Source organism: Mesoplodon densirostris, chromosome X (assembly GCF_025265405.1).
Source record: "Mesoplodon densirostris isolate mMesDen1 chromosome X, mMesDen1 primary haplotype, whole genome shotgun sequence".
Lineage (NCBI taxonomy): Eukaryota > Metazoa > Chordata > Mammalia > Artiodactyla > Ziphiidae > Mesoplodon > Mesoplodon densirostris.
In genome coordinates this window covers 27,342,936-27,415,024 of record NC_082681.1, presented here as the reverse complement: position 1 = coordinate 27,415,024, position 72,089 = coordinate 27,342,936, and positions in this window count along the sequence as shown.

The window sequence follows — 72,089 nt, the reverse complement described above, 5'->3', positions numbered from 1 at the left end:
TCAATTAGGACAGAGTTTGAAAGGAGGACCTTGGTCAAGCTGCTGTGTAAAGCAGGCAGTGACCTTGTTGATGTAAACACTATACAGAGCATCTTCAGGAGGAGTGAGAACGGGTGTGGCTCTCCTACTACACAGTGATCAGGTGTAATAGCTGCCATGAGGGTGATATCAGACATCTAATTAACCTCCCTACAACTATCTCATCACCCATAGTTAATGGGAAATGTTTCCCTTGGATGGATATCCTGTAGAGGTACACTCGCAATTGCAGTAGACTGCCAGAAGCATCTGCTTATTTGGAGAGATTTTTTTTTTTTTTTTTTTTTTTGCGGTATGCGGGCCTCTCACTGTTGTGGCCTCCCCCGTTGCGGAGCACAGGCTCCAGACGCGCAGGCTCCGGACGCGCAGGCTCAGCGGCCATGGCTCACGGGCCCAGCCGCTCCGCGGCATATGGGATCCTCCCAGACCGGGGCACGAACCCGTATCCCCTGCATCGGCAGGCGGACTCTCAACCACTTGCGCCACCAGGGAGGCCCTGGAGAGATTTTAATGGGTGTGATTCCCACACTTACCTGCCCATTGGCATTGACCACCATGCCCTCCACTGGTGCCGACATACTGGCTAATCCTGCCCATTGGCATTGACCACCATGCCCTCCACTGGTGCCAACATACTGGCTAATCCTGCCCAGTCGAACCAGGTGTCAAATCCATAAGACATTAGTAAGGTTTCTTCTACCAGTAAGCCATAGACCATTGGTTAGACTGCTACAAAAGAAGAAAAACAATGTTAAATAACCCTTCTTCTGTTGCTTGGCAATATGATATCTTTATTTGAAAATTCTCAGTGGAATATGGCAGAAATAATATCCTCACAAAAAGAAAAGCCAATGGCACATTGTAATGCTTTTTGTTATCATTTCCATTCCCTTAATAGATTGGAGTAAAAGGTACTGGTTCTGTGAAGAGAGGAGAACCTGCATGCCCGATGTACAAGCTAGTCAGGATTTGGATTGTGCAATTATTCAAGATGGAAAAGGAAAACATCAGCAAAACACTGATGTTGAAGGGGAAGTAAGGAAAACCCTGAATAGATTAAAAGGACGCACAGAAGAAGAACCAAATGCAACACCGTTGTAGGTACTTCAAAGAACTCTCCATCATGATGAAGAAGTCCTATTAATGCCACCAGAAAGAAACTCACTGAAGAGGTCATTGCATGGAAATGAAATTCCAGAGTAGTATAAAGTGACCAGACATGGAGAATGATTTCTTATGCACGATTCTGTTTCTCAAGGTGAGGAAATAATTCTTATTTACACAACTTTGACAATATTCAATATTTAAGTGACAGTACGTTATTCAGTGATAGCACCTTCAAGATGGCACTAATACAGTTCATTCAGTTATCTACTGTGCATGGTGTAGTATTAGGTTATACTATGTCATTGATTTATGCACTAAAAATGAAAAAGCAAGAGGATGCTTACATACATACATACATACATATATATATGAAAGTACTTGCATTTGCATGGAAAAGAAATCTCAACATTAATCTTTCATTGTTTATGATGGATTTCAAGGTTGCAAATATGAATGCGATTCAACTGTTCCTACCAAATGCCCAAGTAAAAGCATACTTATTTCACTTTTCATAGTCATTGTGGTGAAAAACATCTTCTTTGGGTCTAACACGTGAGTATACAACAATGAAGACTACCACCAGTACATGAGCATCCATGATGTTTGGACTTCCATTTATGCCTTTGGAAGATGTAAATGAAACTTTGAGTACATTGTGGAGAACGCAGAACAATATTTAGATGACCTAATGAATTATATCCTTGGAAGTCATGGCAGAAGCAGAGGAAGAGCAGAAGCTCCAAGATTTCTGCCAAAAACTTGGAATGTTTATATATCAGTACTGAATAGCAATCATAGGACAAATGATGCTGTGGAAGACTGGCATAGCAAATTTCAAAGCTAATGGTAGTGCATCATCCTTAAATTTGGAGATTTATTGGAGTGTTAAAGGATGAACAGCAAACGAACAAGTTATCACCCAGGTTCTTGGTGGTCACACTCAAATACAACCACCAACTTCACGATGATACCAACAAAATCAAATTCCTATAACTGAAATTGTTAACAAATATAACAAATATAAAGCTGATAATCAAGTTGATATATACTTGAGATCAGTTGCTCATTGACTTAAGACTAACCCTGCTAAACTTCATGATGAAGAAGAACAAAAATAATCATGAAATCCAAAATTCATCAGGAACTAACAATAAAAATAATGTAAATAAAACTCTAATGAAGTTAAATGTTTGTATTATTTAATGAATCATGGACCAAATATCTCATGGACGTTTTGGACAGGACCAAATTTTAAAGACCTTTTCATGTGGACCAGATGTCTCAATGGGCATTTTGGACAGGGCCAAATATCCTACAAGCTTTCAAATAAATTATCTAAACCTACACATGGCTGTAGTTTAAGTACTATTATTATCATTACCAATGAGTAAAGTAAGGTTCATAAAATTTCAGTAGCTTGATAATAAGCTGCTAAGTATAGGTAATAAGTTGTATAAGCAAAATTAAAAACTAGTATTTGGTGTTTGACTTTCCAGCATGGGTATTGTGACACTGGGATCCCAGAGTTTCAGAGCCACATGGTTATGTGACTGGATAACAAGTTTTGAAATTTCAAGTCTCTTTTTGTCTTACTTATACCAGATGCTAGCCAGACTCTGTGTTTGAAACTTTCTCAATAACTCTTGATTCTCAATTACTCAATCATACTTCTTGCCTTTCTTTCATTTAACTTGGAACCCAAGTTACCTAGGATAGGGAGGAACCTGAAACAGCAACTCCTGATGGCCAATAACAAAAGATGGTTTAAAGTATGTATGGGACTCCAGGCAGGGACACCTCATTGATTAATTTTGAAGATTACCTGTGGAAACACTTATGTTAAGGGCAAATGGAAACTTGTCTTCTCATTCCAAAGTAGCTTCTGATGTTTAGTACTATATAGAAATTTTTAGTACAGATATTTCAGAGACGTTTTAGAGTATCAGTTTGTATTTCATTTGTTTTATCTCAGAACTACATGAAATTCAGGAGATAAATTTATACCTATATTGTTTCAGTCTATAGTCCTAACACCATTTTAATTGAAATATCAGTATTACAATAGCCCTATTATCCTATTTATTAACTATTCTCTAGAAGTTTATATTTTTTCACATATCCAATATATCATATTGAAAATAGTTAATTATATTCTCATCCAGTTATCTTTGCAGCCTCCTGTCATAAAAACCTGCTGTGATTTGCATGAATTTTGTTCCCTCTGGACTTTACTGTCAAGTTCTCTTGACAATTTGTATTTCTTATCTCATATAACCATACTGTTTGGTCACTTTAGCATCTTCATTACTAAAACCTTTATCCTGTTTCTTTTCACCAGCCACTCTCATTGCATCCCCAAAGCCAATTCTCACTCCTTTGGTGTTACCTATGAGCCTGTGGCAGAGACTGGCTAACTACTGACCAAAATGATTGCTTTCCATTTAGACTGGATTTCTGCTAGACTGAATTTCTCAGCCTCTTGTGCAGTTAGGTCTAGCCAATGGAATGTGAGCAGAAGTAGTGTATGCCACCTCTAGGTTTGATCTATAGAATCCTCCATACAATCTTTCATTCTTTCCCTTTCTTTCCATCCAGAGACCCTGAGAACTTAGACAAACACATGAAGGAATGAACTTATACCCATGAATGACTATGAAAGCATAATTCTCATTCCCTCATAGTGCATATTGTCACAGTGGCTAGTACTTATTAAGCATTCTACAAATGTTATCTATTTTGATCATTAAACCAGGCCGTATCTTTAAAGCATTTCCTTTTCTCTTCTACCTCTTAGGGCTACTGAAAGAGATAACTCATAGATAGGTAATGTTTAATTATTTCAGTTTTCATTAATTTTCTTTTTTGGTTCTCTACCACCATTACATTAAATTATATGGTCTTGGGGAAGATAGTTTTGTGTTGATATCTTGGGCTTACTTATAATCTTCATGAATGTGGATGTCCAAATCTCTCCCCAGATTTGTGAAGTTTTCAGCCATTATTTCTTTAAATAAGCTTCCTTCCCCTTTCTCCTTCTCCTCTCCTTCTGGGACTCCAATAATGCATAGATTATTTCTCTTAATGATATCTCATAGTTTATGTAGGCTTTCTTCACTCTCTTCCTTCTATCCTTCCTCCCTTCCTTCCTTCCTTCCTTCTCTGACTGGATAATTGCAAAGAACCTGTCTTCTACTTAACAGATCCTTTCTTCTGCTTGATTCAGTCTGCTGTTGATGCTCTCTATTGCTTTTTTATTTTTTCATTTTATTCATTGTATTCTTCAGCTCCAGAATTTGTTTCTTTTTTTAAAGATTTTTGTGTCTTTATTGAACTTCTCAGTTTATTCATGTATTGTTTTCCTGATTTCACTGCACTGTCTTTGTGTTTTCTTGTAGTTCACTGAGTTTCCTTAAGATAATCATTTTGAATTCTTTATCAGGAAAATTACAGATTTCCATTTCTTTGTTTTGGTTACTGAGAAATCGTGTCCCTTTGGTGGTGTCAAGTTTCCTTGATTTTTCAGGTTTCTTGAATTCTTGCATTGCTGTGTTCGCATTTGAAGAAAGCACTCACCTCCTCCATTCTTTACAGACTAGCTTTGGGAGTAAAATTCCTTCCATCAGCCCTGTTGGAATTCTGAGGGTCTTCTCAGACCTTTTCTGTGGGTGCTCTTGCTCCAGAGTTCTCGTTCCCTCTTGTGGCTGAATTATTAAGCTTGTGTGCTTTCTCTCAATCCTGCAAACCCAGGCCAGGTACTGAGAGCATCCCTTTTTCTTTCCCTAGAGTGTTACTGAATGCTCAAGTTTGTGTAATTTCTCCCAGTCCAACGTACTTTGACCAGCTTTCTGTGCATGCTCACTACCCATTTGCAAAACCTTGCTCTTGCTGCCATTGGGCGTGTGCACAGAGATCCAGCTGTGGAGTGGGATATGTGTGCAGGTGAGCCGTATAGAGCTTTGAGTGTGTCCATGGGCCAGTGGAAGAATCTGCAGAGATTGCATACCCAGTCCCAGTAGCTTGTAGTCAGACTTCCTGATGGAGTCTGAAAACTGTTCAGCAAGATATGTGTCACTTTGATGACCCCTGAGAGCCCTATCTGCTGTTCTCCCACCTGCTTTCTGCTTTCTAGTCACACAGCACATGTCAGTATTCTGAATGGGGTGAGAAACAAATGAGTCTCTCTGGTAGCATCCCACATAGCTGGGGAATCTGGGTGGTCATTCACATGCTTTCATTTCCCCCCCACAGGGAAATTGTGGGCTAAGTAGGTCTCTCTGGTCCTAAGCTGTACCACCTTGGAGGAGGGTGATGTGAGTAAAGTGAACCTTCCTCTTATTCTCTTCAGTGGTCTAATCTTGCTTTTTTTTTTCTTTTTGCTCCAGTGGTGTTCTTATACTTCTCTGCTGGACTCCTGGACTTTCAAAAAGACTCTCTTATCCATGAGTGATTGTCTAAATCACTGTTACTTGGGGAGAAGATTGTAGAAAACTCTTATTCTGCCATGATGATGACATAACTCTTAACTTTTTTTCCTGGTATTCCTTATACAGAAGTTTCTATCTGCAAGGTGAACTCTGTCCACATTTCTGTCTCCATCTTACCTTATAAATATGAAAATAATATGTGCATGGATTATTTTCTTTTTCACTATTATTTATTTTTATAAACCTGACTTATTGATATATTTTATTTAATCACAAGTATTGGCAGACATTAACAGGGCTGATGATTCCAGTTAACACTTATTTCTCACTGCTTTGATTCTAATGCATCTATTGTTTCTGTTACTCAAATAGTACCTTATTAAGCAACATTATTAATAACTGATATATTCAAAATAATTGGTGTACATGAAATCAGATTATAAACACATTAGATGGAGGTGCCTAATTTTTTGTTACTTTAGTTTAAGTTAGGATAGCACTATTATATTTCCAAAACACTTAGTATACTGCTAAACACATGGTAACAACTCAATTAATCATTGTTGATTGATTACAAAACAGATATTTAAGATCACCACAATGATGTAGGAAACAAGAGAGTTAATTATGTGTGTCTCCTTGAGAAAAATTTTTATATTTTCTAAGACAGCAAACGTGTTGCTAAGATATCATGGAGTCTTCAAACATGGAAGAGTAAGTAGGAAAAGAAAATGGTAAACGTTGCTAGTAAATCTTCCTGACCCAAGGCTTTAGTTAGTTATATGTAGTAGTTTTTCTTGCCAATATTGAAGAATGTTAGAGACCCTAAGTTAGAAACACATAGAAAAGTAAAAAAAAAAAACTTGTGTTCAAATCAAGCTCTGCCACCTATTGTGAATGTGGACATTCTCTTAAGTTTCCTGAGCCTCAATTTTCTCACTTATAAAAAATGAAATGCCACCTACACCTACAATTAAGTGAGATGAGGAATGTCCCATTCAGGGTTAATATAGAAATATTTTCAAGTGGTTTTATGGTGCAAGTATTGCTTACTTTCCACCAAAGATATAGGAAATTATTATTTATTTCATAAAATAATCATTAATTTTAAATATGGATTTCTAATAATATTTCTTTAAGTGCCTTTAAAAATCAGTGTGCTTTACTTTTTTGGTTTATGTAACCATTTGAGGAACATGGTTATGTATATTTTGAATGTATGGAATTTTAAATACAAATTTACACATTTTATGAAATAAAGTAATAGCTGGTTCAGAGTAACATTTCTTTTTCAGTTATTTAGACATAATCTTAATAAAGTATACTTATAAAAAGAAATATCTTTGAACTACAAAATAAATAGGCTTCTACATACATCTGTGGAAAACATTTTATAAATTAAATGTTATGATCTAACTAAGAGATAATCCAGGGAAGGTAAATCTAACCAACACATGAACCTTTTTGGGGGCAGAAAAGCCATCTCAGGTTCAATTCAATCAGAGGGCATAGGTAATTTCCCTAAGATTCCATCCAGAAATCATCTTGCCTCCAGTTCTACAAATTACTAATTTCAGAGCCATTATGTGGAAAGCTTCACAGACTCCAAATTTGGATAGTAAGATAAGTAATTACCAAAATATTAATGTGCCACAGAGAAATGATTTAGGTTATTGATGTGGTCTGGCTATACACATTTGAATTTCTCCTTCCCACAAGAAAAGGAAATCACTGTGTAGCATTGATTCAAAATATACTTGAATGTATTATGTATAGTAAATTCAATTCAATTCAATTTAATGAAGACATGCTATGCCAAAGTTGCGTGTATTTAAAAAAAGTGTAAAATGAATCCCTGTCCTCAAGAAGCCTATAATTATACTAATAATTATAATACAAAGGAAATACTTTAGGTATAACAGGAGAAATAGAAATGCTGCAGTATCACTCTGGGAATTTAAAGGAGAAAAGAAGAGTGAGACCAAGAGAGAGAGAAAATTACTAATAAGATTAAAAAGGGCTTCATGAAAAAGGTGACAGAGAAAAGACTGTAAACCTAGTAAACTTTTCCATCTTAGATATCTTAGATGTTTTCAAATATAGGATAGACCAGTGTTATTCAAACCATTATATAGAACCCTTGATTAAATTTCAATTTGAATTTTATCATTTAAAATATATTTTTACTATTTAAAAATAAGATACAAACTCAAATGTATTATAGATCTACATTTAGAATTCTGGAGACAACCAAAGTATTAATATGTGTTTTCAGATGAGGAATTTTTTTTCATACATGAGAATAAAATCTATTGTAGCATCTTTGTGAATACATCTGAACTTCTTATGAATAGCATCAATTTAAACTTTTCTAATTCTTGTATCAATTTAGGAATTGTCTTTTTCATCTAAACTTTCAAATATGTTGGCATAAAGTTGTTTATAATATTCTTTTATGGTTTTAAAAAATATCTGTAAGTCCTATGTGAAGTTTCTTTTCTTTATTTGCTCTCTCTTTCTTTATCTCCCTCTGTGTGTGTGTGTGTCTCTCTCTCACATCACAGTGGATTTAAACTAAAAATAAAAAACAAGATAGCTGGAAATTCCCAAAATAATTGGAGATCAAACAACATAACACACTGCTAAATTGCTAAATAACACATGGATCAAGGAAGAAATATCAAGAGAAGTTTAAAAAACATTTTGAATTAAATGAAAATGAGAAAACAACTTATTGAAATTTGTGAGCTGCAGTGAAAGCAGTGCTTAGAGGGAAATTTTTAGCATCGAATGTACCTATTGGAAAAGAAGAAAAATCTAAAATGAATAATTTACCCTTCCACCTTAGGAAACTAGAAAAAGAAGATAAAATTAAATCCAAAGTAAGAAAAAAAATATTAGAGCAGAAATCAATGAAATTTAAAACAGGAAATCAACAGACAAGATCACAAAACCTAAAGCTGGTTCTTTGAAAACATCAATAAAATTGATAAGTCTAGCCAGATTAACCAATAAAAAGAGAAAATAGAAATTGTTAATATCAGAAATAAAAAAGGGACATCATTTCAGATTCATTGCACAGTAAAAGGATAATAAAGGAATATTATGAATAACTCGATTCCCACAAATTTGAAAATGTAGATGAAATACCAGTTCCTTGAAAGAGACAATCTGCCAAAACTCACACAGGAAGATATAGACAGTGTGAAAAGGTCTATATCTATTGAAGAAATTGAATCAATAATTAATAACCTACCAAAAACAGAAAGAAGTAGGCCCAGAAATGTTATTTAAGTGTTTGGTAGCTGAAATCTACCAAACACTTAAAGAAAAAAATATACTAATTCTCTCCAAGCTCTTTCAGAAGATAGAAGCAGAGGGAATACTTCCTAATTCATTCCATGAGGCCAGCATTACCCTAATAGCAAAACCAGAAAAAGATGTTACAAAACATCTTTTATAACTACAAAAGGAAAACTACAGACCACTATCTCTCCTGAACACAGATGCAAAAATCCTCAACAAAATATCAGCAAATAAAATTCAATAATGAATAAAAATATTTATACACCACAAACAAGGTATCCAAGTATGCAAGATTGGTTAAAAACTTAAAAATCAACCAATAAAATTCATTGCATCAACAGACTAAAGAAGAAAAATAACATGTTTGTATCAATAGATGCAGAAAAAGCATTTGGCAAAATCCAACACACATTCATGATAAAAAAATATCTCAGCAAACTTGGAATAGAGGAGAACTTCTTTAACTTGATGTTAAAAAGCTACAAAAAACCCAACAGCTAACATACTTAATAATGAGAAATTTGAAGCTTCCTACTAAGATCAAGAACAAGACAAGGATATTCACTCCCACCAGTGCTTTTCACACCATATTGGAAGACATAGCAAATGCAATAAGAAAAGGAAATAAAAGGTACACAGATTGGGAAGGGAGAAATAAAACTGTCTTTTCTTGCAAATCACATGATTGTCTATGTAGAAAAGTATTCTACATACAAAATTCAACAGCTTTCTTATATACCAGGAATGAAAAAAATGGAATTTGAAATTAAAAACTCAGTACCATTTATTTTGGTGCCCCCAAAGCTGAAATGCTTAGGTATAAATATTTAGGTATAGATAAAATATGTACAAGATATATGTGATGAAAACTACAAAACTGTGATGAAAGATATCAAAGAACTAAATATATGGAGCAATATTTCATGTTCATGGATAGGAAGACTCAATGTTGTCAAAATGTCCATTCTTCCCAACTTGATCTATAGATTCAATGCAATACCAATCAAAACCCCAGGAAGGGGCTTCCCTGGTGGCGCAGTGGTTGAGAGTCCGCCTGCCGATGCAGGGGACACGGGTTCGTGCCCCGATCCCGGAAGATCCCACATGCCGCGGAGCGGCTGGGCCCGCGAGCCATGGCCGCGGAGCCTGTGTGTCCGGAGCCTGTGCTCCGCAACGGGAGAGGCCACAGCAGTGAGAGGCCCGCGTACAGCAAAAAAAAAAAAAAAAAAAAAAAAACCCAGGAAGTTATTTTGTGGATATTGAATTATTGATTCTAAAGTTAACATGGAGAGGAAAAAGACCCAGAATAACCAACTCAATATTGAATGAGAAGAACAAAATCAGAAGGAGACTACCAGACATTAAGACTTAGTATATGAGTCACTTTACTGTACAGAAGAGATTGACACAACATTATAAATCAACTATACTTCAATAAAAAAGCAAAATTAAAAATGACTTAACATAAAGCTACAGTAATCAAGACAGTGTAGTATTGGCAAAAGAAAAGACATATGGATCAAAGGAATAGAATAGGGAGCATATAAGTAGGCCCACATAAATAGTTATGTCATCTTAGATAAAGGAGAAAAGTCTTTTCATCAAATGGTGCTGGAAAAACTGGACATATGCATGCACACACACACACACACATACACACACATGAAAGAAACTAGACACAGACATTACACCCTTAATAAAAATTAACTCAAAATGGATCACAGACCTAAACATAAAATGCAAAATTATAAAATTACTAGAAGATAACATAGGAGAAAACCTAGATGACCTTGGGTATGATGTTGCCTTTTTAGACACAACATCAAAGTCATGACACATGAAAGAAATAATTGATAAGCTGGACTTCATTAAAATTTTTTTAAAAATCTGGTCTGTGATAGACAATGTCAAAGAAATTAGAAGACAAGCAATGGACTGGGAGAAAATATTTGCAAAAGATACATCTGATAAAGGACTGTTTTTGAAAGTATACAAAGAACTCTTAAAACTCAATGGTAAGAAAATGAACAGCCAGTGTTTTTTAAATGGTCAAGTGAACTAAACAGATACATCACCAAAGAAGATATACAGATAACAAGTAAACATATGAAAAAATGCTCAATATTATATGACATTAGTGAATTCCAAATTGAAACAACAATGAAATAGCATTACACATCTTTTAGAATGGCCTAATTCAAAACACTGACAACCTCAAATGCTGGCAAGGATTTGGAGAAACAAGAACTCTCATTAATTGATTCTGGGAATGCAGAATGTTACAGCCACTTTACAAGGCATTTTGATATTCTTTCAAAACTAAACACATTCTTACCACATGATCCAGCAATTGTACTCCTTGGTATTTACTCAAGTGAATTGAAAACTTATATCCATACAAAACATGTACATGTATATTTATAGCAGCTTTACTTGCCCAAACTTGGAAGCAACCGAGATTTCCCTTAGTAGGTGAATGGAAAATTAACTGTAGTACATCCAGACAGTAGAATATTACTCAGTGCTAAAAATAAATGAGCTATCAAGCCATGAAAAGACATGGAGGAAACTTAAACACATATTACTAAGTGAAAGAAGCCAATCTAAAAAGGCTACCTACTGTATGATTCCAACTATATGACATTCTGAAAAAGACAAAACTCTGGAGACAGTAAAAAGATTAGTAGATGCCAGGTCTTAGTTGGTAGGGGAGATTGAAGAGACAGCACAGAGGATTGTTAGGGCAGTGAAATGATTCTGTATGATACTACATTGGGAGGGTGCATGTAGTTAGTTATACATTTATTCAAACCCATAGAATGTACAGCAAGAGTGAACCTGAATGTAAATTATGGACTTTGAGGGATAATGATGTATCAATGTAGGTTCATTGGTTCTAATAAATGTACCACTGTGAGGTGGGATGACCATATTGGGAAAGTTTGTGCATGTGTGGAGACAGGGAGTATATGGGAACTCTTTGTACTTTCTGCTCAGTTTTGCTGTGAACCTAAAACTGTTCTAAAAAATAATGTTTATTAATTTTAAAAAAGAAACATATGGCAATCTTGGAACTGAGAAATAAAATATTTCAAAATAAGAACTCAATAGATGGGTTTAACAGCAGATTAGACACAATTAAAGAAATGATTTGTAGGTATGGATTAAATCATTGACAGAAACAAAAGAGAATGAAAACCCAGGGGAAAAAATAAAATGCATATAGGACAAGACAAAATGTTCTAAATACTTGTAATTAGTGTCCCAGAGGTGAGGAAAGACTGGGGAAGAAGCAATACTGGAAAACAAAATAGCTGATGGATTTCTATAACTGATGAAAGTTATCAAGCCACAGATTCAAGAAGTAACACAAACCCAAATAGGGTCACATAAAGAAAACTTTAACTAGCTGAATCATATTAAAACTCCTAAGTATCAAAGATAAAGAGAAAATGTTAAAAGCAGCTGGAGAAAAAAAGATAGTAATCTCAAAGGAGGGAAAATAATTCTGATAGTTGACTCAACAATACAGATTTTGAAAGCCAGTAGACAGTGGTCTGATCTCTTCACAATCCTGAAAGAAAATAACTGCCAATCTATAATCCCATATCCAGAAAAATATAGTCTTCAAAAAGGAAAGCTATTTAAAGATATTTTCACACCTGCACCAAATGAAATACTGAAGTCTTTTTTGAAGGAAAGTGATCCCAGATGGAAGCATGTTAAGGTGTATTTTATGATCCAGAATGTGTTCTATCTTGAAAACTGCTCCACATGAGCTTGAGAAGAATGTGTAATCTGCTATTGCTGGGTGAAATAATCTATAAATGTCAATTGTATCCAGCTATATAATGTTGCTGTTAAGTTCCATTCTGTGCTTACTGATTTGATTTTCTGCCTGCTGGATCTGTCCATTTCGGATAGAGAGATGTTAATGTCTCCAACTATACTAATGAATTCATCTATTTCTCCTTGAAGCTCTCTAAGTTTTTGCCTCACATATTTTGATACGCTGCTGTTGCCACATATACATTAAAGATTGTTTGTCTTCTTGGAATATTGGCCCCTTTATCATTATATAATGCCCCTCATTTTCTCTGATAATTTTCCTTGTTCTGAAGTCTGTTCTGTCTGAAATTAATATAGCTATTCCTGCTGTCTTTTGATTAGTGTTAGCATGGTATATATTTCTCTAGCCTTTTACTTTTAATCTATATGTGTCCTTATACAGGCATACCTTATTTTATTGTGCTTTGCTTTATTCCACTTTGCAGATGCTGTGTTTTTTACAAATTGAAGTTTTGTGTCAACCCTGTGTCAAGCAAATCTATTGTCACCATTTTTCCAACAGCATTTCCTCACTCAATGTCTCTGTCACATTTTAGTAATTTTTGCAATATTTCAAACCTTTTGATGATTGATTGATTGATTGATTGATTTAATATTTATCCTGTTTTGTGTTCTCTAAGCTTCCTAGATCTGTGATTTGGTGTCTTAATATTAATTTGGGTAAATTTTCAATCATTATTGCTTCAAATATTTCTTCTGTTCCTTCCTTAATTTCTTCTAGTATTCCCATTACACATATGTTATACCTTGTGTAGTTATCCCACAGTTCTTTATTTTGTTCTTTTTTCCCTTTGCTTCTAAGTTTTGGAAATTTCTATTGTCATTTCCTTAATTCAAAGATTCTTTCCTCAGCTGTGTTCAGTCTACTAGTGAGCCCATCAAAGGAATTCTTTATGTCTGTTAGTGTTTTTGAACTCTAGTATTTCTTTTTGATTCTTAGACTTTCTCTCTGCTTATATTATCCTTCGTTTTTGCATGTTTTCTACTTTTTCCATGAAAGCCTTTAGAATATTATTCATAGTTTAAAAAAAATTCCTGGTCTGATAATTCAACATTCCTGCCACATCTGACTCTGGTTCTGATGCTTGGTTAATCTCTTCAGACTGTGTATTTGCCTTTTAGTGTGCCTTTTAATTTTTGTTGAAAGGGGACATTATGTAGTGGGTAAAAGGAATTGCAGTAAATCAGTCTTTAGTAATGCAGTGATAAGGTGTGGGGGGAGGGGAAGAATTTTATAGTCTCATGATTCTGTCTTAGTTTTTTGGTGAGCTGTGCTCCTGGGCTATGAACTTGACCAGTGCTTCTCAGTCTCCTCCCTTAGATGGGGCAGGATGGCTAAAGGGAGCTGAAGTTGGGCAACTCAGGTTGGTTAGGCTCTAAAAAAACCTCAGTAAATTAGGCTCTGGCTAAATAGTTTTTCCTGAGGGCAGACTTTATTAAGAAGAACAGAATGATCTGGCATACTTCAAAATGGTTCCTTTTTCCCCTCCCCTGCCAGAAGCATGAGGAAAATTTTCTCCAGTATTCACTGTGAGGGGGTCCCTCTATGACTAGGTCCCCCTGGAGTTTTTATCTCTCAGACTGGTACAGACTGAGCCTTCAGCACTTCATTCATTACAGTTCAGGTTTTCCTATCCTGGCACTGGTTCCTGTGGAGATTTCTGCTCCTTGGTTTCTGTTCTGGTATGTAGTGATTCTCTGTATCTGCCTGTGTTTCCTTCCAGTTTGGGGGGCAGTGATTTGCTTGTGACCTCACTTTCTGATCAACCTAAGAAGAGCTATTGATGTTTCAGTTTGTTAAGCTTTTTACTTGTTGGAATGGAGTGGTGACTTCTAAGTTCCTTATATGCTGAACTGGAAACCAGAAGTGCCCATATGTTTGTTATTTACAGCTTCCTATTCTGTACTGAAATTCTCATTTTAAAAATATTAATTACAGTTATTTAAAATTTTGTGTCTGGTAACCTCAACATTTAAATATCCTATACATCTATCGATAATTCTATTATCTAGTTTTCTGTTGATATTGGTCACCTGGTCTTATCTGCTAGTATGTTTATTGTTTACTTACATGCCAGAAATGGCATATGAAGTGTTTTAAAGATACTTTGAGGTTCAGAATTACAGTTCTTCCTCGACTTATGATGGGGTTATGTCCTGATAAATCCATCATAATTTGAAAATATCCTAAGTCGAAAATGCCTTTAATAACCTACCAAACACCGTAGCTAGCCTACTTTAAACATGCTCAGAATACTTATATTAGTCTACAATTTGGCAAAATCATCTAACACAAAGCCTATTTTATAATAGTTGAATATGTCATGTAATTTGTTTAATACTGAACAAAAAGTGAAAAACAGACTGGTTGTATGGGTACAGAATGGTTGTAAGTGTATTGATTGTTGACCCAGCATCACAAGACAGTATTCTACCACATATCACTAGCCCAGGAAAAGGCCAAAATTCAAAATTCAAAGTATGGTTTCTACTGAATGCATATCACTTTTGAACCACAATAAGTCAAAAAATCGTAAGTGAAACGATTGTTAAGTTTAGGAGTCTGTATAGTCTTTCTTAAGAGAGGATTTGCTTTTGCTTCTTACTTTCATTAGAATATGGACATAATACCTCCAGAAATTCAGTGACTGGTTACATTAGAAGCTGAATTTAATCCTTTATGTGGTCTTGTCTATGTCCAGTTCCCTGTTTTCCTGACAGATGAGCCTTCAAAAGTCTAAAGTGAAAGCCAGGTGTGTTGAGAGATACTCCTCCTTATTGAGCTCTGAATTGTGGTTGTCTCCCTTTGACTCATGAGACTGCTCAAAGCACTGATGGTTTCTCAGCCTCTCAGAAGCCTTATAATGATTGGTTAATGCATTGAAGGGAAAATTGAATTGAAATCCCTTCCTTAAATTTTTTTTTTCCCTTTGTTTCTGGATTTTGGCCCTGCAGATTCTGGCTGCCTTGGCAGCTCACTCATGCCTTCAGAAATATTTTAAATGATATTTTCCACAGCTTTTCTAGTTGATTTTTTGCAGAATGGCTTGTTTGAGTCAAGCTGATCTGTCACTTCTGGAAATGAAATTCTCCTGTATGTATGTATGTGTGTGTGTGTATATATATATATATATATATTTTTTTTTTTTTTTTTTTGCGGTACGCGGGCCTCTCACTGTTGTGGCCTCTCCCGTTGTGGAGCACAGGCTCTGGACGCACAGGCTCAGCGGCCATGGCTCACGGGCCCAGCCACTCCACGGCACGTGGGATCCTCCTGGACTGGGGCACGAACCCGTGTCCCCTGCATCGGCAGGCAGACTCTCAACCACTGCACCACCAGGGAAGCCCCTCCTGTATACATTTTGATATGCTATTTGCTACATAAAGTTTCATGACTGAATCATTTAACCGTATTTGCAGTTTTCCTTGGTTGCAGGAGTTATTTATTTGTCTTGGGATTCAGGTTGGGAAGGAATATATTCTTGGTGTACTTTGTTGAGTATTTTACTCCCATGTCTTCTAATTTCCTCTTGCTCCTGTTAGCAATATCAAAGGGCCGATCAGTTCAAAAGGCTACTTTTTTTTCTACCTTCTAAAGATATAACACCAATACATAAAAAGCTTAAATTCGTATAATATTTTGAAATGGTAATAGATTTTTATTGATTTAAATTAGGCTTCATGGCTACAGTTGTTGTTGTTTTTTTTTAATGTATCACCTTGACTAGGCTACATTCCCTGTTTGTTCAAACATTAATCTGGGTGATGCTGTGAAGTTATGTTGCTACTGTAAACTCCCTAATCAGTTGACTTTAAGTAAAGGAGCTTGCTCTGGATAATCTGGGTGGGTTTGATTTAATCAGCTGGAAGGCCTGAAAAACAGTGCTGAAATTTTAGAGAGGTTGAGAGAGACTGAGAAAGACAGAGAGGTGAGTTCAGCCTGTGGACAACAGTATAGACCCATGCCCGTGGGATCCATCCTGCCCTTACTTACAACCTGCCTATGGATTTTAGGTTTCCTTAGCCAGCCCCACAATTATGTGAGCCAAGTTATTTTAATAAGCCTGAAGATTTATTAGGAAAAAATCTGAAGCTTTCATATCTATATCTATACATCTTCTATTGATTCAGCTTCTCTTGTTGAATCCCAACTGATAATATGTCAATGAACATATTCTTCAGGAAAAAAATCAGGTCATATAGTGTAAATGAACACAAGAGTATGCCATAGCCATGAAATGGAATCTGTGGTATTATATTTAAATGGGTTTCTTTGTCCTATATCTGACAGAAATGACTATAAGATACATAATTAAGTCAGACTTCTTTAATTAACTTTGGGAATAGACATGGAAATAGAAACACAATTAATGAATATGCAAATTTCACCCCATGAAATGTCAGGGGATAGGTGATCTTTATCAATGGCTTAAAAATGCATACCAGATTAAATTGATGATTCCCATAAATATTTTTTTTTCTAAAGAACAAAACATAAAAATGCTTTTTGAAGGTTAAACTTAAAACAATGGGAGACAGACATCAATTTATTATCATTGAGATTAATTAAATATGAGATATTATGAGAAAGTATTGACTAAATACCAGAAGGCTGTATTGATGCTATAAAAGGGTAGGCAACTAATAATGATTCTTAATAATGCCCAGTGAGAATAGAATCCCACCACTCTCTATTAGTGAACACTGTTTGTTCTTTTTTTGCAAAAAAGCTAGCATTACCATAATAAGCATGTAAAACATCATAAGTAACTGTGCATGCAGGAATAAATTACTTCTGCTCTAAGAAACTATAACCGGAGGGAAAAAATATTCTTCTGGATTTGGGCAACCAAAGCTCTGTAGCAAAATGAAACATTAATTTCTTGGAAAGAATTTGAAGTTTTAAATTTAGAGTGATTCCCTTCAGAAGATTTTATAAATCTTTTTTTTTTTTTTTTTTGCGGTACGCGGGCCTCTCACTGCTGTGGCCTCTCCCATTGTGGAGCACAGGCTCCGGACGCGCAGGCTCAGCGGCCGTGGCTCACGGGCCTAGCCGCTCCGCGGCATGTGGGATCCTCCCGGACCGGGGCACGAACCCATGTCCCCTGCATTGGCAGGTGGACTCTCAACCACTGCGCCACCAGGGAAGCTGAATAAATCTATTTTTAAGTGAATTATTTAAAAATAAATCGATCAGTAGTTATCTAAAACCTTCTTTTGAACTCAGTTAAAATGAAATCCAGTGTTCCTTAGTTGCTCAAATTGGCAGTTTTTGAAAAAGTGGGTTACTACTAAAGCTTTGGTTCACATAAAATTACTCTTTAAGCATATGCAAAAGACATCATTATCCATCTACCAAAATATATAAATAACATAATAAAATCATGTTTAAATAGTAATTTTAGCACATATGTCTGGGTTAGGCTTAGGTCCCATATTTTGTTAAGGGTTATAGTTCCAACTAAAATTTTCTTTTGACCTTCAAGTGTTTTAAACTAACCTCTACCTTCTGTAATGTCATTATTCATAGCTGTTAAGCAGTTTCATAATATTTAAGTGTATGGAGACTGATTTGACATCCTAACAATTTTACAAAAACAAAAAAGTAAAAGAGCCAAGTGAAAGTTGAAAAAAAAATGTAACAATATGACAACCAACAGTCCACAGCATTTTTTTTTCTGGAGTTAACAGGACTTGAAGTATTATAACTTTGATGATTGCTATTATCATCATTTGCTCATTCAGTAGGAGGCCATGTATGGTACAATAGGAATTATCAAGAAAATACACTTCAAGTATGCTACACAAACTTGTTTAAAACAACATGGAATAAATGCCAGCTTGTATTTTACTATGATGGGGTTTTTATTAACAAGCACTGGTGAGACAGAGCCTTCTTTGAAAATAGAAATGCTACTGTACCTAGTTCAATTATTTAGGTCCAGGTTTCAATAATTTTTAATGTGTCTTAAAAGAAGAATTTCATGACAAAAGAGAATTTCAAATATCCTTTTTCTTTGTAAACTTCCCTTTGAAATAAAAGTAGTTATTTGATGTTTGAGAAATACTTCCTATCTTAGATAATAAGTTGGATTCTCTCCTACAAACATTTACCCTTGACTCACTGTTCATTTATTGATTTTAAAAGAAGACCCATTCCTGATTTATTTTGTATATTTGATTTCATTCTGGATTATATTTGATAATTAATGCAACCCCCCAAATCAACATACAATGTGTTGCCCCATCATGCTCCTAATTGAGGGGGGCCAACTCTGTAGATTCTTAATAACACTCAGGGTATTGTGAGTATCTGAAGCATGTTGATTAATTTATCAAAAAAAGTAGCACTGTCTAAATGAATATTAATATGTTGAAAATTTAGGAAACTAGGAGAACCAAGGCTCTATGTGTACAGTATGCTTTATTTCTCTCTAGAAAGTATGAAAGTCATCAACCTCAAAAAAGGTTGCCTATTTCCAGTATATACTATCTCCTCTCCAATACATACATATGTTCACAAGTCCTCACTTCCTTTGTTAAGTTTTCTAATTAAATAACTTTGAGTTAACAACACCTTTCTAACATTATTTTCTAAATATCATAGATATACCACACAAAGATAACCCAATGCACCCAAAGTTTGTGTATTTTTAGTGCTCTATTATGTACTATTTTAATATAGCATAGGCATGTTTCTGCATGAACTATAAACCTGAGAACCATATCTTACCAATGTGTAAGCTGTTCTCTGGTAACAGAATGCTTCACTATCGCTTCTCTGGCACAATACTGGCAACTTAGGGATGCCAGACTTCAAAAGCCAGTTAACATGAAGTATTTCTCCTTTTATTAGGCATGATGAAAAAAAGAGAAATTCTATGTCAGTTTTGTCTTCGCTTATAGAAATAATAGAAAGGCCCAAGGTTGAGAGAGTGACTTTTTTTGGAAGAACGTCAAGGAAGACTGTGGCTAGAGCAAATATAATAAGGGAAAAATGGTAGGAAATGAAGTGAGAGAAAAGTAAGGGAGATGCAGAATATTGTTTAGTATTTAGATCATTGTAAGGATATTTGTTTACACTCTATTTGATATTGACAACCATAGTAATGACAAGATCTGACTTAGATAAATGAATCTCTTTGTTGCTGTGTGAATACTAGACTGTGTGTATGGACAGAGGTGGGGAGTGGGAAGGGTGGGAGCAGATACAGCAGTTAGTAGGCTCTAAGTTGATCAAGAATGATGGTTTCTTGGATCATGGAGCTAGTAGTGGAAGTTGTGAGAACCTGTTATTCTCTAGATTTATATAGAAGTTGGAACCAAAAGAATTTGTTGATGGACAGGATATGGGGAGTGAGAAAGAGTTGCCACTGACTGAAATGGGAAAAGACTGTGGGTGTTATCTTTTTGGTAGGGAGAGGATAAGAAATTAGATTTTGGATATGTTAAATTTGAGTTGCCTATTAATAACATAGCTACTATGGAGAAACAATTTGAGGAGACCTATAGCATCTACAATCTTCATGTTTTCTGATACTTTATTATTAATATATCAGTCAAGATCTCATTGACAGTATTATAAATATTGGCAATCTTGATACTCATTATGTATTATATATGCTGTCTTATTGGGAAGTAAAATCTTGGGTTTAAAAAGAAGTCTCTCCTTGCTGTCATGGAATTGATCAGAAGTGACAGATGTTTTCTCCAACTAGAAACTAGTTTAACATTCAGAAAGGAACGGGTGGAAACATTTCTATCACAGGCATGCACCTCATCTTTCAAGTGGAAACTTAGAAACTCAAATAAAAAATTTTAAAATGGGAAAAACTTATGTGTCCATTTGTATTAAAGTACTGAAGGATGCAAAATCTTTGTGATACCCTGTCATCTAGCCTTATCCCTAACTCCCCAAACTTGCAAAAAGAATGTTACTAGCTGCTAGTGAGTGACACTAAATCTCCTATACCATGACAGGCATAATCCTTTGATAAAATAGGCTTCTTTATCTGTAATGTTATCAACTGTCAACCAAAGTGATGTGATGTCCCATCAAGGGCAGAATATAATATGATTTGGGTATGGATACCCTAAGTTTTCTTTTGCATGAAATAATCGGATTTAGAGATGTCTGACAAGTACTGTAATTATTTAATGTACTTGTGACAAAGTAGCATAATTTGTCAATATTACAAACATACTTGCAATGTGAGTATTCAAAATAATTGTGATTACACTACTCTTTAGACACTGTTTAGAAGAAGATAAAACAAGAATGACAAGCAACTATAGTTGCTGTCATTTAGAACTCAGGGAGAATTTTCAACCTATCTATAGGGATTGCTTTCATGAAAAATGTTTTTCAGTTCTGATTCTGATGTTACAAAGGTATATGATAGCGGCTGTGCATTTATATGGGATTGTCAAATAAATTCTTTTCACATGATGTGGCATACAGCTTCTAATTACCATTCCATCACAATACATCACTCTGGAAGAACTTCATCAGTTGTCCTCTCAGATCTTCCTTTTGTTTTTCTTTAAAGAAACCTAGATTATAGGGCAAGTACATTTTCAAATATTTATGTTAAACTTCATTTGAGTCTACTTATGGATGTTTATTCTTAATCATTTTACTTAAACAATTGAACACTGATTTCAAATGAATATCATATTCTCATTTCTTATTTGCCTTATGCACTTTATCTGCAACATTCTATCAACTATGTCTCTATATTTACTTTGATTGTTTTGGCTGTTGCAAAGAAAAAGTTTTGTTTAGATGCATGGCTTGGATTGTTCCTCTTCTTGCCTTTAATTTTTAAGTTGTATCATAGTAGCATAGGCTTGAAATTCATAAATACTGATTTATGAGTCCATGACCAAACACGTAAGGTCACTGAGTCTCCAAAAAATATATATAAGTACGTATTTTTGTCATCTCAATGAACTATTGGCCTAGCAGACTGAACAATATGTAACATTAAAAATCAGTTAAATGCCTACTAGAAGAATCGTCTCCTTCTAATACTACAAGAAAGATGAGCATAAGCATTATTGTAGAAATATGAATATGAGCTTTAATAAAAGATCAGATCTCAAATTGTACAGCATCATTGACATAATCTTCCTTTGAGTAAAATGTATATATTTATTTATTACATTTTTTTTATTGAATGTGTACCTTATAGGTACTCTAAAGCTGGGACATAGTCCACTGTGCTTCAAAGGGTAAATCATTCATGCCCAGGCCATCACATTCAGAAAATCATATTCACTGTTTCCTTCTTTTTAGAATTCTTGAATCTCTAAAGTCTGATATTCGTTCACCTGAAGTTGTTTTTTAGATTATTGGTCTGATTCCTTTGTACTTTATAATCCTTGGTGCCTTCAGTTAAGATCATGAATTACATTTAACTTACATTTCCATATTTTTACTTTCCTCTATAATATTATCATAAAACTTAGGTCATTGAATTCAGTGTTTCAAATTACATGTAACAATTGCATGACACTCTATAGGGTATTTCAAAATAAACTAAACAGTTCATAATAATTTGTGTAAATCCAATCCTGATTAGACACAAGCCCAAAGTCTATGGGAGTTCAATTTATGCCTAAAATTAAATATTGATATGGATAAGAACAAAATTTTTCAATCGAAGTCTTCATCTATACTAAAATTCATACATAATGGAAGCTTTAAAACTGGCTTGAATACATTATTTACATGTGGTACATTCCTTTTTTCATATTACTAATAACACTAATAGGTAAAATGGTATTCTTCTGGCACCTTAGTAGACGTCCTTGTAAAATATAATAGACTGCTACTATTTGGAACACTTGTTCCACTTTAGCCAATTAGATCTAATTTAATAAATAAAATTGGATTTAAAATAATTTTCAAGATATTTCTTCTATCTGACTCTACTACTCTTCACTGCAAATCAAGAAATTAGACTTGGAAAATAAGAGGATGGAATTCTCATATACCTTTTTTGGAACTTTATCCCAGTACTGTGCTAATTAAAACAAATACCTTGGAAAAGAGTCTTTAATTTAAAGCTATGCTTGATGTCATTCAATGGATTTGGCATCTTGTTTTTCTGTTCTCATTTCCATAAAATGATAGGGAATAGAATTTGGGAAGCTAAATAGCTTCACAAGGCTGAGCTGATGGTCCAGACTTCAAAGACTGTTCTATGGTATTGCTGAATTACAGACTGCCCTTAAAAAATCCCCAACATTACGACCAGGATTCACTTGCAGTCTACTTGTTCATTCTATCGTGGGTATATATGAGGTTGTCCATACGTCCTGGATATTGACACTTGACTTTTTTAACCAGAGAGTGGAAAGAACTTGCTGGATATGGTACTAAAATATAGCCGTGTCCATTTTTCAGAGAAAAAAGCTTGCAGAATACCACCTTACTTACCAGCTTCTCAAGGTAGAACTGATGATGAAATAGGAGATTATGCTTGACAGAGATGTTATTTAAACATGTCAAACATCTAACATCTAAATAAACATAGATGCGGCATTCTCAGACTACCTGAGTTGAGCTGATCAGATTAAATCTGATTTGCAAAATGGCTTTGGTAGAAATGTAGTCCCATCATATAGCAATTTTTAGGTCATTACATTCAGTTCTCTGGAGAGAGCCATATTTTCATCTGAATTTGCTGACAAGTTTGGACAGCCCTTTACAACTGTCATATGTTAATTAAATTGGTAATACTCATCATCATATAACCTTCCAAGTTGACTACATCACATGGTACCTGAGATCACTGGCTGCATAATTTCTAGTATGTTTGCTAAAAATGCCTTATTACTCCAGTTATACCTCAAGCTTGGGCACTTAAGCTTAAAGGATTGTTTCTAAGGAAGAATTGAGAAATCTCCATTCCTGATTTGTAGAAATAGTGTCATCATTTCTATTCAATTAATTAGTATATATTTCTATAATGCTAGTCCTTGTTTGATATACAAACCAAGCCAACTTAAAGTATTTTCAAGGTAAAGGAAGCTAGTTATAAATGATTTAGTTACTTCTCTTAAATTATTGTAATACAGGTAAATAATAAGCCCAATATATCATTTTAGATGATACTAATGTGAACCTTTGGAAACTACACATCCCCTCCAAACGTGTTGAAACTTGATAGGAGCTATCCATCTGTCAAAAGTGAATAATTTTGCTTGTAATCTTTTAAAATATCTCATACTCTACAGTTTTAGATAACTGTAATTTTCAACACACAAATCTGCCCCCACTTGAAGAAAATCCTAACAGAACCTTAATAATACTTGTTATAATGACTGTTGTAATCTGTTTGGCATGAGCCAGCCTAATAATACTCACGTTCTTTTCCTCTTACATCCCCCAATATATTTTAATTTCATTTTCCACTAGTGCTGCATTGTGTTTCGTTCAACAGGCGAGACTGTAAAAATAGCGTTCAGCAGTACTCTCTGGCAGGAAGTCAGAGGTTTTAGAGACATTGGACAAAGGATACATACCGTGTGCTATGTGGTTTAAAGATATGTATATTTAGAATGTTCAAACAGTGTTAATAATGTAGTTCATATAATAGAACAGGGTGCGTGTTTTAGGAATTGCATATAGAGCCTGTGACTTTTGCATTAGAAAGTTAGCCTTACTCTTGCTGAAAAGTAAGTCTTGGTCTTAATATATCACTAAATTAAAAGAACAATTATGTTCTACAAATTAGAAAGCATCAAGTAATAAATGTTAGGTTAAAATTGAATTTTTTTTAGGTTTTTAAATTCAAAAAAAGGAAAATTTCACTTTTGTGCAAAGAAATATGAAGAATACGTTACTTTAATAAACCATAATCACTATAAGAGAAAAAGCATGTACATTGGACTCAGACAAATCTGGTTTGAATTTGAGCTTTACAGTTTACTACCTGTGCGAGCTGGGACAAGTTACTCAATTTCTCTAAGCTTTGGGTTTCTAATCTGTAAATAGGTATGAGAAAATTTACCTCTCAGTTTGTATTGAAGATTAAGTGGGAAACTGAATATAGAATGATGTAACTCTGCATGTTTATTGTAATATGTAGTAGCTTATTAATATATGTTCTGTTAACTGATTTCATTCACTTATTGCAATGAGATTAGATGTCTGATAAAGCCCTATCCAGTTCAAGTTTCTTGTCCTTGTCCTGTTGCCTGCCTTTGCCAGATTTCACCCTTGACTACCTAATTTTACATTTTTTACATTGCGGTTTTCAGCTTATGAAAATTTATTTTGGAATTGAGTTTTCCTTCCATAATGTCCAGAAGTCACAGGATTTAAGCTATTTATAATTTAGGGCATTCAAAATAAATATTTACCAACCTATGGTATGTTAAAATATGGACCCTCAAGTACTAGGTAATGAACAACAAAAACGACAAATCAGAAAGAACCTCTTTACCTTTTAATAAAGAGCCTGGAATCTTAGAGAACTAGACATAAGGTATGACATCAGGACCAGCTGGCCTACCATGCCTCTTGAAAATTAAAGAACAGAGTTAAATATGCAGGGATGAGGCAGCAGTGTGATGGAATGGATTGGGCGGGGATGAAACAGTAAAATAAATGCCTTGTAAATCAGAAAGTAGAAAATAAGGGATAGTAATGGGAAAATCTATAAAGCAGTGTCATGGGTGAGAATAGAAGGGCTGACCCAGCAGTGATCTCTTCAACATCTGTAAGATGTCCACAGCACTTTTTGATCCATCAAAAATATGATGCTCCTAATATTTTTTCTAACTATAGTATGCTCAGATTGTTATTTTTAACCCAGGTACAACCCAGTTACATGATTTTTATATAAAGGATTATTTGCTAGTTTTAAGCAGGTTCCCTCATAGTTTTTTCTTAGTTATATTACTTTCAAATTAAAGATATGCATTTTGTAGAATATTGGCAGAAATCCCTAAAACTTCCTCAATACTGTGTGTATGTGTATTCAATTTCATTTAAATGTTGCTCCTTCTCATCCATTTTCTGCTCTGCATGGAATCTTTGAAATTTAGAACTTGCTAGGAAGACTTCATTTGGAATTGTGTGTGGAAATCATTAATATTTTCACCAATATTCCCATTCTCCTCTCCTTAGTGGCACAAGGCAGAATTGCATTTTCTGTACCACTTCCTTGTGGTTGGATGGAGCTATAACTAGTTCTTGCTTGAGTTGTGAGCCATTTACTTGCCAATGCAGAGCATTTAATTTGATATGAAAAACCTCCAGAGCTTCCTTTTTTCTTTGTCACAGTGACTGAAACTGTTCAAGCTGGTGATGGTTCTATCTGCCTGGGTTTCAGAGTAAGGTGATTCGGAGCAGAACCCCCAGACAACCGTTAATAGACCGGTATTATGTGTGAGAAATACATCTCTGGTGTTCTAAGCTACTGACATTTTGAAGTTGTTTATTACTGCAGTATAACTTAATTTATCATGATGAAATTATGAAATTATTTTGAGCATCACATGTAAACATCAGAGGTATGCAGTCATGGTTATTCTAGAAAGAAATAATCAATACTATAGCCTCAATGATAAAATGCTTTTCATTTTTTCTCTAAATGGTATTCTTTCAGACAGGAGAGGGCTCCATGCATGAAGCTGTTTTAGATAAGCCCAGATTTTTTTTTTTCCAAAAAAACTGTACTTGAAAAACAAAATCAAAATCAAACTGACCTCTTATTTGTTACCAGAGGATTGGTTGGTTGTGAAATCTAGTTGCTGAAAATTTGAAGTCATAATGGAAAAATCAACATTTCTTGTTGTGCAATGCCCACTTCATGCTGTTTTCTGCCTCTAAAAGATGTTTTCTTAAGGGGGTGAGACCACAATCAGACATAATTCAACTTTCCTATCTGCCATCTAGAAATATTCATGTAAGAGAAAAAGAACTAAGGATGGTCAAATATCAAGAAAACCCTACCACCAGTAACTATTAGATTCAGAAATGAATAAAAATAATGACATAGGTATGGCACTTTAAACATTTCAATGTATTAATGTCCATGATTTCACTTGATGTACTGGTAACCTTATGAGCTAACATAAGGCATTAACTCCCATGCATAGGAAGGGGAAATGAGACAGAAATCACTTGCCTGGTCACACAATGAGCCTACTATGGACTGAATTGTGTCCCCCCACCAATTCATATGTTGAAACCCTAACACCAGTGTGACTGTAAGCCCAGATTTTTAATGTTCAACATTTTATCAAATAAATACAAGAATTCATCAAGAGAATATAGATGTACAGTTCGGAAACAGACTTAAGTTCCTATATTGCCTGACACTGTATTTCTTTGGCTGAACAAAAATTATAATAGCTTCCAAACAACTTGCCTTCATTTTTTAAAAATCACCCAAGAACCCCAAAAGTCTACAAAAATAGAAAGAATCTCCTGACATAAAAGGTAGCTAATGACACTTAAAAGTATGTTTTCTCTCCCTTGGTGGGCAGGAGGGAACTCCTGAGTGCCTATCAAACAGCTCCAATATGAGACATCGAATTGTTACACAGAATGAAAAATTCCTTAGAGAGCCAAGAGTCACAATTAAGAGACATTAATTGCTACTACTTTTTCTTTTCTGCCTATTTTCTTTCCTCTCTCTGCCTTTACACATCTCCTTCACATGCGCTTATTCCCTACCATGGCTTTCTTTCAGTTTCCCCACATTTTCATTATATGTTGTAAATATAAAGTATTTTAAGCATTTCTGGAAATAGAAAGTAACAGAAAGGTAATACTAATTTATTTGGGCTTATATGGTTTTTAAATTTCTGGTTTAAGGGATGTATGGAAATAATTAACTTAGACATTTTTTTTACCTTCATCTATATGGCTAGTTGGAGTTGATATGCTCTTTACCCAAGATTATTTGAAATACTCACCAGTGGCTTTCCTCAATGCCTGTTTGATATTTTGTTAAATGCAAGTTAACACACAAATTGGTAATACTGTTCAGAATAAGTGTCATTTTTTAAAGTCTATAAAAGCCTGAGTAGGTACATCTTAAATTGCCTAAAATTCCCATTGCATTCACAAACAAGGAGACAATTAGAGAAAAGTCCTATTGAGAAGGCAGACCTTCTGAAAAGGGATCTGGCTTAGTGAGTTAAAAAGAACCAGGAGAATATATGGATATAGTTCAGAATTTTTTTAGTAGTTGTTTTTTATTTCCGATACAACCATCATGTAATTTCTGAAAAACCATAGAACAATCCTGATGTTTCACTTTTTTTTAACCAAGAAAATCTTTTCAAGTTACATTATTAAAAATTTTAGATTACTCTAGAACATAAATAGCATTGAAAACTACCTTACTCCACTGTTCTTTTCCCTCACACCTCACCAATAAACTTTGAAAGCAGATTTTCATTTAGGGGGAAGAATTGTAAATGCTATAGAATCACAGATGAGGAAAGGCTTCACTGTATTTAGGGAGGGCTTCAAAGAGGAGGCGGCATTTGAATGATAAAATGTAGTAGCTTCTCCTACGGTATGAAGTTTTACAGGCAAAAGGAATAGTACAAGCTGAGACACAGGCATTCAGATGGACAATGTGTTTAAGAACATGTGCTAGGGTAGAGCATATCACATTAGGGAGAAGTCATAGAAGATGAGGCTTGGAAGGAAAGCCTGAGCCAAGCTGGAAAACATCTTGTATATCAATATTAGTCAGGGTATAGTGCAGGAAGTACACTGCTTTAGGTATATTTTAAATTCCTTTCTCAAGAGCACACAGCTAAGAGTTAACCAGAATTGAGATTTGAATGTAGGCAGGCTTGTCTCCAGAGTTTGTGCTCTTAACCACTATGCTATAGATAAATGTACAGGTAACAGCTTTTATGAATAAAGTACAAGTTAAGGATCAGGAAGCAAGCGATAATTGTGTAGGGCGGCGTTCATTACAGTTGTCCTGGGGGAAGTAAACTTTAGATATTAATACTTGAAGTATGTTGTTTTCATGGTGAGCGGAAAGGAAACACAGGTAACAAAGAAGAGCAAATATTCTCATACCTCATTTCTCTCTTCTCTCTCTTTTTTTCCCTCCCCTAGCCTTCCTTCTCCTCTCTGTCTCTATATCTCTCTTCTCTCTCTCTCTGTCTTTCTCATCAGGGGGCTGGGAGAGAGAGATCAGAATTCAAGTCACCAGGCCATTCTAACTTTGCTTATAGTTTAAAAGAATAAATAGTTGTTTCTGAGGTATATTTTGCAGTTAATAGACAAATAGAAATATACAATGTGCTTCTCGATCATATTTACAAGCAACAAGTGTGTGTGTCTTTATTTCTCTTTAGATTCGTCACTGTGTTGTTTTTATAACACATTGTGGATCTGCATTACAATTACATTAACGAAGAACTCCATTGCCATATCTACTTATTACACCCAATTATAAAACCTGAGCTGCTTGGCAAAGGTTTTCATTAACCTTTTCAGAGCTTATAATAGGAAAGCTAATCACATAGAGGTGGTAGACTGCATTCTGAGAATGAGTCTAGTTGTCATGTACAGTAAATTTTAATACCCAAATTCTCTGTGAATTGGGCAGTTTCATGAAATTGAATGAGGAGGATCTATTTAATCAGCTTAAAAGTATAAAATTTGAATTCATTTGCACTGTAAAAATAATAACTGTATCTGAGATAAATGCTAAAAGAACATTTTTACTTTTATTCTAATTAAAGTTCCTGTATTTTTTCATTTTACTTCCATTTAGATGTTTTAAGCCTTTTAAATTCTGATTGAAATTGTATATTCAGCAATAAACATTGTTAATTTGTGTCTCCTATTCCAACATTCTCTTAAAATGCAAAAAGAAAACTAAATATCTTGTTTTTAATAAACACGTTTACCTTAAGTCTCATATTGCTTCTGTAGTGTACAACATGGACCAGCTTTGGTGATTTACCATGTGTGGAGTAACTTTAATTCAAATTATTTGTTCTAAATTTTTAACATTGCTTGAATTGACACTACCACACTATACATAAAACTCCATATCTAAGAATGATTTAATAATCATAGTTAATTTCAGTATTCAAACTGCTTAGTTTCTCCACAACATTTGCCATTGTCAGTAAGTCCCAACTCCTAGGATGTTTCTTTTCCCTTGTTTTATAACTACTCTCTCTTTTTTCTCCTACCTCTTTGAACATCCTTTATTTGTTCCGATCGCTTACCCTTTCATTTAATTTTGGGCTTCCTTGGGCTCTATGCATGTCCATTTTTATATTCTCATTTTGACAGTCATTTCTGGAAAACATAATTTCTTCCCTTGTCCTCAGTTTTTATCTGTATGCTAATCAAATTCTTAATTTTTCATTTAACGGCTCTTTCATTTATTTAAGGAATATTTTGAGCACCTACTATGTGTTAACTATTTTGATGTGCATTGGGTTAAGCATAGTCCCTATCTTCTAAGAATTTAAAGATTAATGAAGGATTCAGGCAAATATATGTGGGGTCTTTTAGTCCAAGGCAAGGCTTTGGTAAGCACTTTTGTGGTTGGATCAAAGTGTATAGGGGTGGGTGTTGTGAGATGTGAGGTATAAAGTTCTTTTTAAACATTTGAAGAAATATTTTGCAATCAGGGGTTATTTTATTAAAACAATATTTAATCTTGATGTACATATACATATAAATATTTTATAATAGTGACAGAAATATCTTAACATTAGTAATATCCATTATTCACTTTAACAGCTTCTGAAAACCAAGTTCAGTAGCGCCTTATTAATTTATTCTCAGGATATTCAATATAGATATACAATTTCATGTGACAATGTTATTAAAAATCATGGACTTTAACATAGAGATGTAGTCACTGATTATCAGAGTGAGAGTTGTCTTACTGTTAAGCATTTTAAAAATATGAGTTGGTGATAGATATAACATGTACTTATTCACTTGGCTCTTCACCTACTATATTCTTATTTTACCTATTACAGCTCATTTCATCATTAAATATTCTGAGAGTTAGTTCCAATGTAGAGATGAAGTTTGGGTTTAAGAATTCTTTGGGAAAAATGTTGGCATAGGAAAGACCCCACTAATATTATCTTGCTATAAAATACATTATTAAATGCCTGAAGCTATTGGTAATAAGTTCTAAAGGCCAATATGTGAACGGCAGAGACAACTACCTGCACATTTAAATATTCCTATTTCTTAATGGCAGTGCAAGAGAAGTTAAAAATCAGTCATCAAATGATGCTCTGAATCGTATCAGTAATTTCTCATGTAAGTGACATGGAAATTGGAGTATGGAGATGTGGATAATTTATGAATTTTAGTGCCACCTGTAAATGCAGTCATGATTTTTGCTATTTTATTCTATTTCACCTTTAGTTGACTAATGAAAGGATACAGATAACTAAAGGATTTCTTGTTAAAAGCAGAAGAGCAAGCCTATCTTTAAACATCAAGAAAACTAAGTGCTGAAGTACTAGCAATTGAGTTTTTAGCCCTGGATATTAATAAATGCCCCTGGAATAAATTTCGCTCATTATAGGGTTGAAAGAGATAATGTGGTCGAGAAGACAGACTCAGAAGCTAGACTGTATTAAATCAAAACTCAGCTCTCCCACTCATTGGCTGTGTTATCTTGAGCAAGTTATTTAACCTTTCAATGGCTCCATTTAGTCATCTACAAAATAAGAACAATAATTAGAATACCTACCTCATAAAGTTGTTGTGAGGATTAAAGAAGATTAACATAGGTAAAAGCAAGTATCTATCTATCATCTATCTATCTATCTATCTATCTATGGCATTCAGACTCTGCCTATATACAGATAAATATAGTTGAATTCTTAAAACCACACTGAGTCAGGTACTAATATTATTCCATATGCCTCATAGGAATTTTTTATGGGTATAACGTTTTCCTTTATTTTACAGATGAGGAAACTGAAAAACTGAAGTACCAGGTCACATACCTAGGGAATGGCTTAGTCAGGATTCAAACCCAAGTAACTTGGTTTCAGACTCTTGTTCTGTTATGCATTATGGCATACAACTTCCCACAGAAACTTTTTAAAGAAAAACACCCTAATACAAATATATTGGAAATTTATTTATGATAAAACAATGAGAAATGGGACAGTAAGAAGAAGATGGACAAAGCGTAATATGGCCTGAACTTTCAGTAAGCTAGTTAAGTCAATTCTTCTTTCTATACCTCCCAACTTTCTGCAGGGTGTCCATGAGAATCCATTAAAAAAATATAACCTATATATAGCTTTCATAGCTTTCCTTCATCCTCACTTGACCCTCTATCCATAGTATGTGATGCTGAGTAGGAGACTTATTTTCTTGAAGTAAAGTGAGATCTAAATTCATCGTCCTCAAAGTTACACTTATGGGAGGGTTATGTACAACTTGCCTTCACATATAATTGGTAACCGTGAGTAAACTCATATATAAAAATCACTGCATAGAGTTTGCAAGAATGGTCTAGACAAGGCACATCTCCTTTCAAGATAATCTTTAGATTTTCACCCCCAAAGCTACACACATGTTTACAAAGATTGAATTCAACCTAATCTACCAAAGACCTGAATTCCAAAGTTCCAGTGGGAAATGTCAGTTGGGAGAATGGTAGAACATTTTCTTATGTCCCAATTTTAGGTTCTTCCTTATTTTCACATAATATTGGTAAAATTAGTTCCAACTCCTGAAGTACATGTAGCACTGGGTAATAGGTTTTATGCTTGTATTATTTTGTTTTACTAAGATAAGTATTTGCCTTGTCAGTATTTTCTGATCAAAAATCTTCCCTTCATATATCATAAAGTCTATTATACAAGTCAGAGATTATCAGCAAAAATAAAAATGATCAGGGAATTGAGGACAATGGTAAGAGTGGAGTTGGAATGATTGGCTTTGTGCTGTGGCACGGGTATGGAGTGATTTAAATCCAGGAGATCATTAAAGTAGTATGATGGTGGTCTGAATATTTCAATGTTTTTGAAGAAAAGGTTTACTAAGCGTGAGAAAGTGGAAAAGAGGTGATCACCAGGCAAGGTTATCACAGATGTGTATCTAGGTTCCAGTAAAATCCTTTGTACACAGGAGTACTTCAATAAATATTTGTTGACTGAATAAATGAATAATGCTGTATATCTGAGTCATCAATATTGATCTTAGTATAATTAAGGGTGTTGGTCAAAGTTAAGGTGGAAGATTCTGCATTTACTGTTTTTCTTTTCTCTTTTTTTACACAAGATTCCACATTCTAGTGCAAATGAGATATTTTAGTGAATAAGATGCATCTCAAAATTCTCAAACCACCCCCATAACCTTAGTAATTACTCAATGCATTATCATGATCACACCTGAGTTTACATGTGGTAAATCACAAAGCATCAATCTATAGTAGCAATTAGTCAAGACAGTCAATGCATTTTAAAGATGCAGTAAATTGTTACTCAAGTTTCTTTATAATGAATAAGTCTGTTGTATTCCTTTAAGTAGGTATGATTTTGTAGAGAGTAAAAATTATTCAGTAATTCTCCTGGCACAATGTTCTGGTACAGTGATTATGTAAATTGTTTACCTAACAAATGCTGGAATGGTACACCACCAATAATTGTTGTAAGTTGTCATTAAACATGGCAAGATTCCATCTGAACTCTGAGATAAAAGACACGGCTTGGAAAACACATTTCTTGGTACTAAAAAGAAGTGGAAATAAAAGAAGAATAGCATCTGAAGACAGGTTACAGAATCCACCTGAAAACATATAGTCTCACCATGATTCTTCAACGTGATGTTCAGAGTAAAATATATATATATATATCATAATTGGCTGTAATAAAGCCTAAAGTAAATTCTTTGAAAAGTCTAAATGGGTGGTATAGTATCTGAATCCTTTTGCATCTGAACATTTACTTCTATTGCCTTCACACATGGAAGTTATCATGGCTGAATATAAAAGATGTCAAATCCTTTTGCCACCTCTAGATTTTGCCTCTTTAGATGTTGTTACATTGCCTTCAGGACTAAGATGTCACAGATAAATCCAGAGCCAGCTTTCTTTTTTCTAGATTATCTTTATTATATTTTCCCCTTCTCAGATGCCTGCAGGATTTTAAAATATATCCTTATAATGTAAGAAATTAACCAGAATACATTTAGATATGAGTTTCCTTTCATTATTTTTTCTAGAAATTTAGTAAGCCCTTTCAAAGTACATACATGGGTATTTTTTGAATTCATAAAAGCTGTCTTCCACTATATTTTTAATAACTTCTGTAACATTTGTTCCTCAGATACATCAATTATTCATAGGCTAGATCTCCATTTTCTTTCCTCCATAGCTCTCATTTTCCCTATCATTTTCATCCCTTTTTCCTTTTCTCAGGACTCCAGTAAAGCTTCCTAAGTTTTTATTTTGCATTACTAATTTGATATTCTGCAGTATATTTCTTCTTTTTAGTAACTCCAATATGCATTTAATTTCCTAATCTTCTATTGCATTTTTAGTTACATTGAAACCCTTACTTATCTTGCCCATATCCCTTTTCACCTGTTTTTGTTGCCTGCACATCTCAGAATGTTGTCCCTATGACTTTGTGCTTTTGTATCTCCAAGACATGTTTTTTCTCCCAACGTGTTTAGGATGGCAAAGAGTTTTAAGACATTTTCTTCTGGATCTTGTAGGGACTCATTTTCTCTTCTTTTGAAATTTATGTTCCATTTCCCCAGTCCTGTGTGATTTTTTTCATAACCAATGTGGTGAGTTTTTTCTCTTTACTCATTTTCAAATGAGGCAAGTTCTCTTCAGACAAAATATTTGGCAACAGAACCAGCGAGTTGTTTGCCTTTGGTCCCAGTCTTTCCCAACTCAGAGAATGGTTGAATAGCTTTTTTTGGTCCATAGTTAGAGGATAGGTTAATGCCCACATATTTAAGTCCTATTTCCAGTTTTTAGCTACCATGTGCTTAACATAGCTTTGCTTTACTTCAGTAACTTTTTTCCTACCCTTAACCTTGTTCCATAATGTACAATAAACATTTACAATTTTTAGTCTCCAGTTATCACAGTTTATTTGTGAGTCTTACATGTTCCCAGGATAAAATATACTACTATCAGTTCTGGGAGCTGCTGTCTTTCAATGAACATAGAAAAATGGATGAGAGTAGGCATACTCTTTTTGCCTCATAAAGTAGCAACTTCACAGTAGAGATATGGTTGTCCAGAGTTCTGGTTAGTATAGATCCTGGGACTCTGGGCCATCGGCCATAGTGTAGAATTGCAAAACCTCATGCATCTTACCCCTACCCCTCTTACTTTCATGAGGCAAACTTTTGCTCATAACTTAGTCTGGTCTCATTAACCCAGATACTGGCTTTTTTGTTTTGTTTTGTTTGTTTTAATCTTTCGATCTGTGTGTTCTCATCATTTTCTATGGATTCATAATATTTCCATAGGAAGTTGGGAGAGACTTCAGCAGGGGCTAAAGTTCAGATACATTTTAACCAGAAATTGCCAATCAATTATTCAACATAGTATGTGTTACAGATGGATAAAAGAATTTGGCAGAATTGGTGGAAATTAATCATCACTACTGGGGGAAACATCTCAAAGCTCTGTTATTGGTTGTTTAATAGTTTCATCTTTTTAGACGGATAGGACATTACACTCACAAAAAGCTACCTTGATCAATAAATGAAAAAATAGTGTCTCCTTTCAAGTAGTTTCAGAGGAAAAATATAGCTTAGAAAATCTACTTACTACAGTTGTTTCAAGTGGTATGAGTATCTCATTTTTCTAACAAAATATAAAATATATAATTGGAGTTAATTTGCTTAACTTATGAAGGCTGTGGTAAGATTTAAAGTTTAACCTTATAGTATTAACGAACAATTTATAAATTCATCCTTTACCTTGACAATATGAAAGTACTGCTGAGTATATTAAAAATATGTCCCTACACACATGAGTTTAGTTAACCAAAAACCTCAACACTTTGCTTACATTAGCTGCCTTTTCTTTACCATACCTAGAAAAAAATACCACTTTGTCTTCCATATGCCTCATTCTCACCATATCATCTGCTAAATCCAAGTTGGCATCATCATCAGATCGGAGTAGACTCCTTCAGTGCTTTCCTTGTACTTTGTGTTAGTAGCCAAATGCTCTTTTGCTTTGCCCAAATCGTCAAGTCCATCTGCCATTAGCCTCTCCAGCTCATTATGCCATCTGCCAGGCAATGACCTATCACTCCCCTTGGTCTGGATGCCACATTGTATGTGTCTAGCATCTCCAAATAATCCCTACTGTCTCACATTCCTTCAGAATATAGAGAAATGACTCAACCTGACATTTCAAATCTAGCTAGAGCTGGAGCAAAAAGAACTGGTATTTTACCCTGTGAAGCATTCCAACTATTCAACGCAATAAGTATTTTCTCAAAATAGCAGTGGAGTGTTTCACTGTAGAATAAGATGGTCGGGATTTTTTCTAGGGAATACCAACCGAATGGGAGGCAAATATTCATTTACATTCAGTGACTTTTCTGAGTAAACATGAGAGCAGTTTTGAAAGGGGTATACGTTTAAAAGCTTTAAGTTAAAATTTAGCCTTCTAAATACAGTGTTAACATTACTGGGAGACAGAACAGAGTAGAAAAGGAAACACAGGCTTTGAGGTAGGAGAGCAATGATGGAATCTCAGCTCTCTCTTACTAGCTCTAGGACCTTGGGCAATGTTTTTAGTCTTTCTGAGTTTTAGATTATTCATCTGCAAAATGGGGATAAAAACATATCTCACACGATTGCTGTAGGAATTAGCTAAAGCTGTGAACCCCGATGCATTATGTTAATTTTAATACACTTAAAGTCACTCAGTTACCACTTGGTTGGTTTTTAGGGAGGCGCAACACTAAAAAACTTACTGACCTTACCTAAGTGACTAACTCCTAGAGAGTAACTTGGACACTGAGGAGAGAGCCCCCTACAGTGCAAATGAGCTTCCTTTTATTTTTCATATTGAGCTCTGGTGTTTAAATGGCCATTAGGCAACAAAATATAATGATACCCCATCAAAACCATAAAACCCTTTATATATTGAAATGCCTGTTTCTTGGGCGTTGGTATCTCTAGCTCAATTTAAAATTTGCATTCCTTCATTTTCTGATGGGTGGGGTATAAAAGAACCATTGAATTGAATGAGAGATCAACAGCTGTATCAAAGATAGCAGCAGAAAATCTTCAAATCAAAACACACACGCACACACAGACACACACACACATTTTAAAATGAGAAAATATACCAAAACGTTATTTTGAAACACACATTTATTAAAAAATAGCATTCATTATTTAAACATCATGAAAATCAATTCAATGAAGCTATGATGAACGAACTGTCATCCTGTTATGCTAGCATTCACTGAATAAAAAGATAAAAGAAGCATAAATCACCTACTACCACAAAACTCATTAAGATGAAAGTGATGTACAAACCTTTGCTTTTATATTGTAGCAGAGGACAATTTTCCTGATGTGTAAAATGGCAGTTTGGTATTTTTATAAAATCATTGGGAAAATGATGACATATTTTAATGAACTGCATGCTAAACAGTCTCCAGTACAAGTAAAATGAATATACATGTCTAAGACCTACACAAAGACATATGCAACTGTATATAGATATGCATAGACAGAACACTCCACTATTTTGTTTAAGATGTTTAATATTTTCCCTTTTATTTGAGCAAAGAAAATATTCAGTGTAATGTATATAGATCATATTCTATATATTCAACCTAAAATGACCAACACCAGCAAATATCTCTCACTGCCTTAGGTCCCATCTACCACAGCCGGAACTCTCAAAGACGCTACATTGAAGATGATTCCTAAAAATAGAAAACATTAGCTTATGAGTACCAGAGATGAACAAGAAAAAAACAGTAAAAATTTAAAGGCAGCGTTTTAGACAGGCCTAGCCTGCCTGCCATAATATCTGCATATAGTTAACCCCTGTCCTGTACCTCCTTACATAATGCCTGAAAGTTTTGCTACATCTCTTGGCAATATTAAACACTATTATTAACTAGTTAAATAATATTGTTTTGAGATACACCAGAAATACAGCTACACGTGGAACAACTCCTACAGAACACCTACTGAACGCTGGCAGAAGACCCCAGACCTCCCAAAAGGCAAGAAACTCCCCACATACCTGGGTAGGGCAAAGCAGAGAGATTCCCGCACAGAGGAGCGGTGCCGAGCGGCACTCACCAGCCCGAGAGGCTTGTCTGCTCCCCCGCCGGGGCGGGCGGCGCTGGAGCTGAGGCTCGGGCTTCGGTCAGAGCGCAGGGAGAGGACTGGGGCTGGCAGCGAGAACTCAGCCTGAAGGGGGCTAATGTGCCACAGCTAGCCGGGAGGGAGTCCGGGAAAACTCTGGAGCTGCCGAAGAGGCAGGAGAATTTTTCTTCCCTCTTGGTTTCCTGGTGCACGAGGAGAGGGGATTAAGAGCGCCGCGTAAAGGAGCTCCAGAGACGGGCGCGAGTCGCGGCTGAAGGCGCGGAGCCCAGAGATGGGCGTGGGACACTGGGGCTGCTGCTGCCGCCGACAAGAGGCCTGTGTGCGAGCGCAGGTCACTGTCCACACCGCCCTTCCGGGAGCCTGTGCAGCCTGCCACTGCCGGGGTCCCGGGATCCAGGGGCGGCTTCCCTGGGAGAACGCACGGCGCGCCTCGGGCTGGTGCAACGTCACGCCGACCTCTGCCGCTGCAGGCTCGCCCCGCACTCCGTGCCCCTCCCTCCCGCCCGGCCTGAGTGAGCCAGATTCCCCGAAGAGGCTGCTCCTTTAACCCTGTCCTGTCTGAGCGAAGAACAGACGCCCTCCGGCGACCTACACGCAGAGGCGGGGCCAAATCCAAAGCTGAGACCCAGGAGCTGTGGGAACAAAGAAGAGAAAGGGAAACCTCTCCCAGCAGCCTCAGAAGCAGCGGATTAAAGCTCCACAATCAACTTCATGTACCCTGCATCTGTGGAATACATGAATAGACAACAAATCATCCCAAATTGAGGAACCAGGAGTCAGTGCTGTGCCTCTGAGGTGGAAGAGCCAACTTCAGGACACTGGTCCACAAGAGACCTCCCAGCTCCACATAATATCAAACGGCGAAAATCTTCCAGAGATCTCCATCTCAACACCAGCACCCAGCTTCACTCAACGACCAGCAAGCTACAGTGCTGGACACCCTATGCCAAACAACTAGCAAGACAGGAACACAACGCCACCCATTAGCAGAGAGGCTGCCTCAATTCATAAAAAGTCCGCAAACACCCCAAAACACACCACCAGACGTGGACCTGCCCACCAGAAAGACAAGATCCAGCCTCATCCACCAGAACACAGGCAGTAGTCCCCTCCACCAAGAAGCCTACACAACCCACTAAACCAACCTTAGCCACTGGGGACAGACACCAAAAACAACGGGAACTACGAACCTGCAGCCTGCAAAAAGGAGACCCCAAACACAGTAACATAAGCAAAATGAGAAGACAGAAAAACACACAGCAGGAGAAGGAGCAAGATAAAAACCCACCAGACCTAACAAATGAAGAGGTAATAGGCAGTCTATCTGAAAAAGAATTCAGAATAATGATGGTAAAGATGATCCAAAATCTTGGAAATAGAATAGACAAAATGCAAGAAACAGTTAACAAGGACCTAGAAGAACTAAAGACGAATCAAGCATCGATTAAAAACACAATAAATGAAATAAAAAATACTCTAGATGGGATCAATTGCAGAATAACTGAGGCAGAAGAACGGATAAGTGAGGTGGAAGATAAAATAGTGGAAATAACTGCTGCACAGCAAAATAAAGAAAAAAGAATGAAAAGAACAGAGGACAGTCTCAGAGACCTCTGGGACAACATTAAACGCACCAACATTCGAATTATAGGGGTTCCAGAAGAAGAAGAGAAAAAGAAAGGGACTGAGAAAATATTTGAAGAGATTACAGTTGAAAACTTCCCTAATATGGGAAAGGAAATAGTTAATCAAGTCTAGGAGGCACAGAGAGTCCCATACAGAATAAATCCAAGGAGAAATACACCAAGACACATATTAATCAAACTGTCAAAAATTAAACACAAAGAAATCATATTAAAAGCAGCAAGGCAAAAACAACAAATAACACACAAGGGAATCCCCATCAGGATAACAGCTGATCTCTCAGCAGAAACTCTACAAGCCAGAAGGGAGTGGCAGGACATACTTAAAGTGATGAAGGAGAAAAACCTGCAACCAAGATTACTCTACCCAGCAAGGATCTCATTCAGATTTGATGGAGAAATTAAAACCTTTACAGACAAGCAAAAGCTGAGAGAGTTCAGCACCACCAAACCAGCTTTACAACAAATGCTAAAGGAACTTCTCTAGGCAAGAAACACAACGGAAGGAAAAGAACTACAATAACGAACCCAAAACAATTAAGAAAATGGGAATAGGAACATACATATCAATAATTACCTTAAATGTAAATGGACTAAATGCTCCCACCAAAAGACACAGACTGGCTGACTGGATACAAAAACAAGACCCATATATATGCTGTCTACAAGAGACCCACTTCAGACCTAGAGACACATACAGACTGAAAGTAAGGGGATGGAAAAAGATATTCCATGCAAATGGAAACCAAAAGAAAGCTGGAGTAGCAATTCTCATATCAGACAAAATGGACTTTAAAATAAAGACTATTAGAAGAGACAAAGAAGGACACTACATAATGATCAAGGGATCAATCCAAGAAGAAGATATAACAATTGTAAATATTTATGCACCAAACATAGGAGCACCTCAATACATAAGGGAAATATTAACAGCCATAAAAGGAGAAATCGACAGTAACACAATCATAGTAGGGGACTTTAACACCCCACTTTCACCAATGGACAGGTCATCCAAAATGAAAATAAATAAGGAAACACAAGCTTTAAATGATACATTAAACAAGATGGACTTAATTGATATTTATAGGACATTCCATCCAAAAACAACAGAATACACATTTTTCTCAAGTGCTCATGGAACATTCTCCAGGATAGATCATATCTTGGGTCACAAATCAAGCCTTAGTAAATTTAAGAAAATTGAAATTGTATCAAGTATCTTTTCCGACCACAATGCTATGAGACTAGATATCAATTACAGGAAAAGAGCTGTAAAACATACAAACACATGGAGGCTAAACAATACACTACTTAATAACGAAGTGATCACTGAAGAAATCAAAGAGGAAATTAAAAAATACCTAGAAACAAATGACAATGGAGACACGACGACCCAAAACCTATGGGATGCAGCAAAAGCAGTTCTAAGAGGGAAGTTTATGGCAATACAATCCCACCTTAAGAAACAGGAAATATCTCGAATAAACAACCTAACCTTGCACCTAAAGCAATTAGAGAAAGAAGAACAAAAACATCCCAAAGTTAGCAGAAGGAAAGAAATCATAAAAATCAGATCAGAAATAAATGAAAAAGAAATGAAGGAAACGATAGCAAAGATCAATAAAACTAAAAGCTGGTTCTTTGAGAAGATAAACAAAATTGATAAACCATTAGCCAGACTCATCAAGAAAAAAAGGGAGAAGACTCAAATCAATAGAATTAGAAATGAAAAAGGAGAAGTAACAACTGACACTGCAGAAATACAAAAGATCATGAGAGATTACTATAAGCAACTCTATGCCAATAAAATGGACAACCTGGAAGAAATGGACAAATTCTTAGAAATGCACAACCTACCAAGACTGAATCAGGAAGAAATAGAAAATATGAACAGACCAATCACAAGCACTGAAATTGAAACTGTGATTAAAAATCTTCCAACAAACAAAAGCCCAGGACCAGATGGCTTCACAGGCGAATTCTATCAAGCATTTAGAGAAGAGCAAACACCTATCCTTCTCAAACTCTTCCAAAATACAGCAGAGGGAGGAACACTCCCAAACTCATTCTACGAGGCCACCATCACCTTGATACCAAAACCAGACAAAGATGTCACAAAGAAAGAAAACTACAGGCCAATATCACTGATGAACATAGATGCAAAAATCCTCAACAAAATACTAGCAAACAGAATCCAACAGCACATTAAAAGGATCATACACCATGATCAAGTGGGGTTTATTCCAGGAATGCAAGGATTCTTCAATATACGCAAATCAATCAATGTGATACACCATATTAACAAGTTGAAGGAGAAAAACCATATGATCATCTCAATAGATGCAGAGAAAGCTTTTGACAAAATTCAACACCCATTTATGATAAAAACCCTGCAGAAAGTAGGCATAGAGGGAACTTTCCTCAACATAATAAAGGCCATATATGACAAACCCACAGCCAGCATCGTCCTCAATGGTGAAAAACTGAAACCATTTCCACTAAGATCAGGAACAAGACAAGGTTGCCCACTCTCACCACTCTTATTCAACATAGTTTTGGAAGTTTTAGCCACAGCAATCAGAGAAGAAAAGGAAATAAAAGGAATCCAAATGGGAAAAGAAGAAGTAAAGCTGTCACTGTTTGCAGATGACATGATACTATACATAGAGAATCCTAAAGATGCTACCAGAAAACTACTAGAGCTAGTCAATGAATTTGGTAAAGTTGCAGGATACAAAATTAATGCACAGAAATCTCTGGCATTCCTATATACTAATGATGAAAAATCTGAAAGTGAAATCAAGGAAACACTCCCATTTACCATTGCAACAAAAAGAATAAAATATCTAGGAATAAACCTACCTAAGGAGACAAAAGACCTGTATGCAGAAAATTATAAGACACTGATGAAAGAAATTAAAGATGATACAAATAGATGGAGAGATGTACCATGTTCTTGGATTGGAAGAATCAACATTGTGAAAATGACTCTACTACCCAAAGCAATCTACAGATTCAATGCAATCCCTATCAAACTACCAATGGCATTTTTCACAGAACTAGAACAAAAAATTTCACAATTTGTATGGAAACACAAAAGACCCCGAATAGCCAAAGCAATCTTGAGAACGAAAAACGGAGCTGGAGGAATCAGGCTCCCTGACTTCAGACTATACTACAAAGCTACAGTAATCAAGACAGTATGGTACTGGCACAAAGACAGAAAGATAGATCAATGGAACAGGATAGAAAGCCCAGAGATAAACCCACGGACATATGGTTACCTTATCTTTGATAAAGGAGGCAGGAATGTACAGTGGAGAAAGGACAGTCTCTTCAATAAGTGGTGCTGGGAAAACTGGACAGGGACATGTAAAAGTATGAGATTAGATCACTCCCTAACACCATACACAAAAATTAGCTCAAAATGTATTAAAGACCTAAATGTAAGGCCAGACAGTATCAAACTCCTAGAGGAAAACATAGGCAGAACACTCTATGACATAAATCACAGCAAGATCCTTTTTGACCCACCTCCTAGAGAAATGGAAATAAAGACAAAAATAAACACATGGGACCTAATGAAACTTCAAAGCTTTTGCACAGCAAAGGAAACCATAAACAAGATGAAAAGACAACCCTCAGAATGGGAGAAAATATTTGCAAATGAAGCAACTGACAAAGGATTAATCTCCAAAATTTATAAGCAGCTCATGCAGCTCAATAGCAAAAAAACAAACAACCCAATCCAAAAATGGGCAGAAGACCTAAATAGACATTTCTCCACAAAAGATATACAGACAGCCAACAAACACATGAAAGGATGCTCAACATCTTTACTCATTAGAGAAATGCAAATCAAAACTACAATGAGATATCATCTCACACCAGTCAGAATGGCCATCATCAAAAAATCTAGAAACAATAAATGCTGGAGAGGGTGTGGAAAAAAGGGAACACTCTTGCACTGCTGGTGGGAATGTGAATTGGTACAGCCGCTATGGAGAACGGTATGGAGGTTCCTTAAAAAACTACAAATAGAACTACCATATGACCCAGCAATCCCACTACTGGGCATATACCCTGAGAAAACCATAATTCAAAAAGAGTCATGTACCAAAATGTTCATAGCAGCCCTATTTACAATAGCCCGGAGATGGAAACAACCTAAGTGTCCATCATCGGATGAATGGATAAAGAAGATGTGGCACATATATACAATGGAATATTACTCAGCCATAAAAAGAAATGAAATTGAGCTATTTGTAATGAGGTGGATGGACCTAGAGTCTGTCATACAGAGTGAAGTAAGTCAGAAAGAGAAAGACAAATACTGTATGCTGACACATATATATGGAATTTAAGAAAAAAATGTCATCAAGAACATAGGGGTAAGACAGGAATAAAGACACAGACCTACTAGAGCATGGACTTGAGGATATGGGGAGGGGGAAGGGTAAGCTGTGACAAAGTGAAAGAGCGGCATGGACATATATACACTACCAAACGTAAGGTAGATAGCTAGTGGGAAGCAGCCGCATAGCACAGGGAGATCAGCTCGGTTCTTTGTGACCGCCTGGAGGGGTGGGATAGGGAGGGTGGGAGGGAGACGCAAAAAGGAGGGGATATGGGAACATATGTATATGTATAACTGATTAAATTTGTAAAATAAAAAAAATAAAAAAAAAAAAAAAAGAAAGTAGGATGGTGGTTACCAGGAGTTGGGGGGAGGGGGAGAATGGGAAGTTATTATTTAATGGTCAGAGTTTTGGTTTGGGATGATGAAAAAATTCTGGAGGTGGATAATGGTGCCAGTTGCATTAATATTGTGAATATACTTAATACCACTGAATTGTGCACCTAAAAATGGTTAAATTGATAAATTTTGTTATGTATACTTTACCATGATAAAAAAAAAAATAATATTGTTTTCTTAAAATTTCTTAACTCAGATCTTCGCACTAAGGGGATGAAAATATTTTTTAAATGATACGTTTTTCTGAGGGAAAAGAAAGTATTGATTAAAACTTTATTGAGACTTTTATGTTTTTAAATTACTTTATAACGTAAATATCCATATACCTACATATGAATATTATCATATATGTAGCTGCAACCTTTAATCTCCCCAGGATGTCCTATTTCTAATTTCCAAGTACTTTATAACCAATCTATATTTTTTACTCAATGAAAGTATTTATTGAGCACCTACTGAATGTGGGGCACTATACTTGGTGCTAGGAATACAAGAGAGAACAAAATGCTCACAGGTCCTGTCCTCATGGAGCTTGTAGAATTACTGTACCCACATTAAAATTCAAAGAAGAGACAAAATTGTGGTTTAGTGTGATTTTAAGGAAAATTTATATTAGAGTTTTCTGAATAATTGGCCCTAATACAGGGTCAATTGGTTTATAGTTGACTATGTGTTTTACAACATTCTCTGAGCACTTCATTGGGTTATCATACCTGACTATTTTTATCCAGTCTGTCTCTTCTCATAAACAGAGCCAATGTGAATGTACAGATGTGACTTTATAAATAAAGCCCTAAGGGTTTATATTTGTCATCTGTCATTCTCAATGTCGAGAAGGAACCATATAAAGTATATTTGTGTAGGTAGCTATCTTTGTACCTATCACTCAATATAAACGCAGATGTCACCCCCATTTTAATGTTGTGTTTCCTAGGATCTCAAGGAGGGAGGCACCTTGAAGTTTTCTGATTCGATAATACAGAGATGTGTTCCTTTTTTGTGAAATTTGGAAGGCCTTTTTATCCTATGTTTACAGTATCATACAACTTTATACTTAGTAGTGCATATATATTTTGAAGCTTCAGGTTAATTATTGCTTCACTGTTATTGTGTTTATTGTTAGTATTTTATATTTCAAAGTAAGGAAGCATACTAAGAAACATAGAGAATGCTGCATTTAAATTTAACCCTATTAAGAACCTTCTACACAGTGTCTATTTTAAATCTTTCACAAATTCTCAAGATTGAGATCATATTTTAGACAACTACAAATAATCACAGAATAACTATATAAAAAGATTTTCTCCAACTACATAGCATAGATACTTTATTCACTGAATGGTTGTTCAATTCTTTATAAATTATGTAGTATGATATATAGATTTATGAGAATAGATTGAAGTCTGTTATTTATAATTTAAACATCCTTAATTTTTAATGTAAATATAATCATGAAACTAATTAAACATTTATTTAATTAAATTATAATACAATTACTTAGCAGTTACCTTAATAGGTAGATAAAAAGGATATAGAAAATATGACTAGTAATTTGTATGTCTAGACATGAAGTGATATGAAAAATATAATCATGATATAATACTGATTTTAAAAGGAAGATAAGGGCTTCCGTGGTGGCGCAGTGGTTGAGAGTCCGCCTGCCGATGCAGGGGATGCGGGTTCGTGCCCTGGTCCCGGAGGATCCCACGTGCCGCGGAGCAGCTGGGCCCGTGAGCCATGGCCGCTGAGCCTGCGCGTCCGGAGCCTGTGTCCGCAGCGGGGAGAGGCCACAACAGTGAGAGGCCCACATACCGCAAAAATAAATAAATAAATAAATAATAAAAGCAAGATAAAACAGTATGTAAAGTGTAAGATTAATATGTAACTATATTTATACACATAGAAATATATTTCACTGTAGAAAGGCTGAAATCATACTGAAATATTAACAGTGTTTATCTTTGAATAAACACTGTAGGAATATGGAATTTTTTTTGTTTTCTTCTTCACACATTTCTGTATTTTCCAAATATTATAATGTGGTCCTGCATTTCTTTACAACTAAAATACATGTCAAACGTGACTTGTAAAAAGGAGATAAAAAGTTATATAGATTCTATAGTGATTCCTCTTAAAAGTGGTTATAATTAATCATCTTGGTGCTTTTAATGTTAAGTTGTATTTTTCTGGAAAATCCACTTATGTAAACTACTCAATTCTCCACAAAGCCAAAATGAAAGAGACATTCGTATATTCAGAATTAGAGTCCAGATCGCCATATCCATAATGGTTCTAGTCAAGACTGTGGTGTATGGGAACACTCTATAAGCAAAACATTCCATTAAGTGTTCCTGTCCAAATATAATAGGCTACCAAATGAGACAAAACCTGCAAAAGCACTCTGTAGATTAGAGAGTGCTATACAATTGTTAGTTGTTATTAATTATTTTGACACATCAGTGTTCATTTAATTCAGTTAAAATTTATTTGAACAAAGGCACACTAGTAGAAGAGCATTTTCATGCAGAGTAGCTTTGTACAGCTTGTTTTATGTTTTACCTCCCTTCATATTCACAAGGTTGGATGCTTCTCATACCAGTTTTAAGAACTTCTTCATAAAGCTTAGAAACTGATTGGAGGATGGATGGAACAGGCAAGAGAGAGCTCTCACTTCAAATAAGTCAGAGCCTATTACTTTGTCAGCACTATGGCATTTGCTAGTTTGCTTTAAAATACTAAAATACAACATTAGCCTTAGGTTATGAACACTTGTAAAAGAATCTTTAAAAATATACAATATGGTCAAGTATGCATCCAAAAAAATAGTCCTCCATGATGCTACAGGCTTCAGAATTTATGAGATCAAGTTATTAAACTAGACTAATAATCAACTATCCTCCTATTGAGTGATCCTTAGATAAATATTTTGCAGTCGGCCAAGCCAATAATAACTTTTATTTTAAAAGAGTTGTAAACATTTGTCCTGAGGTATCAGGAGCCCCATGCCAACAGTGAAAGTGCAGCATAACTTTGATATATTTTAGAAATGAAAAATAATAATTAAAAAAGTAAAGCTCATAACAGCATATATTAGAGGAAAGGAATAATGAAAAACAAATATATATATATTTATATTTATATTCTCCCACCTCCCCACACGTAAACATTACTTACACATTGTAGAAGTCATCCTTTAATATTTTACTAGACATCTGCCTCCTTGTTGCTTTGTACTTTTGCATTTTCTATTGAAGTAGAATTTATATATAGCACAATGCATACTTTGTGAAGAAATTCTGTCTATGTATGGATACTCTTGTAATCTTATCTAGAGCAATATTGCATTTTCATCACCCTCAGAGATGCTGCTTTCCAGACAAGATCTCTCCCAGTAAATACTCCTCCAATGTTAACCACTATTCTGATTTCTGATACCATAATTAGTCCTTGTTTATTCCAGACCTCATATAATTTGAATCATATAACATATACTCTTTTGTACCTGGCTTCTTTTTTTGTTTGACATACTAATTGTTTTTAGTTTCATCCACGATGTTCCATATATCAGTAGCTTGTACTTTTTATTGATGGATAGTATTCCATTTTGTGAATATACCACAATTTGTTTATCTATTCCAGCTTCATGGATATTTGGGGTGCTTTTAGTGTTTATTAGTTGTTTTGACTATTATCAATAAAGTTGCTAAGAGCATGCTTGTAGAAATCTTTCCTTAGACACATGTACTCATTTTCATCTTTCTTCAGTATATACCTAGTAGTGAATTGCTGGGTCATGGAGTAGATATATTCTTAACTTATGAGATTGTCAAATAACTTCCCAAAGTGATCGTGTAACTGTTTTATACTCCAATCAGCAATATATGAGTGCTGTCTCTGTTTTTAATTGCCATAGTAAGGTTTTTAGCTAAAGTTATTAATGTAAGCATTACTTAAATGTCCAATTTTTAATTGTTTATTCACATATTTTGCCTACCAGATATCTTCTCATAAATAAGGTAGAATATTAATAATAAGTAAATTAATATATAAGACTGCAAGTTCTTTGTAGTTGACTTTTAAGTGCTAACTTTCTGAACTCCTATATAATTTTCTCTGTACCATCCTTAAGGTACTTATCACTTTCTAACTTTATTCAGACTTTATGAAATCTAGACTAACTTTCTGAATATGCCTGCCTACAAGCATCAAAGTGGGTGAAGCCACATGGGACAAATGACTTCTCACCAAATCCCTAGGAATGCAGAACAGATTTCAGAAGGATAGAGGAAATGGGACAATGTAAACAACTGCTAGATTGGCCCACTAACAAGATTCAGCTAATAGAGTACACATGCAGTAGAGCAAATGTGCAAAGGGCAACAAGATTATGGAAGCTGTTGGTGAGAAACAAATCCTTTGAGGTCACTATTAATTTGATAGAATGGGCCATACTAATGCCGATAAACCTTCAATTACTGAGTGCTTACTATATGCTTATTTAATTTAATCTTCAGATTAAAGTTAGGAAGCAGCTACTGCTATGACCCCATTTTATATATGGAGTAATTAGCTAATGGAGGCTCAGAAATGTTAGGTAAATTACCAAAGGTCAAACCAATAGTAAGTGTTGTAAACTAGGACTGGAACCTGGGCTATGACTCCAGGCCAGGGCCAGTGCTCTCTCTCTGACATAATATTGTCTCAGAGATGGCTTTGCTAGATTAATGTTTCTTAGAATTCCATAGAGAGACATACAAACCAGAGTGAAATCAGTTCATAATGAGTTACCAAAATAGACAACTGTGAAAATGTCAATCATAATGTATAATATAAATGTATAAATAAGTATTGATTATGTAGAGCAAGCTGTATGAATCAATGGTAGAGGGATACAAAATGTATACATATGATTTGTGCTAATTAAGGAAGAATTCTGCAATAGAATATTTTTTAAATCAAGATTTTAAAAGAAATCAAGTATAAATATGGCTAGGGAGAATAGTCATTGAACAATTAAGTGTAACCTGTGGAGGCAGATATAAGAAGTAAGAAAGTTTCAGTAGGGATGAGAAGTTACTTTTCTTGGCTGGAGAGCAGATCATGGTAGAGAGTATCTAAAAATAAAGTTTGTGAATTGTAGCATAATGAGATGGGAAAGTGAGAACTGATGGAGGCCACAGATACCTGATAAGAGAAATTTTACAAAAACCAGTGGTAAGGAACTACAGGCTTTTGAAAAGGGAAATGACATGGTCAAAATGGTTTTAAAGTAAGGTGATTATTGTTTCACCGAGAAGCAGAGTTTTAGAAAAGGCAGAGGACAAGCAAACCAGCTACTCTTATTTTTCATAAAATTAAGTCTGAGGTTTTAATGTGCTTTAACTTCATCTATCAAATATATTTCCTATTACAAAATATATCTTGATCACAAAATGATTTAATGAAACCCAAAAGTTTAGAATGGCTAATTTTTAAAATCACAAATAGATAAAAGTCTACACATGTAAAAAGATAGTAGTCTTGTTATTGTCATTCTATATTTGATACATTTGCCCAACCCATAATGAGAAGGCTAAATTTAAGTATAATTTTAAAGTTTCAATTTAAGAAATTTAAAATATTTTTTGGATATAAAAACCTCCAAAGGGAGGTTTTATTTATGTTATGTTATAGAACTGCTTTTAACTTTTGTAAAATATATAAATGCCTTCTAAGGAGGATACAGTTTGCAGGATCAGATGAGTGATGCTATGCTAAATAAAATCTGATGAAAATAAGTTATATTGGTAGCCTGGAAATGCAATTAACTTTTTCCTAAAAAAATAAGATTACAATTTATTATATTTTCTGGATTAATACATTTCTTTATTTAAACAAAAGCCACTTATATTTCAGTAGCAAAATTGGAATAATGTAATTCACACAGCCAATATAACAGCAAAGCAAAGTTTTCATTTGGAAACTGATTCTTCGTTGGAAAACACTCTTCTAAAGTCATGGGTGACTTCACTGATGAAAAAAAATGAGAGAGTTAAAAGCACACAATGCAGTACCAATTACGTTTGGTTCTATAGATATTTTAAGCCTTCCATTTATAAACCTGAAAAGGAATGCAATAATGAGGCAGCTTGATCTGATTGGCAATAAGGGCCAGGTAATGACTACACAGAGGAGTGTATATCATGCCATTTATTTTGTAGATGGCATCTAGAAACTACAGATGACTACAAAAATACTACTTTTGTCTCCTCAGCTTTTCATTATTTTTTAAAAATATAGGTTTTTTTCAAAACTGCTCACAAGTCAAATTTTGCAGGACTTAGAATTTAGTATCAAGGAAACTCTTGCCTCTCTAATCATCTTTTGTCTGACTTTTTTTCTTATTCTTTATATTAAATGTAGCTCTAATTTTTTTCATTCATTTAGTCAGCATTCATATACTGAGCAATTATAGGATGCGAGGCATTATGCTAAGTGTTGCAATTATAAATATGAATAAGACCCCAAGCTATTTTCCAACATTATTTTCTTTCTTCTCTCTTTCTTCCTTGGCAATATGGCTCTGACTTTTCTCCCAAATTCCAGTCCTGTATTTCCAATTTCCTGATTGATATCTTTCTGGATGTCTCATTGATACCACAAGTTATACATATCCAAAACACAATTTATAATCTTTTTTAAAATTTTTATTTCATTTTTATTGGGGTATAGTTGTTTTACACTGTTCTGTTAGTTTCTACTGTAGGGCAAAGTGAATCAGCCATATGTATACATATATCCCCTCTTTTGTGGATTTCCTTCCCATTTAGGCCACCACAGAGCACTAAGTAGAGTTCCCTGTGCTATACAGCAGGTTCTCATTAGTTATCTATTTTATACATATTAGTGTATATATGTCAATCCCAATCTTCCAATTCATCCCACCCTCCCTTTCCTCCCTTGGTGTCCATACATTTGTTCTCTACGTCTGTATCTCTATTTCTGCCTTGCTAACAGGTTTATCTGTAACATTTTTCTAGATTCCACATATTTACATTAATATATGATATTTGTTTTTATCTTTCTGACTTACTTCACTCTGTATGACAGTCTCTAGGTCCATCCATGTCTCTACAAATGACCCAATTCCATTCCTTTTTATGGCTGCATAATATTCCATTGTATATATGTGCCACATCTTCTTTATCCATTCATCTGTCGATGGACACTTAGGTTGCTTCCATGTCCTGGCTATTGTAAATAGTGCTGCAATGAACATTGTGGTATATGACTCTTTTTGAATTACGGTTTTCTCAACATATATGCCCAGTAGTGGGATTGCTGGGTCATATGGTAGTTCTATTTTTAGTTTTTTAGGAACCTCCATACTGTTCTCCATAGTGGCTGTATCATTTTACATTCCCACCAACAGTGCAAGAGGGTTCCCATTTCTCCACACCTTCTCCAGCATTTATTGTTTCTAGATTTTTTGATGATGGCCATTCTGACCACTGTGAGGTGATACCTTATTGTAGTTTTGATTTGCATTTCTCTCGTAAGTAGTGATGTTGAGCATCTTTTCATGTGCCTCTTTGCCATCTGTATGTCTTCTTTGGAAAAGTGTCTATTTAGGTCTTCTGCCCATTTTTTGATTGGGTTGTTTGTTAAAACACAATTTATCATCTATTGCATCATAATTGTAGTCTTTGTTAGTCATTTACTTGATTTCTATTTTTTATCTTCTTCACCTTTCTACTCATTCTATATATTCAATTATGACTCCTCTTAAAATATAACCCATCCTGCAAGCATATTCAAAATCACTGATGGGGACTTCCACTTCTGTCCATGATTCCTCTGTAAGTTAACAATGAGAAAACTGGGCAAAATATATGAAACATATGCTTTTCTATATTGAAATGTCAAAACCCAGAGGATTGGAACTCCTGCTTTGAGAAAAATGAAAATGGAAAAATAGGGAACAAATTTACCTTCCCACCTGGAACAAATAAAATTCTGGACAAAATGTATGAAACAACATTTTCTGGACATCAGACATTAGTCAACACAGGACAGTGATTCCTGAAAGGAAGGAAATAAATGAGGTCAGCCCTACAAGTGCCCCAGCTTACCTTCTGGAGAGAGGTTCCATGTTGCAATGCAGTGGCCAGAAGCTGAGAGGAACCTGACAGTCTCTCTGAGTTGAAAAGCTGAGTGGAGTGACCAAACTGGTGAAAAAGGCTAGAGTTCACAGGATAGGATAATGGAGAGGCAAAGGTTGCATTGAGAGAGTGCTCTGGATATCTGCAGAGGGTTCCTCTTGAGTCTTGAGTGAAGTATTGATCAGTTCCTGCATGTGCTAAAATCTACCTGAGGCCAAAAAAAAGCCACCCATAAGGAGCAGAGGGAACAGTCGATGAAAACTGCATAGGGCCAAGAAAAGTACCTGTTCCCACCAGCCAGCAGAAATCCTTGTAATTCATAAGGAATTGGTACAGTACTCAGAAGAATATTGCCTCACTAGTGGGGCAAAAGTATCCCTAGACTAAAGGCTATTCTGGTCCCACCTAACAAACTTAAAAATAAGGCTTGAAAGAATCAAGCTGAATCTCAATAACTTAACTATGTCTCAGAACAAAGATCAAGAATATTCAGAGGAATACAAAAAATCTGGCACTCAGCAAGGTAAAATTTCACAATTTTTGACACACAATAAAAAATTACCCAGCAAGCAAAAAAGCAGGAAAATATAAGAAATAATAAGGTAAGAATGCAATCAATAGAAACAGATTTTTTAAAAGACAGACATGATAGGAGTCAAAGTCATTAAAGGAGTTACTATACACATATTTAAGAACGTAAAGGAAAGGTCAAGCATGTTAAGTAGAGACAACGATAATATAAATATTCCAAATGAAATTCTGGAAATGTAAAACAAAATATCTGAGATAAAATATACTGATAAGATTAAACAGATTAGACATTGTAGAAGAAAATATTAGTGAACTTGCATAACTAGTAGTAGAAAATATCCAAAATGAAACAGAAAGAGAAAAGAGTGGAGAATAAAGTGAAAATAGCATTGGGGAGCTCTGGAACAACTTCAAGTAGCTTATTATATGTGTAATTGCAGTCCTCAAACGGGATGAGAAAGTGAGGGGCAGAAAAAAATATTTGAAGAAACTATGGCTGAGAAATATCCAAGTATGATGAAAACTATAATAAACCCAGTGATCGAGAAATTCAATGAAATCTAAATATATAACATCAATAGCATAATCCATAAAAGAAAAAATGATATATTGATTTTTATAAGAATTAAGATTCTCACTCTTCAAAGCTCATTAGAAGAATGAAAATACAGGCCAAATATTGGGAGAAAATGTTTTGTAAATCTTACATCTGATAAAGCAGTGGTTCCCAACCTTTTTGGCACCAGGGACCAGTTTCGTGGAAGACAAGTTTTCTACGGACTGGGGTAGGGGTTGGGGGGGATTGTTCAGTCGGTAATGCGAGCAATGGGGAGTGGCAGAGGAAGCTTCACTTGCTCACCAGCTGCTCATTTCCTGCTGTGTGGCCCAGTTCCTAACAGGCCACAGACTGGTACCGGTCCACAGCCTGGGGATTGGAGACCCCTGTGATAAAGGACTTGTATACAGACTATAAAAGAAATCTCTCAAAATTGAATAATATGAAAGCACACCACACAATAAAAATTGCCTACATATTTAAACAGACATTTCATCACGTAACATATACAAGTGGTATGTAAGCACATAAAAGATGTTCAGCATCATTATTCATTAGTGAAATGAAAATTAAAACCACAATGTGATACCACTACACCCCAACCAGAATGTGTAAAGTTAAAAAGTCTAACCATATAAAGTCTTGGTGAGGATGTGGAACAACTTAGACCACTTAAAGGCTGCTGGTTGGAGTGTAAAATGTCACAACTGCTTTGAAAACACTGTTTGACAGTTCCTAGAAAAGTTCACCATAAGTCTTCCTATTGACCAAGGCATTCCACTCCTAGGTATATATCCAAGAAAAGTGAAAGCACATGTCCACACAAAGACTTGTATGAGAATGTTCATAATGATTTTATTAGCAATACTCAAGAATTGAAAACAACCAAATGTCCATTAATATGAGAATGCATAAACAAAGTCTGGTGCATGTAGACAATGGAATATTACTCAGAAATAAAAATTAATTAATTATTAACATGTACCAATGTGGACGACTTTAAAAATAATTAGCTTGAATCAAAGAAGTCAAGCCAAAAAAAGAGTATATATGGTATCATCCCATTTATTTAAAGTTCTAGAAGTTGGAAACTATTCTGTAGTGACATAGAACATATCAGTGGTTGCCTAGGGTCTTGGGTAGGAGGAAGAGTGTGTGGAAGGGTTTCAAGGTATAAAAAGGAAACTTTTTCAGTTAGTGGAGAGTTTATTATCTTGATTGTGTTGATAGTTTCATGGGTACATGCATATATCAAAACTTATCAAAGTTTACATTTTAAACATGTCAACCACATCTCAATAAAACTGGGGGAAAAAACAACATTATCTATCATTATGTAGCAGACTGGACAGATGCCTCTGATGCTATAGCCCCTTCAGCACCATCCAAAGTTCTTGCAAGCCTGAACTCTTCCCTCTGTAGTGCTGGTATGTGGGGCGAAAAGAAAATAAAAATGTAGTCCATAAAAGGACAACAAATGATGTGAGTCCTAAAAGTGTCCCTGGGTCACAGCAAGAGAGAGAAATCCCAAGCAGATAGCAGTGGTTTTACTTTGTTGGAAATTCAGAGAACAATGTTTAGTGAGATTGAGGCAGAAGACAAGAGAATAGAATAGCTATGCAGAGAAAAAGTTCTAAAAATCCACATAGGCATCCCTGAGTCTGCTGCTGAATACTATGTGACACATGCTTAAAATGAAATTCCACAAGGCTGGGTAAGAAACTACCAGTGAGTTGCAACCTGAGCAATTCCTAGAATTCACATAGGGCTGGGAATCATTGTAATTCCCACCTTTTAGACTGCATAGTTTGCTTGAATATCCAGGGCATTTGGTAGAGACACCAGAAAGGTCACACCTTAGTAGTGAGGCTAAAATAACACTAAATTTAAAGCTACTAGAGATATCACCATAACAAAGCCATAAAACAAGCCACAAAAGGATCAGTTTGACTCACAATTAACCTAACAACCTAAAAAACAATTTTCAATATCCCTTCAAGGGTGACAACAAAATCCAGAAATTGAACAACACAGCACTGCAATGTTTAGCATCTAATCAGAAATTACTAGACATGTGAAGAAGAAGTACAGGAGAAAATATCATTCAATAGAATACATTATATTCAACACATGATATAGGTTGTATGGTTAACCAAATTTTTAAAAAAAGGGTTTAAAGGAGCTATTAAATATGTTCAAGTTTTAAAGAAAAGTATGAACATAAGAGATAAATGAAAAATATAATAAACAAACAAAACACTGAGAACTAAAAATACAATATTTGAAAAAAGTATCACTGTATAAATCTAACAGCAAACTAGACATTGCAGAATAATGATCAGTGAACTTGAAGTTACAGCAATGGAAATTATCAAAAATGAAATGCACAGAGGAAAAAAAAAAGCTTTAAAATCCATGAACAGAGTGACAGTGACTTGTGTGATACTATCAAGCTGTCTACCATATATATAATTGAAGTCTAGAAAGAGGGAAAGAGGGTAGACAGTAAGAACTATTTGAAAAAATAAATGGCCCCTTTTCCAAATTTGATGAAAATAATAAACCCACATAACCACGGAACTCAACAAACACAAGTAGAATACATATGAACAACATGCCAAGTCACATCAAAATCAAATTGCTGAAAATCAGTGATACAGAGAAAATCTTAAAATCACCAGAGGAAAAAAGACATTATTATAAAGGAACAAAAGCAAGAATGAATGCAGACTTCTTGTCAGAAATAATGCAAGCCAGAAGACAACAAAACAATATCTAAACTGCTGACAGAAGAAACTGTCAACTTAGATTTCTATACAGAGGAAAGTATTCTTCAAAAATGAGAGTAAAATGAATAGTTTTTCAAATAGACAAAAGCAGAGAGAATTTTAGTGAACCTACATTATAAGAAATGTTAAAGGAACATTCTTCACTCTTTAGAGTGAAGAAAAATGATACTAACTGAAAATTTGACTATACATGAAAACATAAAGAATGATGGGAATGTTAAATATGTGGCCAAATATAAATTTTTTAATTTTTAAATAAATTTTAAACACATTGTTGACAATTTAAAGCTAAAATAATAACACTGTATTGTGGAACTTATAAAATATGTAGCAGTGAAATTTTAAGTAACAGTAACACAAAAGAGTAAATGGAAATAGACTATTGTAAACTCCTAACGTTCTTAAATTAGATGTGAAATGCTGTATTATTTTAAGACATTATGATAAGTTAGAGATGCACATAATGATCCCAAAACAGACACTTACATGAAACAATGTGGAATAGCTATAAAGTAAAGAATGGAGATAAAATGGAATATTAAAAATGTAATAATTGCCCTCAATAAATGCAGGAAATGATGGAAATTTATGAACAAATAAGATACAAATAGAAAAACATAGGAAAATGATAGATTTAAAGCCAAGAGTATAAAAAATGGCATTAAGCGTAAAATTTCTAAACACTTGAATTAAAAGGCAGAGGTTATAAAACTGGTTTAAAAAGCAAGATCTAACTTTATGTTGTGCAGAGAAAACTCACTTTAAATATAAATACTGATGACTGGTTAGAAGTAAAATGATAGAATAAGACATACCGTGCAAACTTTAATCATAACACAGCTAGATTGTGTAATGTCAGACAGAGCAAACTTCAGGACAATAAATATCACCGGAGGCTAAGAGGGGCATTTTATGAGTATAGCAGTTCAATTCATTAAAAAGATCTAACAGTCCTAAATGTGTATGTACTTTAAAACAGATCTTCATAATACACAAAATGGAAAAAAATGACAGAAAGAAAAGTAAAATAAACAAATCCCACTTACAGATGGATAATTTAACACTTGAAAAAACAGAAATCAGTAAGTATGTAGAAACATAGAAAACACTAGTGAAGAACTTGACCTAGTTGACATGTGTAGAACTCTCCAACTAAAAACAGCAGAATATGCATTCTTTTCAGGTGTACCTGGACATTCTCCAAGGTAGACCATGTTCAGAGCCACCTGGCAAGTCTCAATAAAGTTAAACAGATTGAAACCATGCTGTGTATCCCCATTCCCTCTGAACCTGAATAAAACTAAATTAGAAACCAATAACTAAAAGTTATCTGAAACATACCCAAACATTTGGCAAGTAACCAGCACCGTCGGATCAAATAAGAAACCATAAGGGAAATTAGAAAATATCTTGAAGTGAATTATAATGTAAAAAGATATCAAAAGTGAAATATAGCTACTTTAGCTTTCAGAGGATGTTATATAGCATCATTAAATACTCATATTTAAAAAGAACTAAATCTAAGATAAATGATTTAGGATGCCACCTTATAAATGTATAAAATAAACAAGCAAAATAAACCTAAAATAGAAGGACAGAATAAAAATAAGAGACCCATGACAGAGAAAATGAATAAACATTAGAGGTAACCAAAAGCTGGTTCCTACAAAAATAATCAAAGGTAAGTAAAACTGAAAAGACTCTATTTAAATGAATTAAGAAATAAAGAGAGGAAACACAAATTAGCAATATCAGGAATGGAAAAGAGAAACTCACCAGCGATGTAACATTTTAAAAGAATAAGGGAATATTATGAATAAATATAGTATTTATGCCAGTAAATTTGATAACTTTGATGAAACGGAAGAATTTCTTAAAAGTCTTAAAACTGATACAAGTAAACATAGGAAATACAAATACAAATACATCTATTAAAGAGAAGGAATTTGTAATGAAATATGTTCTCATAAAGAAAACTGTAGGCCAGACAGTGGTTTCAATGGTGAATTCTATCAAATACCAAGGAAGAAATAATATCAATCCTTTACAAACTCTTTTGGAAATATAAGAGGGGAGAATGAATTCCAGCTATTTTCATGAGACCAAAATTCACCTTACCAAATTTTTTGAAAATATAAACACCTTAAAAAAAAGAAAAATTAAGGAAGGCCTAAATAAGTGAAGTGTATCATGTTCATGATTTGGAGGACTCAATATAGTTATGATGCTAATTATCCCCAAATTTAACTTTAGATTCAATTCAGTTATGAATGTATTGATAATCTGCATATAGAATTCATATGGAAATGCAAATGATCCTGCATAGCCAAAACAATTTTGGAAAAGAACAAATTGGATGATTGAACTACCAAATATCAAGACTTGCTATAAATCTACAGTAATCAAGACAGTGTGTTATTGGCATAGAATAGATGTATAGATCCATGAAACAGAATAGAGAGTTCAGAAATAGAACCACACATATTTGGATAATTGGTTTTACTTACAAGGTGCCAAGGCAATTTGAAAGGGAAGTGTGGTAGGCAGGATTTTGGCCCTCATGACCTTTGCCCCTTCTTGTTATACCTGTGTATGTTATGTTTCATGGTAAAGGGACTTTACAGATGGAATTAAAATTATGGACCGTAAATAAGGAGATCGTCCTGGATAATCCACATGGGCCTAATGTAAACACATGGGTTCTTAAAAGTGAAGGCAGAAGTGTCAATCAGATAGATGAGACAGAAAAAGAAGCAGGAGATATTCAAAGTATAAGTGGTACTTAACCAACCATTGTTAGCACTGAATATAGAAAGAGGACACAGGAATGGGGGTGGCCTCTAGAAGTTGTTAACAACCCTCAGCTGACAACCAGCAAGGGAACAGGGGCCTCATACCTACAATCACAAGGAACTGGGCCCTGCCAACAACCTGAATGAACAAGGAAATGGATTCTCCCTTAGAGGCTCCGGAAAGGAACACAGGCCTGAGAATCCCTTGATTTTGGCCCAGTGAGACCCATGTCATGCTTCTGAACTACAGTAAGATAATAAATTTGTGTAGTTTCAAGCTTGTAAGTTTGTGGAAATTTATCACAGCAATAGAAAACTAACACAGGAAATAATATTATTTTCAACAAGTGGTGCTGGAACAACTGGTATCCTTATGTAAAAATTGTAGAAACCTCAAATTGTACCTCATGCCATACATAAAAATTAACATAAAATTAATCAGAAACCTAAAGATAAAGCTATAATATTTATGGAAAAATAGCATATTTTCTGAAACTAGAAGTAGCCAATGATTTCTTATATAGGACACAAAAGGCAGGAATTACTAAGAAACAAACACAAAAAAGTCAAAATGATAAACTGAGCTTCGTTAAAATAAAAAAAAATTCTGCTCTTTGAAAGACACTATTAGTAAAATAAAAAGACAAAATATGTACTGGGAGAAAATATTTGTAGAACATGTGTCTAACCAAGGACTTACATATAGACCATATAAAGGACACCTACAAACCAATAATGAAAAGGTAAATAACCCAATAAAAATGTACGTGACACAAAGATGTACAAGTGTTTAATAAGCACACAAATAGACACTCAACCTTACTAGTCACAAAGGAAATAAGGAGTTAGAATTTAAGTGCACAGGGGCATAAGGAGATGTTTAGGGCATTGGGGATGTTTCTTGACGGTAGTAGTGGTTACATGGTTTTGGATATATGTAAAAATTCCTCAAATTATGGGTTTAAAATGAGTACATTTATGTATAAATTATGACTCCATGAAATTGATTTAAAATATGATTTACATGATAAAACAAACAATAACAATGACAGATCCTTAAATGATACTCAGAAGTTTAGCAGATTCTAAGTGTCTAATTTTGCCTTTCAAGTCACTGCCCAGTTTCGCCCAAACCCACATTTCCATACTTCTCTCCTGCCACTGATCTGCATACACCAAAAGTGATTTCCAAGTGTCCAGGAAAACATGACTATTTATTGTTCTGATATTTTCTATCTTCTTTCCCTTTTTTTCAGACTCTTTATTTTTTCAACTTCTCTATGACACCTTTCCTGAATCCTCCCTTTATATGTACTTCTCTTGATCTGCCCAAAAGTTTTCTTATTGTATTTTCGTTATGTAAATCTTACTAGAACTAAGACATATATTTCGCTATCCATCACTGTACCTTGTCTGTTTTATTGCATATAATAGTCCCTATATAAATAATGAATGCATGAACAAATGACTGAGTGAATATATGAATATAAAAAGGTATGAGAGGCAAAGAAAATTAGGGACAAAAGTGTTCACCGGGTCAACAAAATTTTCAGTTAAATATAATTTTTCTCTCCTATTTTTTGTTACGATTTGCAAGACGTAACTAAAAAATTCAGTCAAGTAGACACTAACATATCAAGTACAAATCGATAATTGTCACAATCCAAAAGAATAGTTTTCAAATAATGAGCAAATCTCCTGGAAAATATGGTGGCACACTGACAACTATCTGCCTTGGAGAATTAAGTGGTCTTTTAAATATCCAAAATTCTTTATCTGTTTCATGCTGAAATGGGGAGCATTGCAAGATGCTATCATATATTATTACATTTTGGTCATTCTCCACTTTTTGGAGTTAAATACTATTACTATATTTCTTCTCTCACCCCGCATCCTCCTTTACAAATCCATTATGTTTGGAAGGTCTTTGACATTTTCAATAAGTCTTTTTGCAAAGCTGAATGTGGAAACTATTTTATTGTTGCCATTGATAAAGTATCTTCCCTATTTCATTAAACATTAAGTGAAGACCCATGGGGTCTAAAGAAAATGTATTTCCATTTTTTCTCTTTGCTCTTGAGAATGATATATGAAGTACAAGTACATTCATAAACTGAGATACCATACCCTAGGGAAAATAGCTGGAATTTATTCCATTGTTAGTGGTTCACATTATAGTCTCTACCCAATTTACATGGTGAATTTAAGTCATATTTAACCACATCATGTCATCCCAGATGATGAGAAATAGGAAAAGCGATCTTCTATTTGTTATCCAGATCAAAAATTTTAGAGTAATTTAGAATCATGTGTCTATTTTACATGGTTGAATCTAAAATTATATCACCACAATGGAGTTCAGTTCATTAAAGGGTATTTATTCAGAGGAACAGCCTTCTTCCTGCTGTATTTTCATATGATTTGAGCTATTTATTCAGCTTATGTTTTCACAAAATGACACAGAAAATAACAGCATCACAGAATTGAGGTTGGTTTTTAATCTGTATTTATTGTACCAATCAGAAAAACCATAGCTTGGATTCTTTTTTAAACTTTTTAAATGTATGTGTATTAAGTTATGGTCATCCTGCCCTTGAATTTTCCATTGACTACAACATCATGATGCCCTAAATATTACAGGAGGGTAGGCATACTTTTTCACATCATCCAGAAGTAATTCAGCAATAATCTAAAATAGCTAGTACAATTCTCACTGTGATTACCAAAACTTTAGAGAAAACCTTTAACAAAATCCGGGACCATTTAACAAATTGGTACAATTATCAGCATGAGCAGCCAAGGGGGAAACTGAATTTGAATAAAGTAGGCCTTTGATTTTCCAACCACCTTCTTTTATTCTATGCCCTTGTTCAAGGTCACTATCCAGATTAAAATCCTTCTTTGGTTTGTCATTGCCTATAAGTAGGGTTTGCTTGGGGCAATTCCAGTTTATACCTGTAGTCCTGTCATTATCATTAATAGTTCCACCTTTCCATCTCAAAAGTGTTCCAGCTTAGATGATATCAACCTATCCATAGGATAGAATCACTAACCCAATTTATGAACTTCTTTATAGTCTGGCCCCCGGCTGTACTTCCCACTCTATCTTTTCTACTTGTACTTTACCCTCCAGAAACAAGAAACTATTTACCCTGAAAATCCCGTGCATTGCTATACTTTTATATTCTTGCACAAATAGTTCTTTCTGCCTGAACTGTACTTCCTCTGCTTTTTTCACATAATGATTTTTTATCCATTCTTAGAGGCACAAACATTAAGTTCTCTGTGACAACTTACCTAATTACCCTAGGCTAAGAATCAGAAAGCAGTTTCAACTTGTTTTGTTACAAATGGATTGTTAAAGCATATTTCAGTTTAGTGAGAAATTGCCTGGAGCCATTAAGAAAGGAGTTCTGGCACAGGCAAGGGGGAATGTGGCAGGTGAGCCTGCTACTTACTATTCCTTCCCTAAACAGTGTTTGATGCCCCCTGCTCTGTGGTTTGGGGTACTGAATTTATTTATATATTTTATATCACTGTGCTAAGCAGAATTCTCACCTGGACTCCAAGATTTCCACTCTCTGGTGTATATGCTCTGTATAATCCTCTTCCCTTGAGTGTGGACAGGGCCTGTGAATATGATGGGATGTTACTCCCATTATTAGGGCACTAACTAGTTAAACTTGAGTTCTTCAAAATGAATATTATCCTGCACGGCCTGACCTAATCAGGAGAGCCTTTAAAAGGGACAGCCTCTTCAATAAATGGTGCTGGGAAAACTGGACAGGTACATGTAAAAGTATGAGATTAGATCACTCCCTAACACCATACACAAAAATAAGCTCAAAATTGATTAAAGACCTAAATGTAAGGCCAGAAACTATCAAACTCTTAGAGGAAAACATAGGCAGAACACTCTATGACATGAATTACAGCTAGATCCTTTTTGACCCACCTCCTAGAGAAATGGAAATAAAAAGACAACCCTCAGAATGGGAGAAAATATTTGCAAATGAAGCAACTGACAAAGGATTAATCTCCAAAATTTACAACAAGCTCATGCAGCTCAATAACAAAAAAACAAACAACCCAATCCATAAATGGGCAGAAGACCTAAATAGACATTTCTCCAAAGAAGATATACAGATTGCCAACAAACACATGAAAGGATGCTCAACATCACTTATAATTAGAGAAATGCAAATCAAAACTACAATGAGGTATCACCTCACACCAGTCAGAATGGCCATCATCAAAAAATCTACAAACAATAAATGCTGGAGAGGGTGTGGAGAAAAGGGAACACTCTTGCACTGCTGGTGGGAATGTGAATTGGTACAGACACTATGGAGAACAGTATGGAGGTTCCTTAAAAACTACAAACAGAACTACCATATGACCCAGCAATCCCACTACTGGACATATACCCTGAGAAAACCATAATTCAAAAAGAGTCATGTACCAAAATGTTCATTGCAGCTCTATTTACAATAGCCAGGAGATGGAAACAACCTAAGTGTCCATCATCAGATGAATAGATAAAGAAGATGTGGCAACATATATACAATGGAATATTACTCAGCCATAAAAAGAAACAAAATTGAGCTATTTGTAATGAGGTGGATGGACCTAGAGTCTGTCATACAGAGTGAAGTAAGTCAGAAAGAGAAAGACAAATACTGTATGCTAACACATATATATGGAATTTAAGAAAAAGAAATGTCATGAAGAACCTAGGGGTAAGACAGGAATAAAAACACAGACCTACTAGAGAATGGACTTGAGGATATGGGGAGGAGGAAGGGTAAGCTGTGACAAAGCGAGAGAGTGGCATGGACATATATACACTACCAAACATAAAATAGGTAGCTAGTGGGAAGCAGCCGCATAGCACAGGGAGATCAGCTCGGTGCTTTGTGACCACCTAGAGGGGTGGGATAGGGAGGGTGGGAGGGAGGGAGACGCAAGAGGGAAGAGATATGGAAACATATGTATATGTATAACTGATTCACTTTGTTATAAAGCAGAAACGAACACACCATTGTAAAGCAATTATACTCCAATAAATATGTAAAAAAAAAAAAAAAGGGACTGAGCCCTTCCTGAAGTCAGAGAGATTTGAAGTGTAAACCTGAATGATTTTTAGAAAGAATCCTGAGCTCCAGATCAAAACATAGTTCCGCCAACACCTTGATTTCAGTCTGGTGAATTCCTGATCAGAGGACCCAGCTAACCTGTGCCTGGACTCCTGACTTACCGAACAGTGAAGTAAGAAATAGATGTGTGATTAAGTTGTTAGGTTTGTGGTGATTTGTGGTGTAGCAATAGAAAACAAATATAATCACTTAACACATTGATTAATATTTACTTTTATTTAGCATTATGTAGTTTTTAAAAAAATAATTACTTAGTAATAATTGCAGTGAGTTTCTTGAGGACAGGGACTATGTTTTATTTTCTTTATTATACTCAATGCCTATCAAAGTCTGTGTACTAAATGAATATTTGTCAAACAAATGAATGACAGTGCCCAATTTCCTCTTGTCACTTAGGGCCCCAAGATAGAGCTAACCACATATGTCCAATTAGTCGAGGAAATGCCCCACATCCTAGATCTCTCCCTCCTACATTCTCCCATATCCAAATTTACCTGCTGGCAAGGTCTGGTTATTAGAAACCTATTCTCTGCTTTTCATATCAATAGCTGCTACCCTTTCTCAATTGGGTTCTAGAGAGAGAATTAAAATTAAGCACAAATGCCCTAAGGCATTCCTTGTATGTAATGAAGTAACTCTACTTGTGCATCTAGAATAGTTCTAGTTCCATTCTATCTTTGGGGAAATCTAGAAAAGAATCACTCAGGTAGTTTTTTTTTTTTAATGTTCTGTGTTTTAGATGAGGAACCCATTCACTCTAAACATGAATGGCTTTATGTGTTATCCCTCCTAGTACCATTTTTTTAAATCAAGAATTCCTGTTTCCACTGTAATGAACATATTGAAATCATGTCAAGCACCATGCAAAGTCACCCATAAATTGTTTTGTAATAGCATTCAAATTCTTCAAATAATTGTACATAGTCCACTTCTAGGACCAGCAGAAAGTTCCAGACCTTTACATCCAAAATTAAATAATAATAAATTCAACAGCCCTTTCCACTTTGTGAATGCTGATATTTGTACATATTTTTGCACAACTTTAATTACTTCTTTTTTTTTTTTTTTTTTTTTTTTGCTGTACGCGGGCCTCTCACTGCTGTGGCCTCTCCCGTTGCGGAGCACAGGCTCCAGACACACAGGCTCCGCGGCCATGGCTCGCGGACCCAGCTGCTCCGCGGCATGTGGGATCCTCCGGGATCGGGGCACGAACCCGTGTCCCCTGCATCGGCAGGCGGACTCTCAACCACTGCGCCACCAGGGAAGCCCCAAATTACTTCTTTAAGATATAGAAGTAGACATGGTGTGATGTACATTGCAGAATTGTCCTCGAAAAAGGTGGCAAAAATTTAACTTAGCACCACAATGGGCCTAAGTTTTCTCCAGTGAGAAAAAGAGAGCCCAAGGTGAGCATTCAGCTTTTCCAGCATTGCAGGACACTTCTGGGGAGAACCAACTTGGTTTTCATCTCACAGGGATCTTGGGGTAATCTGTGGAGCTGGACCATGTGGGATCAAATAGAAACAGGGATTACAGCAACCTTGCTCAGATCTTGGCAGACCATGTTCTGGCAGGTGGTGGCCCCCAAGTTGAGAACACAGCCAGTGGCTTGGCCCATTTGCAGAGCTTAATTGGTGGCTTTGTCTGGCCAGGGAGCTCAGTAGGTGGTTCTGCCTAGTATGGGTCTCCAGCTAACATATCATACTGGCAATGGAGCCCATTCTATATACAGTCCTCCTCAGGCAGGAGAGCAAGTTCACTGCCCCATCCAACTGCTTAGCATAGCCTCTGGTTCACCCCAACAGTAAGCCTAGCCATAGATGTCTGGCAGTCGTGGAGCACATTCTGTGGCCCACCTGGACAGGGAAATGAGTTAGCAGCCCTTCTCGTGGAGCATAGTACCCAGTCCTGCTCTACCAAGAAGCTTAGCCAGAGTACCAGGGCAGCTGCAGAGCTCTTCCTCCAGCCCTGCCTCACAACAGAGGACAGCCTACAGACTAGCACAATTTCTGAGCAAAGCCTGTGGCCTTGCCCAGACAGGGATACCAGCCCTGGTATCTCACTTTTTTTTTTTTTCTTTTTAAAATAAATTTATTTATTTTTATTTATTTTAGTTTTGGCTGCACTGGGTCTTTGTTGCTGCACGCGGGCTTTCCCTCACTGCAGCGAGCAGGAGCCACTCTTCACTGCGGTGCACAGACCTTTCACCACAGTGGCCCCTCTCTGTTTCAGAGCATGGGCCCCAGGCATGCGGGCCTCAGCAGTTGTGTCTCACGGGCTCTAGAGCTTAGGCTCAGTAGTTGTGGTGCACGGGCTTAGTTGCTCTGCAGCAAGTGGGATCTTCCCGGACCAGGGCTTGAACCCATGTCCGCACTGGCAGGCGGACTCTTAACCACTGCGCCACCAGGGAAGCCCCTCATTTTTTTGAGAAATTGTAAGTAGTATTGTATTTTAAATTTCGGTGTCTACATGTTGATTGCTAGCATGTGGAAACACAATTAATTTTTGCATGTTTTCATATAGCCTATGATCTTGCTGAAATCGTGTGTTCTATGATTTCTTTTTGTAAATTCTCTGGGATTTTCTATATAGACAATCAGATGTCATCTCCAAATAAGGACAATTTTACTTCTTCCTTTATGATTCATATTTAATTAATTTATTTATTTACCTTGCAATGTCTAGGATTTTCATCACTATGGTAAGTGAGAATTGTGAGCGAGGACATCCTTGCATTGTCCATGAACTTAGGAGAAAGCTTTTTCACCATTACGTATAACGTTCGATGTGGTCTCTTTGTAGATAGTCCTAATTAAGATGAAGAAGTTTCCTTCTATTCCTATTTTTCTGTAATTATTTATCATGAACGAGTATTGAATTTTGTCAAGTGCTTTTTCTGCATTGATTGATATGCTCATGTGATTTTTTTCTTTAGGCTTTTAATATGAATTATACTAATTGATTTTCAAATATTTAAGCAGCCTTGCATACCTGGAAAAACCTTACTTATATGGTCATGGTGAATAATTTTTTGTATATATTGCTGAATTCTGTTTGCCAATATTAGTTAAGGATGTCTGCATGTATATTCATGAGGGATAATGGTCTGTAGTTTTCTTGTATTCTCTTTGTCTGGTTTCAGTATCAGGGTATTACTAACTTCAGAAAATGAATTGGGAATTGGTGTTAATTCTTCTTTAAACATTTGATAGATTTCTAGATTTTGGGGGGGAGTTATTAAATTACCAATTAAAGTTCATTAATAATTATGCTTCTATTAAAATTGTATATTTCATATTAAGTAGCTTGAGGTAGTTTTTGTTTTTCAAGGAATAGGTCCTTTTCACCTAATTTATCAAATTTATCTGTGAAGAGATTTTTGTAGTTTTCTCTTATTATCCTTTGATGTCTTTAGGGTCTGTATTGATATCCTTTGTTTTATTCCCAATGTTGATTATATGTATCTTTGCTCTTTGTCAGTCTTGCTAGACGTTTGTCAATTTTATTGAACTTTTCAAAGAATCAAATCTTTAGTTTCACTGATTTTCTCTATTGTTTTCCTGTTTTCAATTCCATTTAATTTTAAAATCTTTATTATATTCTTTCTTCTATTTTCTTTGGACCTATTTTGCTCTTCTTTCCCTAGGTTTTTGAGATGGGAGCTTGATTATTGATTTGAGACTTTTCTTTTTTTCTAATGTACATGTTCAGTGCTATAAATTTCCATCTCAGTACTGCTTTAGCTGCTTCCTACAAATTTTGATATTTTTTACTTTCATTTTCATTCATTTCAATGTACAGTTGACCCTTGAACAATACAGATTGGAACTGTGTGGTTCCCCTCATGCATAGATTTTTTTCAATTGTAAATACAACAGTACTATAGGATCTGCGGTTTGTTGAATCTGCAGATGCGGAACCGACATATGGAGGAACCATGTGTACAGAGGGCCGACTATAAGTTACATGTGGATTTTCGACTACTTGGAGAGTCAGTGTCCCTAACCCCCGTGTTGTTCAAGGGTCAACTGTATATTTTATTACCCTATGAGACTTCCTCTTTGACACATGCATTATTTAAATCTGTGTTGTTTAGTTTCCAAGTGCTTGGATTTCCCTAATATCATTATGTTATTTAATTTAGCTTGATTTCACTGTGTTTAAAGAATACACTCTGTATGATTTCAAATGTTTATATTTGTTGAATTCTCTTTTTTGTCTGCAGATATGGTCTATCTTGTACATATTGTATGGAAACATGTAAAGAATATGTATTCTGCTGTTGTTGGGTAGAGTATGCCATAAATGTCAATTAGATGCTGTTAGATGATGGTATTGTTTTCTTCTATGCCCTTGCTATATTCTACTTAGATATTTTATCAGTTGTCAGGAGAAGGGTGTTACAGTATTGTGGATTTGTCTATTTCTTCTTTCAATTCTATGAGCTTTGTCTCCTATAATTTGCATTTCTGTTGTTTGATATATACACATTTAGAGTTTCTATGTGTCCTTGGGGTATTGACTCTTTTATATAATATCCTTCTCTGTCTTTGGCAATTTTCTTTGCTCTGAAGTTGACTTTATCTGATATTAATATAGCCACTCCTGCTTTCCTTTGATTAAATTTTGCATTTTATATATATATATATATGTATGTGTGTGTATAATATATATATTTACATTCAACCTGACTATATTACTATATTTGAAGAAAGTTTATTGTAGACAGAATACAGCTGGGTCAGGCTTTATAAATCCATTGTAATAATCTCTGAGTTTTAATTGGCATATTTAGATCATATACATTTAATATAATTATTGATATGTTAGGGCTTAAGTCTGCCATTGTATTCTTTTGCTTATGTCTTTGTTCTCTCCACTTTTGGTTGACTCTTTTACTTTTCCTACCTTGCTGTGGGTTATTTGAACATTTTTTACAATTCCATTTTGATTCATTTATAGTATTTTTGAGTATCAAAGGCTCAGTAAGACATGGTCCCTGCCCTTGAGGGAATCATAGCAAACAGCAGTAGTTCTCAACCCTGTATGAACATCAGGGTAACCTGTTGATATATATATTTTATATATATATATATATATATATATATATACATGATAGATGATAGGTAGATAGACATTATAGAGACATTATATATTATATCTCTAGCTCGCTCTATCTATCTATCTATCTATCTTCCTGTATCCTGCATAGTGATTCTAATTTTGTGGGACTGAGTTACGACCCAGGGTCTGATGTTTAAAACCTCCACAATTCAATTCTTTTTGTTGTTTATAACAACTTTATTGAGATATAATTCACACATCATAAAATTCACAACTTTAAAAGTGTGTAATTCTTTGGTTTACAGTATATTTACAGAGTTTTGCAATAATCAGAACTATCTACTTTCTACCTCTATGGATTTGCTTATTCTGGACCTTTCATATAAATAGAATAATAAAATAGGCGGTCTTTTGTGACTGACTTCTTTCACTTGGCATTTTTTCAAGGGTCATCCATGTTATAGCATGTGTTATACTTTATTCCCATCTACTGTTGAATAATATACCATTGTATAGATATACCATAAGTTGTTTGTCCATTTTTCAGTTGATCACTATTTGGGTTATTTTTACCTAATGGCTATTATTAGTAATGTTGCTATAAGCATTCTCGTACAAATTCTGTGTGGATACAAAGTTTGATTCTGATATCCTACTAAAACTGTGAACCAATAATCTAGAGCATCACTGTCCATTATAATCTTCTGCAATAGTGGAAGTAATGTGTATTGGCAACATCCAAAGCGGTAGCTGCTGGCCAGATGTTATTATTAACCACTTGTCGGAACTGTGGTGAAATTTTAATTTTATTTCATTTTAATTAGTTTTAATTTTACTAGCCACGTGTCACTAGTGGCTACCATACTGGACAGCATAGAAGAAGACCTGGATTTAGGAAGGTAAATATTGACAATAAAATATGGATTGTAAAGAATGAGGATGTAGGACAATATAAGAAATTATTTAAAAATTCCATTTTGAGGAGACAAGGGTCAGAACTAGGCCAGTAGTAGCAGGAAATAACCTGAGGAGAAAAATCCAAGAGACATCTTAGACTAGACATGAATAGGTTGATGATTTAGGGGAATGGAGAGGGAGGAGTCTAGTCTTAAGCCCTGCTATATGTCTAGGCCTCACCTTGATATGTGTACATCTGTTTAGGTTTGTTTGTTAATGTTTAGCAACATAGAGGCATTCCTTCTAAACTCTGCCATTATTCAATTGACTAAAATCTGGAACTCATTGGTAGAAAAAGTGTATTCACTACAGATGTGAACATGTTAACAGTTACCATTACAATTTTAAGGATTGCCATTCTTATTTTTTTATTTAATTAGAAGTTTCAATATTTATTTTTACATAGAAAAATACACTTAGCATGCAATGCTTGTGCTATTATTATACTGAATAAATAACCAAGGAAAAATCTGTGACTCTTAACTTCAGAGATGAATTTGTAATCTACAGAGGTTTTCCTATCACTATTGTCTAAAGATGGATATTCTTCTATTTTATATTTGCAAAGCATATGAGGAACTTGGGTAGCAGTTATGTAGTAGCTACTATAAAATAGTACTGAATTCACAATACATGTTTATTCTTTCAGGTTCTATCATTATGTTATTTAATTGTTAATGGAAAGAGAATTAGGGAACAGTGCATGCTTGCTTTGACAGTGGCAGCTCTAATGATTAGTAAAAATGTAGTCAATAAGACACATTTTACGAAAAAGCAATGAAATACATAATTATCCCTTTCCTCATCTCAACCATGTTTTTCTCAGCTTGTCTTTCAGCTGTAGAATATACTTATAGTACAGTGATAAACAACATACAGTGATGTAGATGTAAGACGTACATTCCCTTTATATTTATTGAATAACTAAGATAAAAGCTTTTTCAGTGGGTTTTCAGAAGAGTGATATATCTCATTTTATTAACTCAAACGTTTAATCCTTGTTCTGCTTCTTAATTAGCTGTATGACATGAGTAAACACATTCACTCTGGTTTAACTTTAATCCTCTATAAAATCATCTGGTTGCTAGTAAACAAGGATATTCAAATTACAAAAATAACATGTCATATTTTATCCACGAGACTGGAAAAAATGAAAATATTTAAAAATATCAAGTGTTGGTGAGGATATGAGACAAAAGAAAATTTTATACACCATTTACAAGAATAAAACTTGACACAGACAGTGTTAGTTTTCTATTGCTGCCCAACAAATTACCACAAACTGAGCAGCTTAAAACAATCTCCATTTATTACCTCACACTTCTGTAGGTTAGAAGTCCAGGCACAGCATAACTGGGTTATCTGCTTAGAATCTTACAAGGATGAAATCAAGATCTTGGTCTGCCTTGTTCTTGTCCAGAGACTCTGGGGAAGAACCTACTTCTAAGCTTGTTCATGTTGTTGTCAGAATTCGGTTTTTTGTTTATGTTTTTGTCTTTTTTTTGTGTGTGTGGTTGAAGGACTGAAATTCCCATTTTCTTGCTGACTGTTGGCTGAGGGTCACTATCAGCTCCTATAAGCCACCCACAGATCCTATTAATGCCACTTCTCCATCTTCAAAGCCAGCAACAGAGAATATCTCTTGTGTC